The sequence below is a fragment of the Seriola dumerili genome, unplaced genomic scaffold, assembly GCF_002260705.1.
Source record: "Seriola dumerili isolate Sdu_G_001 unplaced genomic scaffold, Sdu_1.0 BDQW01000219.1, whole genome shotgun sequence".
NCBI lineage: Eukaryota > Metazoa > Chordata > Actinopteri > Carangiformes > Carangidae > Seriola > Seriola dumerili.
In genome coordinates, this window is record NW_019174474.1 from 144180 (window position 1) to 200358 (window position 56179).

Genomic DNA, 56179 nt, shown 5'->3' on the forward strand with positions numbered 1-56179 from the left:
TGCTTTATGTAACTTTAAACAGAAAAAATGGGGCTTTCTTGCCATCCTCCGCCTGCAAACAGCATTGGGATGGCGCCCCAACGACATGTTAAACATGGTTACACAACAGTATTATACAGTCAATGAAAGCAGTCTCCTGAGACAGACTCAGCCCTGTCATCACAAAGTGTTTGGTCTCTGCTTCATGATTCCCTCCAAAGAACTGAGGCGCAACTTAAGAGTGGACACAGTCTTTTAAGTGCAACAGCACAATGAATAATACATGATCACTGTATTACCAAAGTGAAACAATAAAAAAGTTTTAGAGATTAGAGCAAGAGATTTCTCTTGCTAGTCCTTCATGTGCTATCAGCAAATTGCAGAGGCATTTTAGACTGATTTCACCTTTTTACACACAAAATTATGCAAAAACAAGAAGAACACCTGTTCCATTAGTTGATTATATTCACATATTTCTTCATTATTTATTATCAATTAATGCATTAAACTGCACCTGTTTTGTGAATTTCCCACACAATCATTTAGACAACACATGGTGTTACCTTAGAGACACAGTTGGGTGCTAACAAATGAGAGCCGTAAGACGTAACATGCCCATTTATAACAAAATAGAACTTCGAGAATCAATACAAGCCCATAGCAATACAAACCAGTTTAATCTTTTTTAATGTTTGATGGTATTTGCTTGAAAGCGAAAGCAACAAGTACATAATTATCTGTCTAATTAAGCTGCCAAAAAACAAGCACAGTGCTAGAGCACCTCTGAAACAGTGAGTGCACCGTTCATTAGCATGTGCTATAAGCTTATTAATCATCTAACAGCCAATTAGCACACTGTTACCATTTGCAGTGGGTGTGTAAATAAATTCCTGGGTTAATTTCTTCCTCTGATAATAAAGGGAACATTATGAAAATGAGCTCTGTGACTATGTAAATGATCTATGTCGTTAATTGCATAGCAGCGATAGATGTTTGCCATGAACCAGGCTGGTGATGCAACAAATATTTCCCGGGCTGTTAGAGAAATTAAACGGGTAGCTGCTGATTCCCTGGAGGAATCCACAAGCTACAATAATGACATTTACCCAGCCCTCTGGCACACTGATAATGACAATGTCGCTGCTTGGCAGCAGGCCAGTGGGAGGTGAGGGCAATGGTGTGGGGCTGGCAATCATCTCTGAGAAAGACAGCACGGACACACACATACACACAATGCGCACACACTGGTCACACTGGCAGTGAAACATTGGGCTTTAAGGACTAAATCAGCTCTTGTATCACCCACTGGTAATTAATAATAATTGCTTTCTAATAAGGGCCATGCCATTAGCAAATTACCTCTCTACTGAAATGCAACCACAGCAGAACATGCTGTTATTGGAAATGGAATCTAATGGGATTCACTTGACCAAAATAAACACAAACACACACACACACACACACACACACACTGAATTCATTGAAAACAAGCGATGACCACTCACCGCTAATGGAATTAGATGCATAATGCATTATGGCTGTCAAAATAATGTCATCACTTCCACAGACATCGAGCTGATGCTGAATCATTGCGCAGCTTTGACAGCAGGCAGGAGAAGTGAAGGGGGATTTCACTTTTGACGTTTTACTGACAAGTGAGAGTAGTGAGAGATGTTTGGATTTTAGAGGAACAAAAACCAAGGTGGGCTCTGTTTCCTTTTGCTTGAACTCCAACGCCCCGCCGCCTACCCCCCATGTTCTGGTCTTGTGATAAATGCTTCAAGCTGGTCTTAATCATGCATGTGACAGAGGAGGAAATGGAGGCCAGTGCAGACAGACAGGATGAATGGAGCATTTACTTCGGTTGGCTTCCATAAAACAGCCCTCCATGCAATACTGCCCCCGTACTGCTGACAATGTCTGGCTACTGACTGTGCAGCACAGACACTTCAGCAAATACACTCAGCATGACTGACTGGAAAAAGTTAGGCCACACTAACGCCAATAAAATAATATGAATGGATCCACGCTGAAAACATGACTGGTAAACTTTCAGATGTGCATTGTTGTTATCTTTTACTTGAACTGTTATAAAAAGACGAGACCGCTTAGTATTATCAAAGGACCATGGTTATTTTGTCATATATTGTAAGTGAATGTCTTGAGTCAGTGTTTATTTATCAGCTGCTTAGCCTTGAAATTCTCAGTGCAGCCAATTCCTCCCTCCTTCTGCTGCCCAATCAATTAACACACGGGTAATACCAAGCCTATTAGAGTCAGGCAAAACCTTCCCAGCCCTGTCATCTGCTGTTGGAACAATTGCTTAATATAACACCAGACTCAAAGGAGCACTTACCGGGGCCCAATCTTCTGGAATCAATAACACCAGGCAGGCTATATTGTTTCAAACAAGGAAACAGTGGGGGATGAGAGAGAGAGAGGAGAGAGATGGGAGGTGGGTCAATACAAGTGGTTGGGTTTAAGAGACGCTGGCTCAGCCATAAAAAAAAACAAAAAAAAAAAAACACATTGTGCCCTAAAGTGCTGCTGTTCTCTGACATGGATATAAGCACCATTTCCTGGGCAGAGGGGAGGGCAGAGGGTCTGTGTGTTGTTGAGGTCTGAGAAAGGACGTGGCCTCTCACCAGGCCCCCTCCACGACTATGAGAAAAGTCATGAGGTTTAACCTCTGAGCAGCAACACAACAGCAAAAGGGCAGTAGCCTGGAGGGAGACGCTGTGCGACCGTCTACAGCTTTTGTCACCAGCACAGTGGGACACCGTCAGGGAGTGGCAGCAACCGTGGCATTTAGGGTCAGGGAAGATTTCATTTTCTTGATGATAATTCTGCAGGAGCTGTCCATCAAACCTGATGAAAATTCAAATTGTGCTACGAGCATGGTGATTAGAAAGGCATTTGCCATCCACATAACACAAATGTCACCGCCTCGATAGCATAACAATGACAAGGCAGAGCCACCCAGCCGAGCTAATCGAGAGCATTTTTCTAGTAAGTGAAGCTGTCGCCTCTCTGGGGCCTGTCAATGTCAGAGCCGCATGGATCGCATCATTTCCTGTGCCAGCAGGGTGAGCTGGCTGGGGACACCACAAGGTATTGATCTGTCTGTAATCACACGAGCAGTTTGGGCTTCAGAAAAACTTCATCCTGAAGTACTTAGCTTTAAGGACAGGATCCAATTTCTTTGAACAGTGCAGGAGAGGACTGAAGGAAGGAGGGAGAGAGATAAGGTGTCAGTGATCTTTACTACAGGTCTGAAACAGAAGAGCAGACAGATATCGACAGCATGCTGTCTATAATCAGCACTGGAGGCCTGACTCTGCCCCTGTATGACCCAGTGGAAACTTGTGTGAGACCTCATCACACCAGGAATCCAGTAACCTATCCAGTCCAGTAACCCATCCTTACAGTTGGTTCAATCAGTGGAGTGAAGGAATAGTACCTCATGCTAAAACATGTGTTTTCAATAGGAGCATCAGATCGCTGATGAATGAAAAATCAACTTGGGAATGGAACACCACATTCCTCAAATTCTGTGTCTCTTGTTTTTCAAAAAGAGATACTGCGTTCTCTCTGTGTGCTCGTACATTTCTATTAAATAGAAAAAGAAATAGAAAAAGGTTTACTGATGATGTAAATTTGAATAACTGTCTATTTCGGGAGCAGAAGAGGTGGTTTTGACTAACAACGAACGGGTGAATGATCACACCTGCATCTTTAGATGAAGACAGCGAACCTCGACGGACAGAAAAAGGATCAAGTGAGTGAGAGGGTGAGGAAACAGGTGAAGAGGAGGTGTGAACTATAGCATCCTCCCTGGAGGAGTGTGATCATTTCTGCCCCTCATCTCACTTCTCTTTGATGTATTCACATGAAAGCATCACCAAGTCCGACTCAGAATCTCCAAATGAAGGTTGAATGAAATGAAATGAATGAAAACTGATTGTGATGTGTTAGAGAGCTTATTGTTTTACACCAATACACAACAAGAAATATGAGGGTTTTCTTTTAAAAAAAATGACACAAAATAGAGGAAGGAAGTTTTAGAGGTTAAATAGAAAAAATTACAGTTCTTATAATATTAGGTTTGTCAAAAACTTAAATCAGACAATATATACTGTTTTTTATTCGTGACAAGATGGATTTGAGTGAATATTTAGCCTGCTGCCTCAACATATTGGTGTAGAAGCAATGTGCAGAGGTCTATCTGCCTGCTGACAGACAGAGCAGAGAGAGCCGTCTGCTGCTGTATGGCTGCTATCAAACAGCACACCATGACTTCCTCCAGCTTACAGCACGCTACCTGCATACGTCCCCCCCAGTTGCCATGGTAATAGAGGCTGGCGTAAGTAGTGACGGGCCAACCACAGACATCAGAGCGGCTCTTAAGCAGAAACATCAGACGTCTGCTGGCGGAGGTGATTTATTAAGCCTGTGTTCAAAGTCCATCTGAACCATAACAAGCCTATAAGCATGCAACGGATCGAATACATTAAACTGGTTGAGAAATCCCTCTCCCTCTTCATTATGGTGTTCATATTACATTCCACCATGCATGAAAGGCTGAATGAAAGGACAAACAATAATCTGAATAAAAGATACTGGAGTGGGCTGAAAATGAAGCTCACAATCTTATTTGGAGCATATCATGTTTATGCACAGAGTGAGCCATAATTTGCTCCTAAATAATTGACTTCTCCAGTGTTAAGATCTCAGGAGACCCTTTCGGTTTATTCAGTGAATGGCCTTTGCGGCATGCGCAGCATATTAGCCTTTCACAAATGTCTTGTCAGACCTGCCACCAGGCTGTACGTAGAAGCTCTTCTCCTCTACGCCTTTCCCCGAATAATAACCTTCAACTAACCTTTAAACCACAGTGAATAATTTCAATCCTATTTTCATATCAATGGCTGAGTCAAGCCAGGCAATTATCTTTTATCCGTATACTTTGCTGTCAGTGGAGAGAATAATAAAGTTTTCCCTTGTGAAGAGCTGGAGAGGGAAGAAAAGAGAGGGAGCCAAAAAAGCAGAGCAAGATGCTGGAGATGCTATCTAAAGACATTAATGCAGCGATGAATTATTCAGTAATGACTACAAGATCTGTCAAAAAAAAGCTCTGCTAACATCTGCACTGTGTTCTGAGGGGGCTGAGCAGAGCAGGGCATTGACGCCAGAACGCCTCTGAAGATAAACATGACAAATTGGCAGATCATCTGTTCAATTAGGATAGCAGAGCAGGTGTGCCGGTGAGGCGCCTGTGCCACAGGATGACACAGTTACCAAGCCAAACCAGAGGCATGATGGGAAATACCTTGTTTGTGTGACAGTGATTTAGAGCGATGCACCAGAAGGATACCCCAAGAAAAAAAAATAGGATATTCCCCTTGGTACTCATTAAAATTCAACTGCAGACGGCACCCTGCCCCTCTCCCCCTCCGTTTCATCGCTTCATCCTTCTGCTTTTGGCTCCTCAACTGCCTGACTGGACCTTCCAGGATCATTTCTTATTAATCCATAAAACATACTGCACTGGTGATTGGATTGAAGGGAGCACTGGAGCAGCAAAACATGAGATATGGAGAGAAAAAAAAAAAAAAAAAAAAAAAAAAATCACACATTTCGGCGAGCAAGCAGGCAGGCAGGTTGAGGGGGTTGGGGTGGAGAAAGTAGAAAGGAGAATAAGTGGTGAACAGGGAATGGGCTGTGTGTGTGAGAGAGATGATGTTGGGGGGGAGGAGAATCGTGGGGGCAAAGGAGGGGGGGTATAGAGGAGAAGGGAGGTGGGGGAGGGGGGGCAAGCAAGAAACATGTTTTGAAATATTAATCTGTGGTTCTGGCCGTGGGCTGGTGCACAGAGATGAAAAAAAAGGAGGGGAACCTTTGAAGCGAGGGAATGTTCCCTGCATTGGTGAAGCAGGCGCTGCTCAGACGGCCATGTTGGTGGAGAACAACTGGAGCAGGTGCTATGTGTTTCTCCCTCACATCTGAGAGCCCTCCTCTCCACTCTACCCCATACGGCTTATTGGTGCAGCATGTATTTAGAGTGCTCCCTTTTCCCAGCCCTGACACAAATGAGATGAGTGTGGTACAGTCTCTTAATCCCCAGTGCCTTGTAAAGCCTTTGAAAGGAATACTTACTGCAGCATAAACTATCGTTCACAGTCTTAAAGCAAGCACACGAGGCTCTGTGCTCTGAGGGAAAGACAACATCCTGCACGCAGCATCCACTGGCTGTAGCATCATCAGATTTAGGTGAAGAGGAAAAGTGTATACCAGGATATCACAGGATCTTATTGAACCTTAATGACCTGCTGAAACCCTGTTGAGGGACTAATGGATTCAGCACTCTGTTGTGACTGCGTTGTGTGCCCATTATAACCAAGGCCCCACTTTACTCACAGCTCCGTGTAGCTGAGCGGCCGGCCAGCCAGCCGCATCACCTCTCAGCCATCTCTCAGTGGTATCACACATGATCTCACTATACACGCACAACACTCCCCATTCTCTACACACAGCCGTATAAGAGCCGCCACCACAGTACACATGGAGGAGCATGAAGACGTCTGCACAAAAAGTGGCAAAAAGTGAAGGCTCATTAAACATGAAAGAAAAACTCATTTAGGTGGATAACTTAATATGCAGTCCTCGAATTTACCACTGCAAACACATCCGCTATGAAGACAATACATTAAAACACTTTGAAAAATCACATTGGGAAAAGTCATCATCATTAAAGCGTACTCAGGCTAAGTATCTTAGATGAATTATGCTCCCTGCATCAAAAGACAGCAGGAATAACATTGAGAGTGTGTCCTTTTCTCTTCTATTTTCTGGCAGCACCCTGCTGGGAAACTTGAAATTACCCTCTGTCTAGCTATTCTCCACTAATAATAATGATAAAGTTTTTTCTCCCTAATTATGCAAAGAACTCTCAATTAGCATAACTCGTCCTCTGTGTCAGTACAAACAGTAGAACACCCCGCGGGCCCATGATGGTTTCATTCTCAGCCTGTTGTTTTGGTTTTTTCTTTTTTTCTTATTTCTTTTTTTCTGACTCCTCTAGTGAGTTAATGAAGATGTATGTTAATAAAGATAGCTGTGGTGGTGGTGGTGGTGGTGGTGGTGGTGCAGGTGTAAAAGAGCTGCTGTGGGAGGTGATGCTGTGTTTAGTATGCTGCCCTCTGCAGGCCCCCCAGAGGGGTTGCAGGGCTGTGAGAGTCAGGCCTGGAGCCTCAGAGGAGAGGCAGTGACACACTCCCTCTCACACAGCCTGCAGCAAAGATTAAAGATGTATGTTTAGGGCAGATCAAATAGAATGCAGAATCCACAGGCCTACAGAGAGAAAACAACACATTAAAAAAGATTTTAAATAAAACCATACATACTGTATGCTCGAGGCTTTGTTTGAGCCCGGAGTCTGGCGGCTGATAACGTCCATCAAGCCTGCTATCATCAAAAGAAACAGGCATCCTGAAAACCAAAGCTAGTGGTTGTGATTTGTGCGTTTTAAGGACAATGCCGTCCTGAGGGGAAACCATGAAAGAAGCTATGAACAAATGACGGCTAGTGTAGGATTCTCTTCATGTAAATGAGTGTATACCGGGAGTGCGTTGCAGAGCCACTAGGAGATGGCAATCAGTCCTTACAGACACAGATAAGTGACGCCTGGGACTTAAAGGTGTCATACATAGTTTTTTAAAAATGCACAGGAGTGTGGGAAAGAAAATAAGACATTAAAAGCTGAGGGAACACAGGCAGGGAAGTGTGTACTATGTACTACTGAGTGCTGATGAAAGTGCCTGTAAGTCCTTAAGGGTTTGGCAGTAAACACTACAAACAGACAATCCCTAGAGAGCCCCATCACCTCCCTCCTCCTCTTCCTCCTCCTTCTGTCTCTGAGGAAGTGCTCTTTGAGAGGGAACACCATTAAGACCACACTGAGGGCTGAGACGCAGCATTTCTTTGAAAAAGTCAAACCAGATGCCAGTAACCCTTGAATAGATCCACCGGTTCTGCTGACTTGCGCTCTATCAAGTATCCTCAACACTGGAAAAAGTCACAGCTGAAGGTGTGAAGTGGACACCCATCCACCACATGACACAGCGATATCCAATCAGCGAACAAGGTTTTGACACATCAGCAGCACTCCACAGGGCCTGTGTCGACTCAAGTGTCCACATTCCTGCACAGTGGGTGCTCAGCTGGGCCAGGACACACACACACACACACACACATATAATCTGACACAGGCATGTACAATGAGCAGGGTGGAGCCCTGTTTCCTGTGAGAAGTGGAGATGAAAGGTCACATTATGGTGTCAGATTAGACATGGCTTTGAGTCCTGTCCTCTCAGTGCTCGGTCAGACACATTAGAGGGACATGTTTTCCCATCGCTTCATTTGAGGTGCGCTTGTGAGCCTCATGAAATCCTCTCCCCTCCTTACATCCCACTTCCACCGCCTCAGGCGCTCACAGAGAGAGGCGAGAGTGAGAAAGAGAAAGAGAGAAAGTGTGTGTGTGTGTATGTGTGTATGTGTATGTGTGTATGTGTATGTGTATGAGTATGTGTATGTGTGTGCGTGAAAGAGAGAGAGGATTTCACGAATGCCTTCATCATTTAAACGGCTGTGCTGTCGCTGGAGTGCAGCATGAATAATTCATTGAGACTGCTCCTTCTTCAAACAGACAAATAGAACAGGATTACGCCTCCACAAAGCAAACGGTAAACACCACAATCAAAACAACAGAATTAATTAGGTAATTAGGGAGACAAAATAAATGTGAAATAATGATAAACTCTTCTGAGACCACAGCTGTAACTCTGTTACAGTATTCAAATATGCAGATACAAGAGTTCAGAATACATTACAGGCTCAGAGGATTGTTTGGAATGAATGGCATCGGCAACCATTTTTAAAATGATGAGATTCAACACATAATCCACATCCAAGCACAGCGCTGAGGAGGAATTTCAAAAGTGTATTTGCAAGACAGCCTTGAATAAATCTATATGAAGCCAATCAATCAATAGAGATAAATATTCAAAGCCTTTTTCCAGGAGATCATCAGCAGAGAATGTATTGCTTACTTAATGTTAGTATTGCTTAAAAACCTAGGGCAAAATGGACTCGAACTTGTATTAATGCTTGTATTTGAAATCTGAGAGATTATAAATCTTGTCTGTGAAGAATATATTTGTATATACACACTGACACTGCCGAGTAGGGAAAAAAAACAGATGGAGGCTTACATAATTGAAGAATGAACAGCAATCCAGCTCAAGGATTTGTAGTTCATTTGCAGTCTAGAGTTAAGAGGGCATTTATCTCCTCCTCATTCCAGCTGGAGTAATTCACTGCTCTATAGCCGATTAAAAGTGTAAGCAAAGAGAATCCTTCTCATCTCTGAGAAATCCAACCATGAAGAACAAGTGACAAAAGCATGTGGAGAAGCAGACCTACAGAGAATTTTGTTTGCCTTGTGATCTGGAAAGGTCAGGGCTAAACCCTCTGCTAGCAGCAATTAATGTCTTCAACTCACAGTGCAGGAAGTACAGTGATCATCAGCCGACATCCTCGGCTTTCATCGCATGACAGAGCCTGGCATGGGGGGCTTAGGTGAATATGAGCGATCCATTTCAAGCAATATTTAAATCACATTTCCAATTTGCAGCCCTTGAACAGCAGTTTAGAGCGGGATGAGGAGGTTGAGGCATAATGACAGCTTCTCCAGGGTTTATTGAAAGTGATGAATGCTCAGAAGAGGGGATTGCTCAATGTGAATTCATGAATTTGAAAGAGATTATTTAAGCAGAGATCAGTTTGAAAGTCCTACAGCTCAACATTGATGCAATGTTTCAAGGGCACAAAAAAATACTGAGCATGACCAAGTGAAAAAGAAAAAAGACATTCATTCAACAGCCTGAAAAGCTCTTTTGCCGCTGGAACAAATTAGCTCTCTAAATCTGATAATGCGTCCATCCAAACCAGTTTCATCAGCAATATCAGGGAGAGGGTTACACTACATGACACACCAGAGTGGAGAGACACTGTGCAGATACCGTGCAGCCTAATCAACCCACTGTATATGCAGCAGCATGTAATGATGGATGAGTAAGAGGATGAAGAACAAGTCTTGATGTGGACCAAAGCAGCAGGGGTCACAAAAATAAGGAACAATCAGTAGCCGTTATGCCTTGGAGTGAGTACAAATTTACTGCCGAACTGCCTCTAAACTGCTGGGACTAACCATATTAGCCATTGCTGGATACAAACCCCTGAAGACAGCATTAAAGGCTTTACAAGACAGAGTGGAATACAGTGTTTCTATCAAAGGACCACAGAAACAGATCCCCTGTGTCAGAGGAAAGAAAAGAAAATACATCACTAATAAATGAACATGAGACACAAAGAAAAAGGAAAATCTGGGACAAAAAGAATGAGGCGCTCATATTTTGTGTGAGTCAAATGGAATAGAGAATGAGGAGCTGCTGCTGCTGCTGTCCTGCAGGGGCAGGGTGGCTGTTTTTCTACAGCAGCACATCCCCGTCTCTGCCAGCACTCATTTACTGATCTCATTAATATCCCTGCTCTGAGGAGGAGAGAGACAGCAGCCGTGAAACAGCCTCCCCCATCTCCTCCTCCTCCTCCTCCCTCCATCCTCCATGTGTCTGTTCCACTGGGTCCCCCTCCCTCTCCTCTCATCTCCGCCTCTCTGTAGTTCAGTAATTGGGCTCAGCTCATTGTTATTCAAAACCCTGTAGAACCAATTAGCTGCAGACCTCCTGACCCTGGGTTGCTATGTAATGGTGCAAGCTAAAGACTCTAAGTGAGGAAGCCAAGAGCAAAGGTTTTAAATTCCTTTAGTTCCTGATTAATAATCCTGTCAGGGCGATCAGAGACATTAAAGAGAGACTCTGGTTCGGCTCCTGCTTTTATGGCTTCTCCCTCATTTCTAGGCTGTCCATTAAAGCTTAATGATGCTGGGGGTTGCTCTCTCTCCTCTGTCTTGTCAGATAAATGTACAGTTAACAGGATAATGAGGAATCCTGATCCTCCAGCAATCTGGGACAAAGCAGCCCTGTGACCCCGATGGGAAAAAGTAGGGCAGCAGGGGAGGAAGAACGGACAGCAGAGAGGACAGCAGTGGTGGCGTGGATGGTGGAGACCAAGATGTCCGGCTGCCCTGGAGGATAGGGATGAAAGAGCCGGGCCAGATAAAACCTGGGGTGGAAGGCAGAGATGAGAGGGATGCAGATAACACCTCATGCAACATTGATGAGGAGACTGAAGGTAAAAGAAGAGTAGTGTTGGAGGCTGCCTAGACAGCCTGGTGCTACAAGTGATTTGTTTAGCTGGGATACCAGAGTGCAGATGTTACAGTGCAACATTAGATTGCCACTGGGGAAATAATAACGAAACAGCTACCCAGGAGGACTGTTTATTGAAACCTGTTTATGTAAGCTGGTATTATAGGAGCATATGTCCATAAATTGATTAATTTTGCATAACAGATCACCATCCCACATGCTGCGTCAACATTTAAATATTAAATAGTTCTTCAAGGCTTAAAGCAATAGTTCATCATTTTGGGAAATATGCTTTTTCACTTTCTTGCAGAGAGTAAGATGAGAGGATCGATACCATTTTAATATCTGTCAGTCAAATATCAAGCCGGAAGACTGGCCTTCTGAGAGAAATGAGGGCATCAGTAGTTTCAGCAAATGCCCCAAAACAGCATATGTTTACGTTCAAGAGGAAAAGCCCTCTAGTGGCCGTAGGAATTATGACTCTCATCCTTTGGGAGTGAAGGAGGATATCGTGTGACGTTGTTATAGAACCACAAAGTCCACAGAAGGAGGACCTTTGGGTGGATGGATGGGTCAACAAAATGTGGACTTCGCCATGGGACTGTACCATTGTACCACTGTACCCCAGTGGTTATTATGGTAATCATGATAAGAAAGGTTCCCTAACCTTCACCAGCTAGTTATTTTTATCCAAACTATAACAGTGTAAGATCCAAAAACAGATTTACTTTTGAAACAGCAATGTCGTCCTGAGGGTAGTGACATCAGATCAGAAAACTCACAAATTTTTGTAGTTTAATTTGGATGACTTGCTGAAAAGTACAGCCAGTTGTTTTTTCCATCTTAACATGATAAAAAAAAGGAAATGAGTAAAACAGCTAGTTTGGCTCTGTACAAAGATGAAAAAAATCACCTACCAGCACCTTTAACGCTCACAAGGCTCTCTTTACACAGAGCCAGTATGCCCCTATGTTTCCTGTCTTTATGCTAAGCTAAGCTAACTGACTGCTGGCTATAGCTTCATTATTTAATGATAGATACAGTAGCGTGGTATCAATCTTCTCATCTAACTCTCACCAAGAAAGTGAAAAAGCACAGTTTGCCCTAATGTCAAACTATTCATTGAAAGTGCACAGCTGGACGATCTTTACCGATGATTCATGCCAAATCTATTTATAACTCCAGATGTATCTGTTACAAGTTTGTTGACTGGCTTTCTAGCTGTTAGTTTCAGTTTTATAGAGCGAATAATTGTATCATATCCTCAGGATGCACAACCCCAACATTTTCAAATCGGTCCATATAAGGCCACTGACTTGTTTTGTTTATGAATCATCTCTGTAGGCGATTACAATTTTTGAGCCAAGAGGACACAGAGCTCACACCTGTTTTCTGAAACCTGTTTGGGAAAGTTGTGGTGTTTGCATTCCTAACGCTGAAGTGCTTATTTGGTTCAGCTCTCCAGGCTTGGCCGAGAGGTGTGGGAGGATTCACATGCGATGCTGTAAACACTGGCTGCTTCAAGCCCTCTGACACTGATGCATCGCCTACCAGGCTGCTATAAATCCTTTTACAACAAACTCCATAAAGCTCTTTGGTGCCTAAATATTTATGGTTGCCTGAGTTTCCCTTGAGGGTTGTTTTCTGTCAAAGTACCAACAGCACTAAGTCATATGGAGCGACTCCAGACATCTTATCTGGAAGTCACGGTAAAGGGCCTGGTGGTCTGGACATGTCCAACCAGAAGAGGAACACACAGGGAGGAAGGGCCGCTAATGACTGTCTCTCCCTCCATCACTTCTCCTCAACGACCTCCTCTGTTAGTGGACTCAATTGACCCAGCAAACAAACATACCACTGTGTGACCTCTGCTGACCAGACAGACAAACAAACAAACTTTTCCGTGTCAAAACTGCCAAGCCGGCCTCTGTAAGGGATCACAATACACTCAATGTAGGACAAACATGCTGCAAATATCAATGGACAGAAGACAATAACACACATGACAGGCTGTAACCTCACCTGGCTGCTGTATGACTCTGGGATCAGGAGGTCAAATGGTGTTATCATTGCAGTACATGCCATCAGTGTGTGGATATGAGACGGCTGTGAAGTAAATACAGGGGTGATGATGGTGGATCTCAAAGGTGGATGCCTTCCTGAAACATCTCATTTTGCCCATCGCTGTCAGCTGCTAAACACGGTGGCTCCTTGAAACAAGTGTCTCTAAAAAAGCAGCAGCGGGCCTGATGAGTCCTCAAGCATCCTCCCAGTGCTGTGATTACTGACGTTTACCCTCTTTAATATGTGTAATTCCCATTTTCTCTGATTCATGAGTAAGAGCCCTCAGGGGGGACCACACTAAGTGGCAGTCTGCCAAAGCCCTCCTGTAGGAAAGGCTCTAAGTCACTTTTCCCTCAGCAGTTAGATAGAGCGTGACAGTTACAGGTTGTCTCACTCTACCTTTATTATTGTTATTAGCATCTTGGAGCCCTGATGATAGCTTGATTATACAATGCCTATCGTTAAGTGCTCCACATGCAGGTGCGACGCAATTTTAGTTCATGACTGCATACCTATAAAAGGCACAGAAAAATAGTAACGGTGTTTCACAAACACTGGCTAATGTATCGCAAATTGCACATTAGAGCCCATATAATGACCACTGCTTAGTATAGCCAGCAAAAACGACCACAGAGGACGCTAAGACAGGTATTTTCTTGATCCATTTTCCAATACAGTCATATATAGAGACTTATAAACACATGTGCTGTCTAAGCCAATGCACTACAACAGCCCAGCACAAACATTACATTTGAGAGGCTTATAATGCTGTGTTGAAAAAAGTGTTGGTTTAACTGAATATGCAGTCATCATACAACACCAAACTGTTTTTGGCTGAAATTTTAGAAAAGTTTGAGAATCACTGCTATAATTGAGAGCATCATATCACCAGTTGTTCATATTATTTTGTCCACACCACTCCTCTTTACTGGCTTGATGATGGTCAGCTAAAACCTGAACTGAAACAGTAGCGTATCTGCTTGCAAAGATATACACACAAGCAAAGACACACGGCCGTTTGCCAAAATAATATTCCCAACTTCTGTTAAACAACAGAACAGAAACAACAGAAATTCAGAGACAAGTCAATATAATAATGGATTTCTCCCACTTCTTGGCAGGAGCTACTCTTCATCTTCACCAGCAGAGAGGACGTGAGAGGTAGTGGTTTCATTTAATGTCTGGTTAGTGTATTCTTTTCATCTCTGGGTTACAGAGTGTGCTACAGGCCAAACACAGAAGGCCCACTGTTGGAGAACAGCTACATGATGACAGACCCACCAAGAATGTTGCCCTGACCGCCATATGTAATACAGCACCAGAGTTCCCTTATTAAGGAGTGAAATAATTTCCACCAAAGTGGTTGGTGGTGCTGACAGCTCAGATTAATGCTCTCTGTAAAACAGCCAGAATAACAACTGCTCCTGCACGCATCGTGAAAACCAGTACGTTTGGCTGAGGGAAGCCTGCCAGCTCTACAAATTCATGCATATTTGGGTCTGTGAACATCTGCCAGCGCAAATAATTTATGCTGTTCTCTCAGCTAAGGGGCAGTGAATCCCCTCTGAAAAGTTTTCTCCAACTTCTACAGTAAGCCTGTGAGCCCCCCCCCCCCTCCCTAGTGTGAAGTGGTGCAGACACACGCTCCAACCACAGACCAGGCTGAATGAGGAGGATCCTGAGGCGTGTGGGAAAGTCCCAGGCACCACTTCAGTCGACCAAGAGCCAACTGTTTCCTGTCCCTCTTCAGGCTTCAGGGTTAGAGCGTGCTGTCAAGGCCATATCCATAACATCCTCCATGCTGCAGCATGAATGGAGCCTTGCCTTGGGTGGGATCTCCACGGCAGCCCCAGACACAGAGCAGATATCTGCATGCACGCCTCACTGTTGGGACCCTGTAGACATGTTTCTCCGCTGGAGCAGTGAATATCTTATGAGCATCGTGGAGGTGGATCAAAACATTTGAGCTCGCTGACACTACTGCACTTCCAACAGCTCTGTTGTTGTGTTCCAACACAATGGTATCAGGTGATTAAACATCCAATGGGAGTCGTATTGATATTCAAAGCGCCACCTCCAACAGATGGCATATTAATCATTAATTGATTCTCTGCCATTTCTGTTTGATCTAAGGCACAAAATTCTGGGCTAATTTAGCTGCTCGGCGATGATAGCTACACTATTTATGAGCATGGAGGGAACCTATCATTTTTCTCTAAAATTATAATAATACACTGCTCTCTGTTCCTGCCGTCAACAAACCATGTTGGACATGAAGCTAGCTCATACTCCATTATATCAGCTTGCAAATTAAATAACATCCGTCAAAATATTTGTGTCATTATATATCTGACGGATAATTATAATGTATAAAAAAAGTACCAGGAAGTAAAGAGAAAGTAATAATTTCATAAATGAACACTTTGCCCTTTGACTCACACAGTGGAAGTGTTTGGGAGGAAAGAAAAACCTCAGATTAACTTTGTGTGTGTGTGTGTGTGTGTGTGTGTGTTTGTGTGTGTGTGTGAGTGTGTGTGTGTGTGTGTGTGTGTATCAGGCGAGGCAAAAAGCTGTCAAGAAACTGTCCTCCCCTCCTCATTACTCCTCTCGTCTTCACCCTCTTCTCCCAGTCCAAACCGCTCTCCTGCTCTCCTCCAGCAGACTGGCAGGAGGTCAGCATCAGGCCAATCCCCAGCAGCCCCAGAAGGGAGCTGCTGTCAACAAGCAACATGGATAGTTTGAACACCGAGGGCAACGCTGTGGCACGCCGAGGTCAGGAGGAATCACTCAACCCAGAACTGACCAACAGCACAGTTGGAGGAGATGTAACTGTCATGGTTGAGGACTCCTAATGAGATATCACCATTACATTCCTACAAATCTAAAGTATGCTGCTGACTGTCCTATTGAGAAACTCATTTAGAAAAGAGGGTTTTAAAAAAACTGATATTATACTGTGTATTTCATTCTATTTCAGCTCTGATCTTTAAGTTGAATCCAGCATGTAACAGTAAATTGTATTTTGTTACCTTGTTGGCAATGCAACTACAAGTGCATCATACACTCAGTTTATTAGGTACACTTAGCTCATGCAGTCTAACACAACAGTCCTTGCTTCATGAATGTTATAATATTTATGGTGTTGGAAATGTTTCAGAAAGGTGTTGATTCCATTTCAAGGAGATTTCAGAGGCTTTTTTGTATTATTGATTGATTTGTATTGATTGATAGTGTTTATAATACTTAGTCCACCATGAAGTATAAATTGGGTGAACATTAAACTGAACCTTATAACCATTCATAACATTAAATTAACATCAATTAATTGCAGGGCATATGTATTACATTGCCTTAGCTTTAGTTTGGTGTGTCTAATAAACTGGAAACTGAGTGTAGCTTCTCCTGCTGTCTGCTCTCAGCTAGCCAGCTTATTTCTCAGCTTAGTCTGCCCTCTGCAGGTTAAAAGGTGAAAACTGGGTGCTTTGGTTTCAATTCTATTATGGAAAATTAATAAACATCTTCATAAAAGAAATTAGTGTTTATATTGCATTAAAAGTCTTATTTTGAATATTTATAGCACAATGTTAGACTTTTAGGCAACAATTTACTTTAAGTCGCAACGTGTAGCATTCATGAGCAGTATAAACATTTCATCAATGGTTTATAACACACTAGACTGTATGTGTAAGCAGATATAAGTGTTTATTAATGTATTTGTCAACAACTATAACTCCTCCTGTGGACATTCATGAGTGGAAACTGCTGTATAAACAGATAATAAATGATACTATAGTAAAACACAGTTGTGTCTTCCTAGGAGCTATAACTGCAGAGAAATAATAAATATAAATATTTATAAATATTTTAAAATGTCCTCATATCTGGTTACAAATACATTATAGTGTGATATGAACAAAGTAACTGAACTTTTATGTTATATTGTTGTATTCTATTGTACAATCATGTATAACAAACAGAAAAAAAAGGATCCTAATAGATCTGTTAGTGCCAAGTAAATAAAAAAATTACAAGATTTGAGTCTGAAGAACCATTCCTCTTGAGAAGTGTCAAAGGTTAAATGTCACCTCTGCCCCACATTTATTTTGTGAAGGAGGATGTCTTATCAGAAAAATTAACATGGAGAATTAACATAGAGACAAAAATCTACAGCACAGGGATGCAATCATACCCAGACACTCAGGCTTGGATCAAAGCTGTGGCCAGACGTGGGGGAACAGCAGATGAAAGAGGCACACATTAAGCTGTTTACTAAGGTGACATGAAAAGGTGTTTTAGCTCAGTATTCAGCCTAATGAGGGAGAGAGATGGAGGGTTATCTTCTTAGATATTCAGAGCTGCCAGTTCTCAACCTCTTACATCCCTGCTCAACATCAAAAGAAGACTCAATTTTCTGGCAAGGTGATGTCTAATAATAGTGAGGTCCCTGTAGATTAAATTTACATTTAGCTATTTCATTAACAGGCTCACTTACACTTGGTGCCTTGCAGGTGTGGTGAGGTCTCACCACTTTCACACTTAGTGGCGTGTATTGTGACTCTAGGACACTAATTTCCAACCTGGGGATCAGGTCATCTACTAATTCTTACTGACTCTCACAAAAGACAATATTTAGCTTTACTTACTCCTTTGTCACATCAAAAGGAGAAGTACTGACCACATACAGTTCAGCTCAGACTGCCCTCAATTACGCCCAAAATAAAATGACCACACTGTGTAAAAGGGAAGGCTTCATCAAACAGTTAGAAACTAAATATGAAAATTGAGTGAAGGCCTCAACTTGCTCTGAATTCTCCACAGTTTCTTGAATTTGAATCCCAGTAATGAGGAATGTAAAAACAGACTGAACTTCTGTCTATTTCACATCGTCAAAACGTTCTTATTAATGGACTTGTTAAATGTTACAGGAGTTACTAATCCACACAAAAGACCTATGTTTTACTAATTAATTCCTTTGTCAGATCATACAACCAATAAGACAAAGAAAAAGCCCCCATGAACTTTGGCCCAGATTATCCTCAATTACATACTATTACATATTATTACAAAAAATATTTTGTTACCAGTAAAAGTCTTGGATTCTGAATATTACTTAGGTAGAAGAACAGAAGTATTATCAGGAACATGTAGTTAACGTATTAGGAGAAGTACAAGTCATATCTTGGTAGGTAGCTTAATTGAAAATACCACATTATAATTTATGTTATTTATGTTATCGAAGTCTTAACCTGCAAAGTAACAAATAACTACAGCTGTCGGGTTAAATTGCTCCTACAATGTAGTAGAATAGAAGTATAAAGGAGCATCGAAATTGTAAATGAACTTTGTACTGGGGTGGGTCGTATTTCAGCTGCGAAGGGACTCATCACACACATGATAAACCCAGAGTGTAAATTGAGTAAAGGCTCCAGCAGGCTCCGAAGCCTCCACAATTTCTTAAGTCTCCCACTGAGTTGGGATCCTGTGCACAAAACCACTACTACGCCGCATTGAAAACAGATGGATCAAACAGTCCTTCCCCTTTATTTGGACTGCTCTGTGTTATTGGAAAGAATTTCAGTAAGAATTACCAAATCTGGCTGCCTTTCAGGAAAACAAATGGACACAGATGTAGTTTTCCATTTTACAGGCTGTTTATGTCTTGCAAATTCCTTCTCCAGAAGAGCGGGGTATGTTCTTTCATGTTTTAATGGCTCAGAGTGACCGCAGCCCTTTGTGGCAAATGCACTTTTCCAATACTAATGACATACAGTCACACAAGGCTCTTGGCAGCGGTGTGCTACTGAGGCTGCGTGCCCACTGTGTAATTAGTCTACCACTAACTCCTAGTCTGGGGAAACATTCACAACCACATTAAACACTGACGGTTTTTCACCTCAGAGAGCCCAAAGCAGATGGATACACTCTGGAGGAGTCATATAGAGCACAAATGGCTTTCATCAGTCAGTTAAACTGATAACATTTGTTGTCTAATAGGAGGGGGGTTCTCAGCAGTCCCTGCAGGAGTTTGAATTGAGTTTAGAGTCTGAAAGAAGCTGGAAGACCGAGAAGGATTGGATGACAATCTTTTTATTGGCATTACATCTCTACAGGAACTTAATCTTTCCTTGGAGTGACTGTCTCTCATGTGCTTCTGTTAGAAGAAAAATGACTCCGGAAAAAACCTAAGGAGCCAACAGTGTCAGTGACAACACTGTAAACTTCCCAGCACCTCACAGAAATATCACTGAACCACATTACTGAAATTTGTAACTGTTGGGACTGTGTGTGGTTTTACAGCTGTTCTGTACAATCCTGCCATCTGATGGCTCTCACACAGTACTACACCAGATCAAGCATTTTATTTTCAGTGGTGGAGGAGGTACCTAAAAAGTAACTACAGCTGCAGTGCAGTACACTATTCTCCTCTGAAATGTAGTGGAGAAAAATTGCAAAACTCAAGTAAAGTACCTTAAAATTGTACTTGACTGAGCTGAATGTATTTTCCACCACTGACACACATAAGAGAGCAAAGCGTATTTGCTCTAATATATAAAACAGAACCACATATAGATGCTAAAATATTCTGTTAAATCCTGTATAATCATCCCTAAAGGGCAATGAACTCAGGACATTTCTGAGGCCTGGTCCAAGTGGTTCCTACAGACCTGTTTGAAGTGTGTCTGTTGGTTGGCAGACCAGGACAGACACGAGGGGATAAAAACCTGCTGAAACCATCACTCCAACTTGAGCCAGCATCATTAGCCGGTGCTGTATCATGTATATGTCTCTCTTGTCTACGGGGTAATGACAGCACTAAGGCTCCATGTCACCAGGGTCACATGAAAGCCATCGCACCAGAGGAAGGCCTCCAGTTGACCTGTCCTATAACGCTGAGTGTAAAGTGTCAATTGCAGCAGTAAATGCAGCCAAGAAAGGCACTGAGGTGACTCCCCGAACGAATCTGCAGAGATGTGCTGTGTGTGTCAGTCTTTCTGATGGGCTGTTAAAAGCTATCAGGGCGCTGTGATCTGAGAGCACACTCCAGTGAAAACACATATGGTCCTGGTTAAGGCAGGGGGAAATTGGATTAAAGACATTCTTCTTGAAACAGGCTGAATTGTACTTGCCATAACAACTGTGAGCAGCTGACACAGATGAAACCACAAATCAGTCTGAAACTAATATTTAGCTTCTCTTTTTCATGTCAAGTAAGCCACAACAGCGGAAAAGATGCCAGCTGGAGGGGATTCTGCTGAACACACTGTAGCTCAGAGAGGTGAGAGGAGGAAGGTGCTCTGGCCTGGTTTCAATAGCCTATTACGTTTCTTTCCTCAACAAAATACTGCACCACATGCTTTCCATCACAGGGATGTTATTCCACCACTGGCACTCAGTCCACCTTGTTCAAATCATCAGAGCAGGAAAATCATTTCAGCCAATATAAAAAAAAAAGTTCACAGGTGTCTATGTAACCCCAGAGACTGATCACATTCACCAATTTGCTTGAAATTATTTTTAAATGGAGTAATAAAAGCTTTGAGGCAGAAAGCACAGGCCCAAGATTGTGCCTTGTAAATGTTTAAATTACGACCACATGTCCAACTCAAACTAAGTAAGTCATAAGTTACAGTAAATGTTTTTTTTTTTAAGGATGGAATCTTGGCTGCAGTCACTAAGCCACAATTAGCTGAAATAAAGCAGGCTCGAGTCTGCATTATGATGCTACTCAAACTTCAGGTTAACTAAACAAACCAGACAGACAGGGGACATGAGCAAATAATCTGGTTAATTAATCAAATACCTATTAAATCCAGCAGAACTATGAAGTGGATAAACTAGCCGAGGACAGGATAGCAAGAAGCAACCTGTTGAACTAAAGCAACTATTAAAGATTTTAAATGATAAGTTAATGCTTAAAATCACAGGTGTTTTCACTTGACTGATTAGACCTCTACTCAAGACTGTGCAGGGTTTCCCTCAGTGTTTTTCAGTGCAGGCACACCACTGCACCTCCACTAATGTCAGAAGAAACTATAACAATTTAATCAAATATAATAGTAGGCTTTTTTTAGGGTTCAAGGAAAACGAGCAGTGGCATCACATCAAATAGCGCAGGCCACATTTTCAATAAGTGACTGTTGTTCCGCCATCTAGTGTCTACCTGAACATTAACATCTAGTGGCTACGTTAACTTGGAGATGAGCTCAACCACTCATTCTTGATCAATCACTTTGTATATTTTGTTTTGCAGTCATTGACTCAAGCAGCACCTGGCAATGACAGGGGAAAAAAAGAAAACTGGAAACAAGTTTGGAAAAATGTTTCCAATTATTCTGGGCACCTGGCATCGCTAGGCAGGCCACAGTTTCTCTTTAAGAAAATTATCTTTAAGCAGCACTAACATGGTGACACAGTAACACACACAACTTCACTCTCTCATCAGTGTTTTCCGCTCTACTGCTGCACCTGTTCCACTCACAACTGTCCCAGGTACAACAGGAGATATCACTGAGGTTAGATGACACGAATGGACAACCTTTAAAATACACAGAAACAACAAGAATAACAGTGCCGCAGATAATTTAAAAGTAGGCTAATTATTGAAGTATTAATGAACTTAAAGACCTCTGATGAAAATCAAGTTTTTAACGTTGTTGACATATCCATAGGGTGTTTTGTATATAATACAAAACATATCGACGCCATGACTGCGTATTCCCAATCTCATGAAATAGGATTCAGACAGCCAGAGTTGCGTACCTCACATACCTGAGACAGTGGAGTGCCTGACTTTAACAGATAGGTAAACAGAGCCACTGTAGTTGGGAAGCACAGGAGAAAAACGCGGGAACTTGTGTCTTGAGGAGTTGTAGCAATTACTTACTGACGCACAGCCTAAAGTACACATACATCACATGGTTAGTTCACAGCTACACTGCTAACCACTAACTAGCTAGCTAACTCTCTCTCTCTCTATATATATATATATATTGGCCCGCTGCGCACACCTAGCTACCTGCGTACAAGCTATCAAGCTATTCCTGAATGGAGCTGCGCTACTTGTGTAACAATATTCTGTCTCAAACTTCTCAAAATTACTGCACATCTTGCACAGACATGATAAATTTGTGTAAATTGCTTATTTACTTGGTACTGCTGCCTCTTGTACAAGTTTAGTTTCCATACATGTCTGCACATGCGTAGAATGCTGCAATGTCAAAACTGTTCCCAGAACGGTAGAAGCTGAGTCAAGGACAGCTTGACAAGCTTGCACTTGTACTTAGCTTGAAGTGGTACTCAACCTTTAAATTAAAAGGTTCTGTAAACGACATTTAAACAATAATAGAATTATAGAAAGCACATAGAATAGAACAATAGAATAGAAAGAACATTTAAACAATTATTTTCTGCTATGCAAAGTTATAGTGGAGTAATTATTGGCCTTGAGCGGAGTCACTCCTGTGAAACCATTCTCCCCACATTTATAAGATAGATAGATAGATAGATAGATCCTGAAATAAATAAATTATGGAATAAATGTAGAAATATAAAATTAAATGTCAATATAAATATATAAGTGAGTCAATGAATAAATAAATAGCTATACAAATGAATGAATAAATGCATACATAAATAAATAATTAAACAAATATAACAATAAAATTACCTTTTTATTTATTTCCAGAGACTTTTATTTCCTAATGCCACTTTTCTTTCCCAGCCCTTTTTATTACCATCCACTATATTCAAATGAAGGGGCGTGGTTACCTCATAGCTTCAGACCAAAGCAATCTCTTTCCTTGTTTTAAAACTTGTCAGGATTGTAAAACTCTGGGGTACATGATGCGGGGGGTAAGAACCAGGGTTGTTTTCCTCTGCAGAACACACTGCAACATACTATAAGTCATAGTCATAGATATAAGGACATTTTAATTGTTTAATAATGCACAGTTCTTGTCAGCAATTACCATTTCTTCTATGAAAACATATTTTATATTGTTGCAAATGTGTTTAACTATGTTGCCATTCATCATGTTTATAAGACAGTCTCCACTTCTGTGTGTTCACAGGAGGTGTTACACTTCTTAAGAAATACATTAACACTTTTAATGAGGTCCCACTGTATATCTGCTTACAATTACAAGTGTTTTGGAAACCATTTATTACATATTTAAATACTAAATAGGGGGAATTCAAGTGTTATTCTTTAATTATTTTTTGTTTTTTTGGTTCTAACTGGTAATGCAATTGCAAAATGCAATTTTTACAGAATTTGAACTTGTTACCTTATACTGTGATCAGTTTTATTCCTCAGCTCTTGTGGAACAGAACATAGTAACAGTAGTGACTCCCTGATTATATATCATTAAGAGCTTAGGTTAGAGTTGAGGAAAATCAGATATGCAAAAAATCAATGAATGAATGATACTTACTAATTTATTAATGACATACTTTTATTCAACTATTACTATCTGTACACATCTGCCGATTTAATTGGCTTTCGTTACAGTTTGCATTTTGACGTTTTAAGACTGAATGAATTTTTAATGTCCATTCAATCTTCATCAGATTTTAATTGGGTTTTAAATATTTGATGAGCACTTATTGAAATACTGCTGCATTTTAACATTTGATCCACAATTAACTAATGATTGAGTCATTGGTGTTTTGAACTTGAGTTCTGTTTTTTTCAGTTATCCTTATTTTTAATATTTAATCTAGAATTGTTGCAAAAGCAGCAACATTTAGTTCAAATTGATATCAATTATTTTTTGAGTAATATTAAATTACCACTGAGTATTTGCTGCCTTAATTAACGCGTGCACAGTTTTGGAGTGACTATTTAAATAATTTATCCCTGATAATATTTTTCAAGGTTTTATCCAAACATGGCTCCTCTCTGAAACATCTGGCTGGTGCATTTATGTGTCCACTTTCATTAATGAGAGATTTGAGAATTCAAGCCAAGAAAATTCCAATATGCTCAAGTTAGGACAACCTACTGTGGTCAAGCTATTTAATTTCCCTGTAGATTAAGAGAAAGACAATAAATTGCAACTTGACCCAAGTATCTTCAAAATAAAGACAGCCCAATAACTAGAGAATGACAGATTTTTATTAGAAAATGATGACAGCCTACAAGACAAATTTAGCCAGCATCTGAAACCAAAACAGGAAACAAAAAACAAAACAAAACAAAAAAAATCATGATGAAATTCCTTTTCAAGAGATCTTGGAAAATATCGGACAAAACAAGTATCATAGAAACTAAAAGGTGGTACTGAAAAACATACCAATACAGGAAGAGCGTACTCAGCAGCTTTCCACATGAAAGAAAATTAAATTTGTCCAGGGATTAGTGTGACATCGTGCTCTGGTTCTTCCTTAATAAAAAGCAACAGATCTCGCACAATCCGTTCTCCAAAGGCTTTTTGTGAAATCCCATCCTCTCGACAGGTAAAAATGTCACCTCCAAACTTCAACAAACAAAGGCTCCTAAAATAAAAAAAACCTTAAACTGCCTTGCGGTGGTACTCTGGAGGGGCAACTTCATAGTCACTGGCATTGAACAGCGACGCAGAGTTCTTTACAAGATACCTGAAATGGAGCAACATTTTACTCATTTCTGCTGCAGAGGAATGAATACACATTTTACTAACAGCTTTGTCAGTTCTTGAATACTCACTTGAGGAAGTCTTGTAGATAACTGAGCAGCAGTGCAAGGCTCTTCTCATCTAGCGGAGTGTACGCCAGCATGGCTCCGATTCTCACTTTCAAAACCAAACAAAGACAGATTACACACCACACAACCACTAACCTTGTCTTCATGTATAATACCTCTACAAGCACTTCAATATTTCCACTTAACTGGCCCAATTCAAGCAGATAAAGCAGCAAATACAGGTCGTGGCAGATAAAGATGAATATTGATCTTTACAAAATGAAGATAAAAGCAGCTGCAGCAGGCTGTACTTTTATCTCTGAACTATGTGCAGTTCTTAATTTTTTTTATGTCAAAGAAAATAATATATTAGCAGGTTAGGAAGTAATGTTGGCTTGAATTGCACACCAGTTCACAGATTTTCTGTTTTAAGTCAGAAATACATTTCCAAATATAATCAAGATTCTTCTTTAAAGGATTTAAAGTCAGAACTTAAGAACATGGGTTAAAAGACAGATACAGTATGTACCCCCTGTTTAAAGAGGCAGAGGTCTGTTTGCAGATCTGGCATTTTATGTGAACACAGAAGCTAAATTTCAGAGTTAAGTAAATGTTTTTTAAAGCATAGACACAAGCATGTTTCATCTTTTCTTGTGGATGAGGAAATACATTTTGGGGTCCATTTCTTCTTACTATTATAACCTGACTGATTTTTGAGGCTGATAACAATATTGATATTTCAGAATTTAAAAATACAACAATTATATATCAGCCAACCTATTTTTTTTTTTACATAAACACACAATATAAACAAATGTTTTGATAAAAATCTAGGAAATTTGTCTTTTTTAACTATGTAATGGCATTACAGAGCTCTAGCAAGTGAAATCAAAGCTGCTCATCTCTATAATAGACATTGCAACAGTGGGATGTTGTGTAAGTGTTTGTACCAAAGAGTCTGAGTAGATGAGGAGCGCCGTAAATCTGAGACATCGATGTATCTGGGTGGTTGGCCAGGATGTCTGCGTACTGCGGCCTCTCAAATTTGTAGAGAAGTTGTGTCCCCAACATGACGTTGAAATATTCCCGTATACCAGCAACCACCTCGTTCACAGCAAACTCCCTGAGAGTTTTTAAATGGATAAGCAAGCATGTCATGTTTTGGATTGGCCGTGTGATAGTGTGAGAAAATGACAAGTAACAATGTGTGTTTTTACTTGCTGTCAGAGTTTCCTCTTGATTTCTTGTAGTTTGCATAATCTTCGAGGACTGCGTCAACGTTCTTTTTGGCAGGTAGGTGGAAAAGCTGAAGACAAAACACAAAAAGACAAAACAAACATGAAGTGACAATACTAATGAACAAAATGCTGTGAGAACGGTTTAAGTTCAATTTCCATGTCACTTGTTACTAACCTGTTTTTGCCGTGTAATCAGGTCCCAGTCATCCACAAGCCATGGTTTCAACTCCTCAGGGATTTTTACTTTCACCTCCACTCGATTTATGAAGGTCTCCTCCTGAGCAGACAGGATGAGATTTAAGAAGTAAACCATGAGAGGAAACTTTTTAACCTAGAAACATTTCATGAATGAGTTTTTCCACCACACAGCTGCAACTACAGATTAAACTTCTTACACAATTACTTTCAATGCGGCTCAGCATTACTTGACATTAAATGGCAAATTCAAGAAACGACCAACCAGAGAAATAATTACTAAAAGCAACTTAATAGATACAAGAACTTACACTTTCAACTGTTGGGTCAACACGTGCCCTCTTCTTTCGTGGAGGGTGAGTTGGGTCTCCCCCTGAACTCGTTCCTTCTCCTGCTCCAGGAGCTGCACAGACAGAAACACGCCTAGCTGGTATCTCATTCGTAAAAGTAATAAAACTATCACTGTGACATTATTGTGACAGCCTGCTATGACTCTAGCGATGCTTCTATTCTCTTAATCATTTCTATTGTAAAGAAGATGGCAACACAATTGTGCAAAAAAACCTGCTTAATGATATTTCGGAGGGTTTTCAGAGGATGTTTTATACTTACTCTTCTGTTTGTTCTTTTTGGTTTTCCTACAAGGAAGGGAAATAAATGACAGGTGTTAAACTAATTAAAAAAAATTAAACAGGTATAACACCTCTAAAACTGTTTACAGGCGACATTACAGCAGGTGTCAGATACAATAACAAATGACTTGCACTCACACATCATTTTTCTGCGATGCAGCAGGTATCTTCTTATTCGGCGCAGCACCCCTCATTCTTCCTTCTACATAATGGTCTCTAAATGAAGAGAATAAAACAAATTCTATCACGTAAGAATACATCATTCATATTAAGCGGCATGTGTACACAGTAAAGTTAGTAAAAATCTAACATAAAAAAGAGAGAATGGACTCACTGATTTGCCCTCTGAAGCTCTTTCTGTTTCTGCAGATTACTGTCCACATACTTAAGCACTCTGCTTTCAGGAACCCATTCGTCCCAGCTGAAAGAGAAGACACCAAGAAAGAAATCAAGCACTTGTGAAATCTCTCCTGTTCAAATCTTATAGTCTTGATTTATCTGAACAAAGAACTTACTTCTTATTCCACCCACTGTAATGAATAAAATATTTGATTTGTTTGTCCTTGATGTTTATCTTAACACACTGCAAAGAGAGACAGGATTCACTGTCAAAAAAATGATAGAGACATAGAGGAGGATCACAAGATCAGAGAGACAGGTTAACTCTGGCAGCCTACCTTAGCTTCGTAGAGCAATGGCCCATGAAAACACAGCACTCTTTCACCTGAACAGAGTGGTGGTCAATAAAATCAGCATGAGTGCAGTCCAAGTACAACAAAATGAAATTGTGAAGCCAACTAAACTACTTGCACACACACACACGCTGAGAGTTCATGACTAGGCTTAGGGTAGACTGGACAGAAACAATTAGTACACCTTAAATTTAAAATCTTCAAACATCTCGGACATCAGTAACTGACACCAATCTCTTTCGGGTGGCTGAGAACAATAATTACATCAAGATTTCTAATGACTTTGTCACTCATAGGGAGACTAAGATCATACTAAAAAAACTTAATCTGATTAGAATTACAGTTTAATAGAACACTCAACTTGATGCATGAAGGGTAGGCCTTTTTGATTAGTTTCATTATTATTTAATCCGTGCACTACTTATAGATCTTAATCTAATGATTCTGTCTTTAAAACCCAAAGATATTCAATTTACAATTATGTAAATGAGACAAAATCCTCAGTTAATTCACCCAGTTAAGCTTTAATTGGGACAGCCATAGTTATTTTCCCTATTCATATAAAAACATTAAAGAGTCTGATATACTGTGTACCGTGAACTTTGGCTCTAGTAACATGAAAGGTCCTATTCTGTTTTATATAATCAATGAACTCAGTGATTAAGAGTAAATATATGACATGTTCCTCAATTAGTTGCTGTAATAATGTGTCCATAATTGACTTTTTTACTTGAGAAAAGTTGATTGGCCACACAAATAACACTGAATTACTAACAGTGCACAGTACACTCAGCATATTTTAGAGCGAGCAGCAGAAAGCGGTGCATTAATGAGAGCACCAGTTCTCTACGGCTGACAAAGAGCATAAGGCGGTGAGTCAGTGAGGACCGGGCATTGCATGAATGAAGCTGCTGCTCCCAGCAAACTGCCAACAACATCGCTGGAATTCAAACCATAGACTGTGCAACTACCGGACTACTGTTAGCCTTACATTGTGTTGTAAAGGTAAATACTTAATAAGGAACTAAAGTGGCGACTAAAGTCAATGAAGACGTGTTTTGTGTGACAATGAAAGCTAACAGTGCTAGCTGCTCGACGGCGCCAGTGTCTGTTTCGATGAACAGCTAGCTAAGATTTCCAACGGCCACGGCCCTGACTGACACCACAGATCTCTCAGAATAGAAACAGGCAGCTCGTTACCTTCTTGAAATTTGGGCTTCGGGTCCTGTTTCGGCGCCATTCAAGGATTAAACTATCAAAATATGGGAAAAATCGCCAGCTCCCATTCCAGTCTGAAACGGCGCCGCTCTCTAAAAACGTCATGACCAACGCGATGACGCATTAATGCCGCGACCAAAGATGCATGTCGAGATACGTATGAAACCCAATAACGTGAGACATGAAAATGATAAAATAAAATAATAAAATAATAAAGTAAACTTACTTTTATGTTTCTACTTTACAATATTTGCTCAAATCTTCAGTTATAGTTTTAGTCAGTGGTCTGTTTTACAGAAGTAATTTCCTGGCTAAAGAATGAAACCTTAAAACTGGTTTTGACACGTGTTTGTGTTTTAATTAAGGTAATGTTTTTTTCAGTGAATCGTTTTCTGCAAATTCTATCTTCTCACATGTTGGTCCAAGGAAAGGGATTGCATTGTAAGTCTCCCCTGCAAAAAGTGCCTCATTGCTCATTGCCTCTGGTGTGTGGTCTCTTATAAAATAAATAAGACCCCCATGCATTGCATAAATGCTTTGTCCCTTTAGTTTTTTTTTGCCAAAAACAAAAGATATCAATATTGAGAGCAATTTATTAGTGTACTCAAAGTTCATTCTCTTCAGAATGTACAATATTCCCAGTTTGCATGATCTGGTTTAAATTCATGTTCATTTTTAAGTGCTTGAGGATCTGTGCATCACTAAGCCACAAACAAAACAAAAAAACAGAAGAATTATCTTTACAAATTAATAAATAAAAGCTAAAGCTTAAGTACTGATTATTACTATTGTTATTACAAAAAATACTCGAATCTAGGACCATTTACATATAAAAAAATGTAATTTTACTTTGCAAAAGACTAGTGTTGTGAAAGAAACCTGTCAAATTTAGTTTTTTTATTCAAATACATATACCTAACAAGATATTCAGACAATATGGATATAATGTAACCTGTTTTTTTGTGTTGCAACATGATGATTATGAATTATTCATAAAGTTAGTATAACATTTGAGCATGTGGTCAGTTATAGTTGACTAATGTATATAAAAGGAACAGTGGTTACATAACCCTAGAAAATGAGAAATGTATGCCTCATAGGTGCATTCTGGTATGTAAACAAACAGAAGTGCACCCCTGCATTGAACCACTTATTAATCTACTTACCACTTCATGTAGGAGCACCATATTCTCTGTATATTCTCTGTATACAAATGTTTACAGATTCGGGCTTACCTAGGCATCTAAAATAGCTTTAACTTCATCATTAGGTACATCAGACCTAATCTGCAAATCCAGCACGGTGTTTCACATAATGGCAAAAGACAATAAAGTTTCCTCCAAATATGAAACTGTCTATACACCTTTTGAGATTGTTACCTGATACATGTAAAAAAAATGTGTAACTAATAATATTAATAATGCTTGTGTGTTCACTGATAAACCTAAATGGAACTGAGCCATTAGTAACACCATTACTTAAACCTGTGCCTTTCCTGCTGATGTGTTCTGCAGTTAAGATCTAAGGCAGTCTGTTATGGGGCCAGGAGTGTGTCATGGAAAATTATTTTTTATAGCATTTAATTAGGATAAATTAATAAACTAAATACATTCACTATAAACTGAAATTAAACGTGCAATTGAAAGCAAAGTCAAATAATAAAAAGATTATTAAATTTGCCAATGAATGATTCTACGGCATTATGTCCATAATTATAAATGAATAATTTAACTTTAAAATGAAATCACAAAATTAATTTGGAAAAAGCTTTCAAAAGTGCTATTCGCTATTCCGTTCCTGTGTTTTCACATACAGAGCAGCAGCAGGAGCTCCTGCTTAAAGCCCCTCAGATTTAAAAATTCAGTTAATCTCCATATTTTAGACAAAACAAATAAATGAATTGATTAATTAATTGACTATTTACTTATCTTTCTTCTGGAGAAAGGACATGTAAAGCACCTTTTTGATTTTGCCCTGAATAGCCTTTACTGTGGAAATCTAACCAGAGTTAAACTGAAATACAACAAACATTTTCTGAAATCATTGATTTGGGACACTCACCAGATGCAATTCGCTTCACATAGAGGCCCCTGTCTACGCTTCAGTTAAGGACGCCCAAATCAAACAATCTCAAGCCTGAATCCAACAACTGTTGAGCCACCATGTCAGAATCGGGTGTCCACATGTGGCCAGCAGCCAGGAGAGCAGAATTAGGTCTTGGAATAATAGCAGTCAATACATTTAATTTTCAGAGTCAAAGTTTTGAGCTGTTTAAAATGGTTTGTTTGTTTAAAAAAAGGATGCACTGATGCAACTTTTTTCTTCATGATACTGATTTCTGTCAAACAACAAACTGAATTAAAAAGAAATCTTATGCCATACTGTAACAGAGGAACACATGCAGCTGAATCAGGACTGTCCTTAGACCAACTACAAAGTTGCACTTTCTTAATATCTGTTTAATTCTTACAAATATCAAACAGCACAGTAGACCTTGTAGCGGTTCAAAATGATCAAAGCCTCTATTGAGTTATTGACATCATCTGATAATAAAACGGACAGAGAAACAAAAAAATGTTACAATGCATGTCAAGCAACAATGAAATCTTTAAATAGCATTAATTATATAATTACAAAAGAAATATCACATACAATGACAGCAATGCGAATCCACGAATCAAACAAATGCTGGAAATATATATGATAATAAATAATCCTAATTGTAAGCACAAGTCAAGAAAAATAAAGGGAGGGGACGCGTCTATAACAACTTCAATGGTTTTAACTTCTGGGCCAAAATGCATGTTGTGATACACTCAAAGACTAAGCTATCACAGATATCTTAAAGGCTGTTGTAAATACACTAAACAACAAAAAAAGGGCTATGCATCCTGTGGACTTACTAAGGACCAGCATAGCACTGAAACAGGTGAGCTTTCAGGTAATTCGCAGAGACATGCAAAGCTGAAAACTACTCGACGTTTTTACTGCAACTGTGAACGCGTCACTGCTCCACACAACCTTTATGTAAAAATGCAAGTGCTAAAATCATATCAACATAAAGATATCATGAAATGTCATTAAACCACTTGCACTCACTGAACACTTTTTAAGCCTTTCAATTAAATAAATACTTCAAGTGGACCAGAAACTAGCCTTGTCTTCAAAGTGGAGCAGAAATGTGTTGATGTCAACTGGCCACTTCACTGTAGTTTTCACTGTAGTTGCATATTTTTAAATGTAATATGCAAAACAAAACAGATGTTCTTTAAAAGAAAGTACACAACATTTTGCAAATCTTAGTTGTGTATAAAGGTCCAATTGGGTCACATGACAAGAGGAAGGCTGCTTGCTGGACTAGTGCCATTCATTCACAATGAAAATGTCTGATCTTAAAATACTGACTTTCTCCCAATTTATATTATTTTGTGTACAGTCTGAAATCTATGACTGTACCTAAAATGTTTATATTTTGACTTGATTTGACTGAAAGGAGGAGGAAAAGAGTGCAGAGTTATGACAACAGAGGGATGTAGCGTTTGCTTTTGCAATTCTAGTGGCAACAATTCCTAGAGGCATAGGGAATGCTTCTTTAAAAAACAGCATACATCCAACATAACTTACATCATAAATAATTCCTTAAAAATAATATGACCACAGCATGAATGTCTCACAGAAAAATCTACAGTGATGGCAAAAACGGCCAGATCTTTCTGCTGTCAAAACATTTTTGACAGAAATGATTCCATTTAGAAAATAAAGAAAGTGTTACACATTTTCCTGTTTTTCTGTGACTTGCCTTTTGTACATCTATAACAATGCCCATTTTCTTTATATTCTAAATATCATGTTCCATAAGGTGTCAACTCATTGGGTTCTGTGCACGTAACATACTGAAATAATGCCATTGACATGGAATATCGAAACAAAACTGTAAAAACCAGGTACAAAAGGTACAATATAATCAAAGGACCACATGAAGAGGTGTGAAAAAGTCTTCAGTATTCACAGAAAAATATCAACTGAAGTAACTCACCGGACAAGAAGCGTCCTAAGTTTATATACATATGATAAGTAAAATTGAAAATAGATTTTCCTCTCTGTACATAGGACTGTATTCTTTCATCTTCCTCTTCCTTATTTACAAAGAACTCCTGTTCTCGAGGTCTCCCTTGTCTTTCAGTTCTGTGTGGATCTAGTCAAGAGAGATAACGTCAGATATGGAGCCATAAATGGCCGCTGCCGCCGCTGCAGCTTCCACTGAGGACCTTGACAATCCTGAGATGGTGTGGCTGTCCCTGTCTCTGTCCCGCTCTCTGTCTTTGTCGCGGTCCCGCAGACTGCTCGAAGACACCAAACTACTGGTGCTGCCACTGTTGCTGCCTCCGTTGGTGGCTGCCAGTGTGCTGCTCCCAGGGGTGCCCGGTTGCTCCCGTAACATCTGAGAAGAGCCGTAGGGCAGGAAACGATTGAGGAGCACGTCGTGGTCCTCTGAGGCCGACGCAGATGCAGCTGCTGCGGCAGCCATCACCATGTTGTAATGCTAACAGAACAGAGGACAGTGACTGTTACTCAACAACCAAGCTTATGCTGTTCACTGACACTGCGACTCCAACACTCTGTTTCAGGGGCTGCATTCACAGAACATTTAAGGGCTAAAAGTAGCTCCCAAGTGGATGAATTAGGAGAAAAAAAATTTTAAAGATAAAGGGATCCCTTACTTTCAGACTCTCATGTTTTTGGTTAAGGAGTTATTCACAGAAATAAATCATTTTAGCTCTAAAAGTCGCTCTCACATCTGTGAGAAGTCAGAGATACTAAACTTCAGAGTATCTCAGTCGTCTGTCAGAATTATTTATTAAACAAAAAGTGTGTTCTTCAGACCACACGTTGTTATTTTTGCCTTTTTTTGACAGTCAGTGGAGAGAGAGAGAGAGCAGCAAGGACTCATCCTTGATATATGGTATGTGCTTTACCAGGTGAGCTACCATGACACCCCAGATCCCTCTTTGTGTGATGGTTCATTAAGTGTACTTTAAATACCAATAGCAATTAAATATCAATCACCTACAGCAATAAATGCATAAATAAAGCTAAATATATTGGTGCTGTGTGTAGATTTATCCCATAAAATGGGAAGGTTTGGTTTGTTGGAAAATAATATATCACAGTATCAATATACAGATGGTGTGTGATGCCAGACACAATCTGCTTGACAACGTCACTTACAAAATCTGTGACACAAAATATCTAAAATATTTGTTACTGAAATCTACTGTAAACATGCTCTAAGAAGCTCTGTGAATAACTCTACAGAGGAAACTATTTGTTAGGAACTTTAGGTAAGACACTGAATCCTGCCCCATGTGTCTGACAAACTGTACCTGATTGTCGCCTTGGAGGAAGGAGAAGAAATTTAGATCTGGAAGAGAAGGAAGAAGACTCAGTCCATTTACTTCATTCAGGATATACATTAATCATGTTTGCAGTTACAAATTAATTGAATAAGCAACAAACATCTGTGTTCAAAATGCATTTGTTTATCAAGTCTGTCTTAATACAAAACTTGCATGTTTTATGTACAGTGAGTGAACGATTATAATGATCATTCCCTCCTCGTCCATACTGGCCGTGAATTGTGATTCAGTGAATTCAGACTGCTTTCATATTAGGAATGTATTTTTGTATTTTTCTTACAGAGTAGTTGCACCAAGAGAGGTGCCTCACAGCCAGAATGGACATAATGAATGACTACTGTGATTAATAACTTTTTCAACATAATATGACCATGTGATGATTGTATCAAGACAGACTCATGTTTTAAGGCAGGTGACAGGTCTACCTGGCAGGTCACTAGCTGTGTGATAATAGTGGCGGTAGTCCTGGATAAGAGGTGGAGGAGGAGGAATGTAGCTGGTCTCCATTGGGGGCATACTGGGAGCTCTGGTCACAGGTGAGGCCTGGCTGTGTAGGTTCAGTACTCTGAGAGGAAACAACGCACATCAGGTTAGAGACAAAAGTAACACGACACAGCTAATCTCACTTCCTGTTAGGGTTGTGACGATGACCTTAGTGATCGACAATCATCAGTGCCAATGTCAAGACGATATTTGGTTTGTTTTCCCATCAATGTATCAACTTATTATTATTGTTAATAGTTGCATTAAATTAATATAAATTTAATTTGCCCTTCCATAGTTTTACCGACATGCACCCACACACATACCAACTGACTGTCATTGAAGTGCTGTTTGTTCTATTTAGGTGCTGTACTGTTATTAAACAGAGTGGAGGAGATCAATAGACACGTATAATAGCACGTCACTTAGCTCAGTTCCTTAGCCTGCTTGCTTTTTGTGGTTGTAAATAGACGTTTTGTTTCAGTTCCAACAGGAACGTATGGAGAGACACAGAGAGAGAGAGAGAGAGAGAGAGAGAGAGCTGTAAGACAACTGTTTTTATGTGCCTCCCCCTTCCGATTTTAAAAATACATGCATTTGTCACCCTACTGTCATCACTGAGGGCATTTGAGAAAGAGAGAGAGCGACAAGCAAAACTCGACTCTCTCTTCCTCTCTCGCTCATATGGTAATGTAACCACCTGCAATCATATCGGGTATTGGCAATTTCACAAGGTGACGACAGGACTATCTTTCTATGTATAAGATCACGCTCTACTTCCTATTTGTGGTTTGGAGACTCACCCCTTGCTTGGAGGTGGAGAGACAGGTGACAGTGAGGGACAGGCCCTTTTAGGAGGCGGCTCATCATCTAGTTCTTCCTCTGAAGAGCTATCCAGTGTCAGGTCAATCACATCAACCTTCTTGTTGTTGTCATTAGACGATCCTCGTTTCTGCTCATGCGTTTCTGTCCGAGACAAATCTAAAAACAAACAGTGAAGTTACACTCTGCACACTGATCACAATCAAGAGACCACTTGAAGAATGTGAAATGCGTGCTACATACCGCTGTCTACACCATTGTATGAAGCAGACACCTCCTGCACCTCTTTCTTTGATCTCATAGGCGCCCAGGTTCCATCTTCTTTGAACTGGATTTCATCACAGTCAGAACAGCTATTCAAGATTTCCATGAACAACCTGTGAAAACAGCATGACATTTCAATACAATTTAGCAACTGTGAAGACAGAATTTAGTTCTTCACCACTTGTAACATTTTAAAGCTGCAGTTCCTGACTGGGCAGTCAGACCAGAAACAGCACTGTGTTAAAAATGTGAGGGGCTCTGTTGGTGGGGGGATATTGCTTCAGTTGCCCATGAGACAATTAAATACATTTTGAGTTTGTTTAAATCAGTAGATTCATGAGTTTGAATGCTTATCAGACTGCACCGTGCTTTATATACAAAGAAGAGGGATTCTACAACTCTAAAAAGATTTTACAGCAGCAATTATATTATTTTCTGTCTAGACAATTGCCAGACTAACTGCAGAATTATCCTCTTAAAATGTTATCAACCAGGAATATGAACAAGGTTCAACTTTTTAGCCTGATGATCCTATGTGTTTTTGCTGGAACCCTCTGGTCAGCACCCCCGCTGTGCCAGCACAGAGGGCTCAAAGAAACTAATGAGGGGGTTGTGTTTTTTCATTGTCGGTCTGACATTAGGCTCAGACCACACTCCACCACACAGGTGGATACAACAAGCAACACACTAATTACAGATTTCAGCTTAAAATTAAACAATACAAATATTTGCAGTTTGCTTCATACCTTACAAGCTGAAGACAAACCATCAAGGTGGAACCGTACAGAAAAGATAAAGCAGTGTCGTGCTCACCCATCAATAATGAGGTGCTCATATGGTGCTTTCTTGTCACAGACTGGACACACCCAGGTCGGCTTCTTCTCATTCATTTGGATATAAAGTGTAGCATCAAAGCACTGAAGGTGCGAGCATGTCATCGCTCTGCAAGGGATTGTCAGCCTCATCTTCCCCAGCTTTAAAACAAAACACAAAGGACACACAAGATACATGTCACTTCTCATACTGCATAAAATACCACTGAAAATATTGCAGGATAAAGTAGCTGCACTGTCCCCAACCACCGTATAACCTCTCTTTTTTTCTCTGTACAATAACATATATATACAGTTCTTGGCAATGAACTACAATAACACAGTCTTTTTTTGTTGAGCAGTATAGTGGAGAATAGTATTTACAGGACAAAGGAGAGAGACTCGTAGACTGGTGGTGGCGATCTCACTCTCTGGATCAGCGGTCAGTTTCTCTTTGACTGTGAGAAAAAGCAAGCAAAACACAAACGTTAAATAAAAGAATAAAGACTGTTAAATTTAAAAAAGTGTGCAATATGTTGACTTATTCAATAAGCCCTCAAACTCCCTCAGAACTACTCCTTGATTGATAAACACAGAATACAATTGATGTAAATAGAAACTTCACACTCGGATTTACTGAACAGCTCCACATATAATAAACAATACAAAAATATCACAGAGGAAAATATAACCTCTATATGTTTGTAAAGAATCTACAGTAAAACAAAAAAAACTAAGTTTTCCTGGAATATTTAAGGAACTGAAGACCTTTGCAGAACTTAGTTCCCTTTATAGTTCCTAAGTTTAATTCCTGGAAACTTCCAATTTGCTGTGATAAAACAGGCCATAAAAGGAGTTGTAAAGGAGTTATTATATGATATCATATGAAGTTAATCTATGAGATCTTTTCCATTTCCCACTACCCCCTTAAAGACGCAAGGGCAAAGCAAAGTTCCATGTTTTTACTACTAAATCAAGTAGTGACTTACTCAGGGCTCTTGAGTGGTCAGGGTTCCTAATTCCTTTGGCCCGTAGTCTTTGCAACAACACTGCAGATGACTGCTGTCTTACCAAATAAACAGCCATGGAAAAACTCTGACAAAAGAGATAAAAACAGTGAGCAAAAAGGTCACGCTGAGGTGACCAATAGCCTTTGTTCGTGCTATCAAATCTATTTCATGAAACTTTGCCAACGTTGATTGATTTGGATATTCTTACCCTCCCAATTTCTGAAGTCCATGACACCACAATTGTGTTGGGGACTGTGGTGGACAGTCGTACAAGAGACGTTATGTTAATGGGACGACTCGGCCTTTTTGGTTCAACTCCATTTTTGGTAGGAGGAAGATATCCCTGCAGACAAAACATCAAACATCAGTGACTTTGATAGTCAGTAACTGGTGGTGGGATACACTCAAAATTTGACAAGACAGATTAACAACTGACTGTCTGGACTCACCGGGAGATTACAGGGTTTGCTGTTGACCTTCACACACAGATTAGGGGGGAAATGATCCTCCTGGGGACAGCTTGTCTCTGATAAACAAAATCTGAAAATGAAGAAAATAGATTACATAAGGTGATAAGTTAAAATGTTGAGGGACTAATGTCAAAAGTAATTTGTTTCTGTTGCCACTTTCACAAAAAGGTTGGCTTGCTTGCTTATTTTACCATTTCAGTTGTGTCAAGTACAGCCATCTCCATCTATGATATAGGAGAGCACTTCTTAATGGATGGCATTCATCCAAACAGTGAATATTTAATTCTGCAACTTAGAAAAACGTCAGTTTTTTAGGGCATTAGGTATTCTTTCTCAAGTAAAAATAATGCCAACAAAGTGTGTCTTGTTCAATGTTAGGTTTTACCAGAGGTAATGGACCTAGTTACACTCGCTTGCCTGTAAACTATCAGAAAACTATATTCCTGCAATTGAACCACAAATTCTTAAGCATATTGGTGAAAATCCCACCACTGCTTTGAATAATAATATTGTGTTTTGACTTTATTGTCCAGTTTGATAATGTGTCCACGACATTCAAACATATTTTGTTTTCTTTGTATTGTTTTTTTTTTAATTTTTTTTTAATTTTTTTTTTTTAAATGGCTCAATTTCAATGTGAATTAAAACTTGGAGCATGTGCATCCAGGAGACAAGAGCCCCTGCATCTCTTAGTCCACAGCTCAAAACCTGTTCTCATGGTAAATTGTCTTGATTCCTAGCTGTGTCATTTATCATCACCTGTAAGTGTAAGCTAATGAATGACTTAAGATAAAGTTGAAACTCAGGTTAAAGTTTTAACTTCTAAAGTCTTAATGTGAAAGTCAGACTAGCCCACAGCAACATTTCTACATTGTGCAGATACGTTTTAAGACTAAAGAAAGAATGAAATGAAAAGAACTATAAGTGAACTATTTCTGGTTGCTTCAAAACTGAAAGGGGCTAAATACCAACCCACTATTCACTTAACAGCAAATATATATCTTGATTACAGTATAAAGTTTATGCTCAGAAGAAAACCAAGTTCATTAGACATACCTTAACTGGACTTGAACAGTAAAGTCACATTTGTTCCCAGATATGTCCCTAAAGAATAAAAAGAGAAGTCAATCAATGAGTGGTCAGAACAGCTAAACACCATTTAATTAATACTCAGCACTTGATTGCTTACTGTGTCACATAAGACCTGCTTTATAAATTATGTAAACAGTAAATTGTAAAAGGGTTGGGGAGTTACAATGTTTTCACTATATTATTTCTTGATCCCTCTCATCTCCTTTGACAAGTGAAAACAGTTTGCACCAGAGAACTTTCTCACTTACATGGAGCTGCTGATCTGTTGAACTTGCTGTGGTGTTAATGCGAAGGCAAAACATGCCTCCTGGAACCGCTGACTGTTGTCTGAGGCTACGAAAAAGAAATCAGAAACAGAACATGACATTCAGAGAGTAAACCTAAATCACTAGTCACTTATGTCATCTCATATTGAACTTTTACCGAGCATGCTTTTCACAAGTCATTGTTCGGATACCTGTGGTCACAATGTTCTATCAGTGAGCACATGACCTTAGATTTAGATTAATTTAGATTCCCATTGGCCACTGTATTGTAACAACAAAACAGGAGGAAGACGTTTTATTACTAGACACAGAGCTGAGCAAGTGGACTCACCCAGGCTGGTTGGCTTAATGAGCTCATCCAGCACATCATAGAATGGCAGTCTCTGGAGCTTGACATCAGGGTGTACAGGGTGCAGGCCAGAGGGGAGGTGAGGCAGACTCAGCTCATGCTTAGGCCCAAGTAAAGAAACAGGCAGCAAAGGCGACGGGGAACCGTGGCTGTCAAATCCCAGCTGGGCAAGGCCAGCGGGCAGGCTGGAAGCAGAATGAACACCTGGCAGAGCTAGGTCCACTGGCGAAACCATTTTGGTTGGGAAGCGCCGTCTGTAGAGCTCTTTGATCTTCATCTGCACTGCAGGACTGCAACCAGCCTTGAGTAGGTGGAGAGCTTTGGTCAAAAGTTCATGTTTGCGTCCGTGCTTATTCCGCCCTGCATACCCCAACAACACCTGGAGCTCCGAAACTCGAAGGCTCATTACCATTTGCTGGTGAAAAATGAAGAGTGGGAAAAATGGTCTATTACACCCCGGAAAACACCCAAGAAAGATGTCTTTTCTCATTTTTCATCATTTAAGACATTATTATTAAAGCTTGTCTGATTCTTTTTTTTTTTTGTAAATCATTAAAATCCTTACATTTTCATTTTTGACGTATGCTTGAAGCAGGAAGATTATGACAGTTTCTTTGACCTTTGTCCCACTACTGTTCCAATAAAAGACCAACATTATGAACTTCATCATACAGCATATTTAACAAATGCAGCCACTCAGAGATAGCCCGTTGGCTAAAAGCAGAGACCACTCATTTCTTATACTCAATCTAGTTTTTCAAAGCCTTAATTTATAAAGCCCCACCACATGCTGTAAGTGAAAGGGTGGACATATTCACACGAGAATCTGTACAAAATAATGATATCCACTACAACAGACTTTTTCTTGACACAGTGTCAGAGAAATTATAATTCAGCTTTGGCAATTTTTGTTAAAGTAGTGTGTGATTGTATTTTAATGCATTATACTATAAGAGGATCTTGTTTTTTGTTGTAGGAGGTTCTCAAAATGAAATAGATCATCTTACAACAAAATACAATCTAAGACAGTGTTTATCTATTCATAACAACAATAACAAACATCATTCACTCTGTAGGATGCAGTCAAATTAAGCAACACCACATGCCTTATAAATTACCACAGCAGTGGAATGACACCTCTGTGACACAGAGGCAATGAAAATGTAATATTATATTACAACAGTAATCACATCTTCATGTCCACCCCATATATAATAATAATCTCTTGTCCCTCATTGTAAAAAATTGCGTGCAATGTGGCAACACACAAGTGAAACACTTAGGGTTGGTATTAAAAAAAACAACCTGCAATCACGAGGCCAATATTGCAAATGTAATTGTCAAACTACTCTGATTATCAATCAAGGTAAGATACGAATTACTTAGCACTGAATGTGGAACTGCAAAAGGTAAATTATAAGTAAAAGTAAACATCCTGATGACGCTTAAAATCTGGCTGCATACCACCAAATACAAGTAGTGCATTTAGATATAATTAATAGATGAGTTCAGTGTATGTTAAATGCATTTTTAAACTTTGCAACACTCATGTGTTTAGTGTATTTTAATAATACAGCTAACAGTAAAGGTGGAATGTCAGCAGTGCAAAGATTCGTTTAAGAAGAGAGACGATCAACCCGAAAATGTTTCACGACTATGCGTTTTTTAAGTCTACTGATAAATAATTTAATAATAATAATACTAATAATAATAATCATAAAACTGTAGCAGGTGAAAGCAGACAACATAAACGAGCTAACAGCGCCTGAATGATGCTAGTGTTATATGACTTAGATACTTAATTATACATTAACCAATGTCTTTGAACATTTAGCACCAACATGGGCCAATGTTACACTTACCCAGGCTGTGGAGAGTGACTATATATCAAGGATTAACATCATAGCTGGTCAGAAATAACGCTAACGTTGATGGAAGCTAAACTGCGCTTGCCATCCAGGGAATAGACAGAGCCCGTTTTTAACACACACTGCGGTCCACCCGGTGAACTACTGATACGGTCAGGTAGTTAACACTACAGTGCCGCTGGGTTCAAAACACTGACATGACTGTGGCATTCGTCCTTTCCGAAGAGATATGTGGCCTTATCTGCAGGTGAGCCGCTCAGCAGGGACAGCCTAACGCAGCGTCGGCAACAATAACAAAGCTAATGCTAACGAGCTAGCCAGTCAGCTAACAGTCTGTCTGGCCTACTCCACTGTGCTTTTTTGTTATTATATGCTTTGATAGCAACACCCCTCGGGTCTCTACTGTCAAGTAACAATGATGCTATGATTTGAAATTCAAATCTCGCTGTGTGAAACGTCTATTTGTCAAGCTAATGTAGGGGTTCGCTTTACCTTCAGTTCCGCACTCTCCGCCATCTTGTTTTACTGGCTGCGCAGGCGCAAAAGCCATCCCCAAGGGACAGAGCCGATTCAAAATAGTCTGTCGCTTCTCGGGAGTAGACAACAGGGGGCGCTGCCGGAGCACACACAAATACAACAACTGGATGCTGAATGTACTTCATAGGCACACCACTGACATCCGATTCCATTTGTTTAAGGGATTTTGTTTTTCTGCTCCTACAAAAATATATAAAGAAAAAGTAGTTTATCTAAGGCAGCAACTAATAATTGATTATTTGATAAGCAGTGGTGGAAAGATAACGAAAAATACGAAGCACTGCTAATCTACAGTTATGGTAGCTACTTGTACTTAATTTGAGCATTTCCATTATCAGATAGCCTACTTTATACTTCCACACTATATGTCAGAAGGAAATATTGTACTTTTGACTTCACTGCGTTTATTTAAACTTTTCAGATACGATTCAACATACAACACAAATGTATTTTCCCAAGATTAAACCACTGGTTGCCAACCTTTCTGTCTTTTAACCACTTACAAAAAGCAAGGGCCCTTTTCACATTTCAGATGTGAGTTGTCAGCAGTTCAATCCGCATAGGCAACTCTAAAATTGCCGAATTGTTTGAGGATGAAAGAGGTAGGATAAAACCCTCAATATTTCAGAAAAATAAATAAATAAACTAATAAGATTTGTACATCAGAACTTTTTTCCCCCTCTTTCCTCTACCATTTATTATCTTACACTTTGGAGGGGATTCAAAGGTTGGGAACCACAGGTCTATCTATAGGCCCATATTATATAGCCTACTAGGCTGCGAGCAGTGGCCTATATAAAGTAATTAAAAATGGCTCCATCTCGATCAGCTGCAACAGTAAATGCTGTTTACACATTGATGCAGTTAACAATCTATTCATGTAATACATTGTATGATAATATATCAGTCCACATTTTACTGCAGAAGAAGTACTACTTACTTGAAATAGCGCTGATGGTGAACTACTTTTGTACTATTACTTAGGTGGGATTTTGAACACAGGACTTTTACTTGTAATTTTTACACTCTGGTATCGCTACTTTTATTTAAGTAAAGGATTTAAGATATTCTTTTACCACTGTTGATTAGTCAACTGGCAGAAACTTAATGGCCAATTTATTTATTTTCTATGTTGCAGCCTAGGAGAGATAAGGGTTTTTTTCCCCCGTGGACCTCATCTTCTTGGTGCTCTAGCCTCAGTGATGCACACAAAGGCAGAGGCTGCGCTCCTAAATTCATAGGCTCTTATTTTACAAGTGGATTAATTTATACAATAGTTTGTAGATTATCTGGCAAATAAATCGTCTGGAGCAAAACAACTTCAGACTGTTCAAGCTGCTCAGGGAAAGAATTTCTTTTAATAAAATGATTTATTCATTAGCAATGAAAACAAATATTACATGAACAAATAAGCTACTCTTAATAGAATATGTCGCTACTTACAAGGTCGCGGATGAACTAATTTAGCCTACTAACTTCTGTGTTTGTAAAGTCTGCAAAAAACAAATAATTATAATGATTATAATGAATAATTATTATTTCCAGGGCCCATTTCAATGCACAGGCTTTTTTATGTATAATTCCCATCACTCGTTTAAAGTGCATAACATCCAAAGTAAGCTAATGGTCTGCAGAGAAGAACACAACAAGAGTAGTAGGCTAAGTCACAATACTGTGAGGATAAGGAGCAATGAATTGGCTAGTCAAAGCTGCTATTATAGACAACAGAAAACCGAAATAACAACCTAGAACTATTACAACATACATACATTGTCATTGCACTTTGCCACAAATAATAAATATAATCAATTGTATCATTTCAGGGAAACAAATTTCACCGTATGCAGGATGGATACATAAATGCTGATGGTGTAGATACACATTTTAAAATATTACAAGTAATTACAAGTTAGTCTACTTTCGACTTGATTTTACTAGGAGTGTCTCTGGAGGTTTTCCATGTTTTGCTGTTTGACAGAAGCTGTGGATATGTCCCGTGTTTCTCTGTCATTGAAATGTGGAGTGATCTGGTTCAAGGTGGTAGAAGAGGAGATTTGAAGGAGCAGGACCCGGTGCAGTGACGAGGAGTCAACATCTTACAGGAGAAATGGTGTAAAGCGTCGTGAGCTTCTATGAAGAAGGAGATAAAACCATCAACAGTGTACGTGTACGTGAGGGTAGACTGGTCTTATTGAACAATACATATAATATAACTTTTAATGCACAATATAACACACAGTAGACTGGATATTTGCACTAAGCACGTGTGTGTTAAACACAGTCACATAATAATAGGATCAACCGATTTAAGGCCATGCTCTTAAAAAAAAAAAGTCCAGAAACAAGTTTGGATCGACCTTGTACCTACAGTCTCTAGACTGGATGTACTGCAGTTAATTGGTGGTCTGTGGGCCTCTGGGTACAGAAATGTGGTCTACATGTCACCCAGGCTTTTACTCCATCTGACTGTACAACAATTACTGAAGTTCAGCTCATGCTGAAAAGTGTCTACGCAAGAGAGACGTGGTAAAGAAGCATGTGAGGTGCACACTGAGTGCTGATGATCAGTTTAAATCGTTGAGAGAAATGTTCCTTTTTTTTGTCATGTCCATTAGGTTACAGGCCTGTGTCTGCATAATTCATATGCAGAAATGACTATGGACTGATCATGGGTAAATAGTGGGAAAAAATCAAGTTCAGTTTGAAGTGTTTCCTGCATAAGTGCACGAGAATTCAACAAGCTGTTTCATGTATTTAAACACTTGTTGATAAAACCCGGACATATCCACCACTTGTGTACACAGACCGTTTTTGAGCACAGACTTTTCATCAATCACGTCGGTGCCACCGTAAATCTGTAAATGCGCGACAGAAGGCGAAGGCATGTGCTGTACCCGCTCCCGCTGCTTTATTTGTCTCACCTCTGACGATGTGAAGCTGCTGGACCATCTCCTCCCTGTACGAAAGTTCCCTTTTCATTTGATCTTGAAAATTATCTGAGGAACAAATGGCAGGCACAGATTTCAGTCGGTCATGTGGCTGGTGAGCCTCCATTAAAAACACAATAAGTTAATTTAACATATGTCATCGCCCTACTGAAATTATAATGTACACGAGATTGTAGCTTTGACATTAGTCAAAAATATTCATATGAACCTTAAAAATACCCAAAGGATAAGATGAGTGTAAATGGATGAAGGTTCATAGCGCTGATAACACACAATGCATGGACGTGGTGGCTCGCCTCTACAGGGCGCTGTTCTCAAGCTAAAGCAACAAACCAGGCTCCGGCTCCATCTACAAACTCCAGGCCTCTAAACACTATGTCCTGCTGTGGTTTGGAAATATACATTAATGCTTTAAAGAGGAGATTAAGATTTGACGTTTTTGAAAAATGATCCAGTGTAAATTATCTATACTTATTATAAGATTTAATCTCATTGCTCGTTTTCCAGAAAAAGAGAATGAATGGAGTAATGAGAGTTTCAATTACCTATAAAGTGTAAATAAAATAACTGACTTTGAATTACCTAAGAAAAACCTGCGTGGACATCTTTGTTGATGTTGTAAAACTATAAGATTATATGATTTTGTCAGTGTATTTAATTTTATATAATCATTTGACAACCCACCTCACTGGCTCTTTAGAGAGTATATTTACTGGAATAAAAAATGTGTAATAATTGTAGAACACAGCCAAGGCTACAGATAAACCAATCAACCAGTTGTGCTGTCTTAGCAATACTTTGAGTCCACCAAACTCCCAAAAGCTGGATCCAAATATTAACAATAAATGCAGAGAAAAACTATGTATTTGTGGATTTGAGTTAGGTCCACCACACAGATTTCAATTTTACAAGGAGGCATCACTGTTAACTGATGTCAGATTTGTTAGTAAGTGACGGGACAATAACAGAACCCCAAAATACAATTTAAAGGGCCCGGAGTGTTACATCGTTTTTGTTGGTGTGTATTTATAGAGAACTCAATGATGTGCAAACATTACAATGATGTTATCTTCCTGAATTCATCACTTCAACATACACTATGTGGTGTTGCAAATATATAGTTTTAAATAACAACAGTCAACAGTTAGAAATATTTTGCTGGTCAAATTGTCAGTATCCAGTTGCTGTTATCCTCCCACAGTCCGTTAGGAATATCATGTTTATTTCGACTCAAACCTGATTAAGACCAATCAGGATTATGTTTGCTGGTCGTCAGTAATGTAGGCCTATACATTCTGATAAAGACTTTTTAAATACCCTTGTCCGTGTCACATTGTTTGTCTCTTTCTGGAGATCTGACGTTTAGTACTATTAAATAAAATCTTACCAACTAGAAATCTTCAGGATATAGTGTTGAATCTTTTTTTTTTCTTTTTGGTTTTAGTGAGGTCTGTTCTTAGTAACCAGTATCCATTCACCATTTTTATATACGAGATTTCTCAAAAAGAATCTGAGAGGGTGAGAAATGTTGAATCATGTTGGAGAGAAGGTGGTGGGTGTTCAGGAGTTACTGTCAGATAATAATATACTGTAGCAACCAGAGAGTGAGTGGTGTTTTATCCAGAGAATTACATGATGCACTCAGTTTTTGATTCAGTTTCGTATTAAGAAATATCATCTGTGTAGCACCAGTTTGGAATTTTAAGTAGCGTCACGTAGGCTATGTATATAAATCCAGATGTTCTGACTGCATTGCAGATGAAAATTTTCTGTAACTTTTTCCATTGTGTTGGCATTCAAAACACCTTAATATCAACTCTGATATTTCAGTAAAACAAAATCTCAAAATTCTCCTCCTCTATTACACAACAGTGTTAAAGATTTTGACATTTGAGCTTTTTAAAGTGTCCATATGTATTTAAAACAACTTCTTGTATTTCTGTAAATTAAACTGAAATATCTGCTATTCCACTTCCTTGCCCACAGAGAACCATTTTCTAAGCATGCATGGGTATTTTTGGACATAAGGTTAAAATCATAATCCTCTCAAGTCAGTGTTAAAAGGGGTTCAGAACACACATTTTCCCAGGGGAGAGTGTCCCTGAACCACTTAGCATTTTTGTAAGAATGGTGCCATTTAAAATATTTTTGCTCTGCAGAGAGAGCTCATGCATGCCAGTTTTGAGGTGGGTTTGGTCATGGCATGACAAAGGTCATGTTTTGGCCTGAATCACAAACATGACAGAAGAATAACAGTTAACATGCACCTAAAAGACTTTTGGGTCTCGGTCTGTGAAATCACTGCTATACAGTGATAAAAGCCAAATCAGTGGAAAAAACACTGTGGCAGAATTTAGCTTACCTTTCAAGTTCTGAAATTCTCGTTCCAGCTTTTTCCTCAGCTCAACTTGCTCTAACAGCTGCTTCTGTAGTTCCTCTAAAAAGCAGACAAAAATAGAGGTTTGAGAAGGAGAGGTACAAAAGGCTTTTGTATCAGCTTCCTTCTAGGACGCTTTTCTATTTTTAATGACAGTGATGGGGACATCATCAGCATTTACACTGAAAATTCAGAGCAGGTCTTCCTGGGCCTGCAGTTAAAAAAAAAATCTTCCCTCATGTTTTTTTGGGACAAATCCCTCAGCATCTGCCTCAAGGCAAAAACATATAAAGAAAAAAAATGATCTCATTTAGTTTAAATGCCATCAGAAATTGTGAGGTTTTACAAGTGACTCTTAATTAAAGGTGGGTCCAGGTCAGAAATACAGAGGGGTTTGTTTTGCAAGTGTTTGGCACCAAGGCCTTAACAGTGGAAGGAGATGGGGATGAGTGAGGGGATGTTGTTGAAATTAGTTTTATATCTAAAATTACAATATGAAAGGATTTAAATCTGCAGGCTTATTATTATTCCTTTGAAAACATAAGTGTGAATCCTTATGTAGGTAGTCTAATAATAATAATAATAATGATAATAATAATAATACTATAAATAATACTACTACTACTACTACTACTACTAATAATAATAATACTAATAATAATAATGTCATTTGAAGAGCCTTTTTTTATCAGTAAATCCTTTTATCTAACACCGTCTTACCTTTTGCCAGAGTTTCTATGTTTCTTTGTGATGGTAGAGCTCTGGCTGGCGCGTCCTCGCCTGAATACACAGAAAATAAATTATATTCCTCTATCTGGAGAAAAGTAGACCCCCTGTGTCTTAAAACAGATCTTACAACACTGAGAAATCCTCCTCGCTGACCTCGGGGTGACTTACCTTCGTCCGGCTCTCGCTGGTTCTCCTCGCTGCTTTGTTCATTAAAAGATTTCGTTTCGATCTCCTCCACTGTGGAAGACGGCTCCTCTTTACTCGCACTCTCATCTTAAGAGAAAATAAATCGATGTGATTTCCCCGCTTTTCGATTTTTTTTTAAACAGCTAAATGTTTTAACAAAAGCAGAAAAAAATGTCTAACCATTTGTTGTGAGTACTCCAGTCTGGTAATTCGTAGGTCTGAACTGATAGGGACTGCTCCTTTGTTGCAGCTCACCCCTCTCCGGTGTGTAAACCTAAAGAAGAAAGAATCACCACTTCTTTCAGCTCTTAACATTACAAGTGGTTCTGTTAAATGATAATAATGAATTAAAATAAAATCTAAAATTAGTAATTAAAAATATACTCTAAGTTGAAGTGCATATATTTTTATTTAAAGAAATGATGTACGATTTTTTTTCTAAATGTTGTGGACATGCTGTTTGTTGCTGCTGTTATACACTGTTTGAACATAAAAGACAAATTTCCCCAAAAGGACACAAAGATGTATCTGCTTGAAAATACACACAGGGCAAGGAAAACAAACCCACTCGCAGAAAACTTTAGTGAAATATTACAGCTTGTGTTATCGCCAGTGTTTCTCAGTTAGAAGTCACTCACTTCAGTAAAGGACGCGGCTATGTGGGGCTCTGATAACTGCTTGCTGTGCAGTTCTCTTTCTGAGGACTGGGCCACGTGCAGGCTCATTTTCTGGGAGTCAACCACACTGCTCTCCTGCATGCCCTTAGAGTCTGAATCGTTTGGTGAAACACTGTGAGCCAAGCCGGGAGGAGTCCGAGGACACACCGAGGACAGAGGCCGGGAGTCCTCCTCTTCCTCATCAGGAGTTTTGTTTGTCTCCACATCCACGTCCGGCTCGCCCTCACTGTCCACGCAGGGGGACATGGACCGGTAGCTTGAGCTCTCACTTAAAAAATCGGGCGATAAATAGCCGGTGCGACACCCGTTGTAAGCGCTCCTGTTGCCGTACAGCTTGGCGATACAGTCAGCGTCTTTAATAACGGGTCTGAACGCGGAGACGTAGCTGATTTTCCGGGGCACGAGCGTCATCCCCTCCAACGGCCTCGCCTCGTCCCCCGACTTGTCGTCCTCATTACGGGCGGACTGTGTGCTGGAGCACCGGTCGTTTTCAACCATGCTGTCTTTGGACGTGTTGGTGCTCCGGTCACTGTGCTCGGATATGTCCATGTCAGTCTGTCTGGGAGGACACAGCAGCTCTGGTGTGGGCTTGTGCTGAGTCTGGGGGTACGGCGGCATGGGCAGCGCGCCCGCCGCGGGCCAGAACATGGGGAAGGAGTGATAGGCGCTGTCCTTGGTACCAGGCCACAGGACACCTGGGAGGCCCGCCTTGCTTTGCTCCCCCATTATACTGTCTTCTTTCTTCTGGCACAGGCCGAAAGCTGGGAACCCGTAAGGATGTGGGAAGAGCGGCGGTGGGATCTTTTGCAGCATCCCAAAGCCTTTACTGGGCACCGGGATGACCGGGTAGCTGCGAGTGCTCGTCATGCCGCCGCGGTTGTCCTCGCAGCTGAGGATTTTTGCAGGTATCTCGGGTGAGTCTCGGGGACGGATGGGTCCTTGTGATTTTAATGGGGAGCTGGAGTCTGACCCACTGCCTGGCAGCGTCCTCTTACGACTGCCCCCGTTGAACATGGCCTTCACATCTTCCCAAGCGTGTAATATCTCAGTCTGGCTGTTTTTATCTGTTAATTTCAGATGCCGCCTCCAAGAATTAAAATTTGCTGCATCCGGCTGCGTGTACTTGGACTCCGGCGTGCGATGAGAGTGAAATATGAATTTATTTGGAGAGAAATACATGTTGCAATAGGAGCACTTGATGCACTTGGCCCTGGAGCTGTTGTATCTGGCCGGGATGAAGCTGCCTCGACTCCCCCAGGCGCACTCGTGGGACACGTCAAAGGCAAAATTTTCTGGAAGTTTAGGAGGCGAATGAGCTCCTAGAAACGACTTACAAAGTCTCTCGGCCTCGCGTTTAGTGATCATCCCGCAGCGCCTGGAGGAGATTGGCATCGCCCCGGCTCTCCGCAGGATCTCCAGCTGGACAGGGGTACACTGGACGCAGGTGATTCCCAGCGCCACACGCCGGTTGTGTATCTCGTTGTAGCTGTAATTCTTCAACAAGGTGTTAGATATCTGTGCAAGGCAAAGTCTCTCCTGGCCATCTATCACCAACGACACGATGGGTATTCCGTACAGCACCGTCTCTCCGACCTGGTTGGGCTTCAGGTTGGTTGTGCTCGGGTAGGAAAGTTCTTGTTTGGAGCTTGGCGAGGAGCTGGAGTCTCGCCCCGCTGGTATGGAGTCCATCCTTGGAGGCCTGGAGGCTGCAGAGACGACGTTTGACGTGAACATGTGAGTTTTTGTCAGTGGGGCCTAATAACAGCCTCAAGCAGAACTTTATAATAAGTATTTAATAGCTACGCCATTTAAGTCCATTATGTCATAGTAGTTCAAAGTGCTAAACAGAGAGGCCAAGGCAGTAACAGGCCTGTGTTTTCATGAAGTTGTATGAACTCAGTGGTGTATTTTAGAGACAAATCCTTACTAAGGAATATGTTTATGACATAATGCAGAGAGGTAAATGGTAGGCTATATCAACCTGCATCCACTTAAAAGTCCACTTCATTTTATTTGCCTGCAACTTCAGCTTTTGTTGAAACTGTAAACACACAACTGTCTGCAGGTTTAAATTTGAAATTATTTCATGACTTCAACAGACTGTGCGTAAAAAACCCCGCTGTAATAAATGACACTTTAAAAAAAGAGCCCAAAACAGGGAGCGTTAAATGCTGTCTGGATCAGTTTCTAAGCCTCACCTTCAATGCTCGCGCGGCTCCCCTCCGTCGTGAACGACAAAGCTGTGATCAAATGAATGTCGGAGCGATAAGAAGTCTGTGTTGGAGGATGTAAAGATGTTTGCTTTAGGAGTGGGACGCAGTTGTCGGTGCAGCGCCGCCTCCTTCCTGCTCACTGTCCTCTCCTCTCCTCTCCTCCTTCTCTCTCTCTCTCTCTCTCTCTCTCTGCTCCGCTGTCGGTGTTTGCGGAGGGTTAGTGTTGCACCAGCAGCAGCAGCATCAGTGGCCACATGGCCTGCAGACTGTAGTACAGCCCCCTCTACGACACCGACAGTAATCAAGTGACGGCAAAACTTATGGCAAGGCACTCCCACTCACACAGGCGGTCTGCATTAACTATGGATTCATGACCAATGAAGATGGTGTGAGTGTTTGGTCTTATGGCAGCCTGCAGGTCTACACATGTGGAGAAGGTGCTGTCTGCAAAAAGGAGAATGTTAAATCATTAAATAAAAAACAGCTACTAAACATTTGATTCAGTGCAGCCTATAGGCGCCTGTGTTTAAATAAATTCTCGATTAAAAAAAAGAAAACATCCACATTAATCTTTCATTACTCTGTAGCCTATTGTGTCGACCATAATGCGTTTAATTAATTCTTTTGCACTTTCCTTTTTAAAAAAAACCCTCAATGTTATTGACATTATGAATGGAGGAGGCTGCAGTGGGATTTGGCTTTCCGCTAAAAACAGCAGGGACCCACCGACACATTGTTGTGTGTATGGAGTCAGGACGTGCAGGCCTGCATCATGTGCTGGGTTCCCACGGATTCACTGTGTACAAGCTACACCTCGCCTACACGCGTTTTGACAATAACCAGCTGCTCCAAAGGTCACTCTCTGTGATCTGCGCTTAGTCGCCCCCCCCCCAACCTCCTCCGTTCTCTCCCTTCTTCACCATAACATGCATTCAACTTTTTAAAGTCAATAAAGGTTTGGGTTAATCATTTACATGTGGCACACGCGCGGCGCCGTGCACTGATGTAATATTGATGAAGGTAACAGGACACGCTCCTGTTGGTCCTATTGACTCCAGAGGGACAGAGCGGTGCAGCAATATCAGTTTGTCCATAATTATTGCAAAGCAATGTTGATTTGAATATAGGCAGCATCCATATGCATTTGGCGACTACTTCCGAAATAATAATACCCTTATAAAAATAATACGAATACCATAATAATAATAACAATAATAATAATAATAATTATTATTATAATAATAACAATAAACTGTTATGGAGTCAATATCTTAGAACAGCTGCCAAATGCACATCAAAACTGCAAATGACTAATATTAAATTCTATAATTTCAAATGTATTTTATTCATGTTTTTATCATATAAATAAAAATGGCAAATATTTACATAAAACTGACATAAGACTATAACTTAAGACCGACTTCACAGCTAACATTGTAATTTTCTTTAATTCAATTTCGTCCCGTTATAATTATCATTCTGCAGTCCCTAATCTATTCTCTCTATTCTCTGGAATTAAAGACACAGGATCTATAATAACTGAGATCAATGCCAAAAAACATGCAGCATCAATCTTTTTTATTTTATTCTATTAGAGAGAGAAGGTCCCTGGTCCAACTTGAGGCGTCTCCTCACGTCAAAAGAGCTACCAAATTCTAATGAAACAGCAATCTCCTCCATCTGTCTATTTATTGATTATTCAACGGGTATAGCCTCTTAAACCTCGTCATCAACACAAACGTCTTAATTAAAAGTCTGTTACTATCAGATAAATTCAAAATTTTATTGCCAGTGTAAACAATTCCACCTGAAATTAAATTAATTAAAAACGTCTGTTCGAAATTCTAACAGACTGCAAATAATCCTTTAAAAATTGTAACCACATCCCATCAGCGCTATAAATGTATATGCCATCCTTATTGTCAAACTAAATGGAACATCCACAGACTCCTTCACTGCAGGAAGTGGTGTGTGATGAGGCTGATTCCACCAAATCTGGGCAAGGAAATGGGAAAAGTACCCAAAAAGTCAGTGAGGTCATTATCAGGCTCATACACACTCTACCTTTTTGTGCAAGAGAGAACAGCTCATTTAAAAGTGTGTCTGCATTAATCACAGTGCTGCATCAAAGTATGATAATCACCTGAACACTCTATTAAAATAAAAGTGCCAGCCCAGGGGAAATCTTACCTTACTCTTTAATTGTTTTGAGGCTTTGATAGGCTTTTTAATCTAAGATTAATTTATGCATTCTTAAATAACTCTACATATGATTAATAAGCTTGAAAATTAAAAGGAGACTGAAGCAATTATAACAAGTGGTTGGTCATCACCTCATTAGATGGTATGAGAAAGATGCAGTTTGTGTGTCTGTGTGTGAGTGTGTGTTTGGGTGTCACAAAAATTAACAGTAGATGAGTAAGAGCAGAGCCAAATACGGGGAGACTGTTTGATGACAATCAGTGGGGAAAAAAAGAGCTGCTGGCTAATTATTCTGAATTATTTCTGGTGTATGCTCTCTATGAGTGGGTGAGTCACAGTCATTTATTAGAAACTTGATTTAATACATGATTTATTGCCAGCTCTAACGGCACAGATCCCAATCGAGATCAACTAAGACTGTTCAGATCACTCACCGTTGACGACGGTGTTGATCCTGGATGGATCCTGAGCTGAAAGGACAACAAAAGAGAAAGATCAGCTGTTTGAGAGGCCACCGGAGAGACGCAGTGAAAACAGTGAGACTTGCTAAATGGTTGCTAATGTGTAAACAAGACATCACTCCTCTCCTGCTCTGATGTTTATTTGTCTCCTAAAAGCCCACCCCTGGGTCCTGACCCCCACATCCTCCACCGCTAAACGGAACATTTCTTCTCGCAGGAGGTGGTGTGCAATATGTGTGTGTTTGTGTGAGTGTGTGTTTGCGTGAGTGAGTGTGAGTGAAGGGGGGAGAGTTGGGGGAGTTCATCACTGCATCAAATGAGGCTGAGCGCAGGGACCCTTTTGTCACAGACAGGGACTCATCTGCCAATGGTGAGCTGTGAGGTCCTAGGGGAAGGGAGGAACAAAGGTGCTAAAAGGCTGTGTGACAATGAGGGTGCTCCGAGGAGAGCCTTCAAGTGCGGGGACACAGGCTGCACGGGACAAGCTGTGCCAATCACTCCGCAATTACTTTTTTGTGCAATCCAGAGGCCTTGTGAGGGCATTCATGGAGAGACACAAGGACACGAGCAGCCACGGCGAGGTCCATGTCTCCCTGTACTTTGCTTCTTATATCGAGCTGACCCCAAACTCATCATGGCAGAAATGTATAGTAAATCACCTGCTCCTCTGTTGATTCCACTGCCGAAAACCTGACCAGAAAACCACTAGCAAAGTCGCCCCCTTTTTTTCACTGTGAACCCATCAGAGAATATGAGGATGGTGAAATTTTTCATGAAGGACTAAAAGGTTTTGTCACGTACACAAGTCACATGCTTAGTGAAAGTTGTGATAGAAGACAAGTGTGAAACATAAGGATCAGAAAAAAAATTGAAGGGATAAAAATTCAACATAAAATACATGTAAAAGAAAAAAAGAAAAAAAAAAGAAAGTAAAATGTATATATGTCAAAAGTGTAAAAGGGGCAGTGCAAAGGATCAGCTGACAACAATGTGTACATGACCAAAGATATACAGAGGTCAGAGGATAGTTCACCACCCTGATGGCCTGAGGAAAGATTTTTTTCTCCCCGTCTTAAAAGAAATAATCAAATTATCATAAAACTATTGAACTTTAATCTGAGATCTTCAAGGACTATCTGCTACAATGCCTGGGCAAAATAGCTGAGATCAATATCACAATGATAATATTTTTCTGATGTCGATGCAGTGAACTCTGGTTCACATCGAGTTACATGAGACAAAACTCTTCACAAATGTAAAATAAACACCTCAATAAAAAATTTTGGTCAGACTTTAACTTCATTCTTAATGCAATTTGCTTGAAAATATGAACAAGGACAACACAGTCTGGTAAAAACAACATGGTGTAATCATATCGTCACGATATGATTACACCAAAAGTCAATATATGATGATACTGACTTATTATTAAACCCTATCTACAAGAAATAAACGCAGCATACAGGCCTCTGCTAATTCACGATGACTCTTACAGTTAATTGTCATTACACTGACTGACTCACTATGTTTACCGAGGATTTAGAGAGTTTAAGTTTTGTGTATCAACACTGTATGCTACAGTGTAATAAAGAAAGATGCAGGAATTTGTCTATATCCAACCCCGAGCAGTTTCAATGGTGTAATGAGGAGTCAAGTGAGAATGGGAATTATCGTAATGATAACAAAGGTCTATGCACCATAGCTTGGGGCTGTATTGTAGGGCATTACCATAAAGATGCAATGTGCTTGTATTGCAGGGTTTTTGTGAGGGAGCAGGCCAAAGAGATAATAACTATTAGTAGATGACAGTGCTTTGTGGGATTCCAGCTGTGGAGCCCAAATTTCCATACAGATAGAATGGCTCTGGGTGGATGATATGCGTATGTGGGGGAAGGGCTGGGTGACTCTGTGGACTCATCTCACACACACACACACACACACACACACACACACACACACACACACACACACACACACACACACACACAC

General features: G+C 40.1%; 3 protein-coding genes across 4 annotated transcripts; all 3 read right to left on the bottom strand.

Moving 5' to 3' along the window:
* Positions 1-24484: 24484 nt before the first annotated feature.
* LOC111228576 (mortality factor 4-like protein 1) lies at positions 24485-29102 on the bottom strand. Its single transcript, XM_022754547.1, has 12 exons — positions 28990-29102; positions 27775-27821; positions 27613-27680; positions 27432-27518; positions 27236-27313; positions 27078-27103; positions 26777-26868; positions 26446-26547; positions 26250-26338; positions 25983-26155; positions 25057-25141; positions 24485-24968 (listed from the first exon to the last, which is right to left on the bottom strand). Exons 1-12 carry the CDS (start codon positions 29027-29029, stop codon positions 24884-24886), a joined length of 972 nt encoding a protein of 323 aa, XP_022610268.1. The 5' UTR covers positions 29030-29102; the 3' UTR covers positions 24485-24883.
* A 2391-nt stretch (positions 29103-31493) lies between these two features.
* On the bottom strand, positions 31494-42395 carry LOC111228615 (E3 SUMO-protein ligase PIAS1-like). 2 transcript variants are annotated; one of them, XM_022754604.1, is made up of 14 exons: positions 42353-42395; positions 39975-40407; positions 39626-39710; positions 39342-39389; positions 38265-38355; positions 38024-38158; positions 37795-37900; positions 37190-37263; positions 36807-36967; positions 35973-36106; positions 35711-35888; positions 34850-34989; positions 34392-34429; positions 31494-33550 (listed from the first exon to the last, which is right to left on the bottom strand). In XM_022754604.1, exons 1-14 carry the CDS (start codon positions 42374-42376, stop codon positions 33203-33205), a joined length of 1995 nt encoding a protein of 664 aa, XP_022610325.1. In that variant the 5' UTR covers positions 42377-42395; the 3' UTR covers positions 31494-33202. The 2 variants fall into 2 exon arrangements, with proteins under 2 accessions (XP_022610325.1, XP_022610326.1); XM_022754605.1 differs by lacking the exon at positions 42353-42395 and adding an exon at positions 41855-42094.
* A 1958-nt stretch (positions 42396-44353) lies between these two features.
* Positions 44354-51581, bottom strand: LOC111228619 (SKI family transcriptional corepressor 1 homolog-B-like). Its single transcript, XM_022754611.1, has 9 exons — positions 51513-51581; positions 49276-51020; positions 48818-48911; positions 48620-48724; positions 48443-48502; positions 47688-47782; positions 46154-46157; positions 45319-45393; positions 44354-44527 (listed from the first exon to the last, which is right to left on the bottom strand). The coding sequence occupies exons 2-9, from the start codon at positions 51001-51003 to the stop codon at positions 44430-44432; spliced, it is 2259 nt and encodes a 752-aa protein (XP_022610332.1). The 5' UTR covers positions 51004-51020; positions 51513-51581; the 3' UTR covers positions 44354-44429.
* Positions 51582-56179: the final 4598 nt, after the last annotated feature.

Coding starts and splice junctions, on each gene's coding strand:
- LOC111228615 (XM_022754604.1), bottom strand. CDS start 42,376: ATGGCGGAGAGTGCGGAACTGAAG. Junction 40,408..42,352: donor CGGAGAGTGCGGAACTGAAG/GTAAAGCGAACC, acceptor ATTTTTCACCAG/CAAATGGTAATGAGCCTTCG. Junction 36,107..36,806: donor GAGCACCTCATTATTGATGG/GTGAGCACGACA, acceptor CTGTTTTCACAG/GTTGTTCATGGAAATCTTGA.
- LOC111228576 (XM_022754547.1), bottom strand. CDS start 29,029: ATGGCGCCGAAACAGGACCCGAAGCCCAAATTTCAAGAAG. Junction 27,314..27,431: donor GAGCTTCAGAGGGCAAATCA/GTGAGTCCATTC, acceptor CTCTTCATTTAG/AGACCATTATGTAGAAGGAA. Junction 26,339..26,445: donor TGATTACACGGCAAAAACAG/GTTAGTAACAAG, acceptor TTTTGTCTTCAG/CTTTTCCACCTACCTGCCAA.
- LOC111228619 (XM_022754611.1), bottom strand. CDS start 51,003: ATGGACTCCATACCAGCGGGGCGAGACTCCAGCTCCTCGCCAAGCTCC. Junction 48,725..48,817: donor TGGAGTACTCACAACAAATG/GTTAGACATTTT, acceptor TTTTCTCTTAAG/ATGAGAGTGCGAGTAAAGAG. Junction 47,783..48,442: donor CATAGAAACTCTGGCAAAAG/GTAAGACGGTGT, acceptor TCTGCTTTTTAG/AGGAACTACAGAAGCAGCTG.